Consider the following 72,089-nt stretch of genomic DNA (forward strand, 5'->3'; position numbering starts at 1 on the left):
TTTTAAACAATGATTGATGGTTTTTACTTGAAGTTCAGAGGCTTGATATCCAAGACAGCAGCTCATAAGATCAGAGAAAAATTATGACTGTGTATTAGTTGCTGGTTGTTATTAAAAAAATAAAAAAAAAGACTAGAACATATTGGTTACCCCTTCATCAGGCACATTCTCGTGGGTATTCTTTTATGATTGTTCCATTTTCTGAGTCTCACAAAACAATTTAAATTTAAACATAGCAGAGCTTATTCTTCTTAAGCTATCAAGGGAATTTACATAATGACTAATTTAAAAGCACATGCACAAATTAAATAAATTCATACATTAAGGAATATGCTTCAAAAGTTAGCACATTTTTTGCTGTCTGGGATTCAGTGCATAATTAAAGAACCTCAAACCTCTTGCTGATCATCAATCCAGCAAATGTGTAAGTAGGTTTATAGAACAAAAGGTGAGGGTCCTGCACTTGGCATCCTGTCTAGACAATGAGTTGACCTTATTTAAACTTGTGCACTGAAGGCCATCTCCTAGGACTAAAAATCTATGTAAGTGAAGGGGTTAATCACTTGACATCAAATCAGAAATGGCTAAATCATAGTGTGCAATAGAAATGGTGTCCGGAATTTGTATGTGCTTTGGGAATATTTTCAGAGGCAATAAAACTGAAGAATCTAGGAAGGAAAGCTGCTTAAATGGGTGTCTGCAATTCTTGTCTCTCATGCTGTCTCTGCTTGTTCTACTTATGCTGTGCTAGAGCAATTCTTTGCACAACTGTGTTGAGAGACATATTGAGGAACTAAGCCATTTGAAACCTAAACTGTTTTTCTTGGGTTGCTTTTGAGCCAGTTCATAAGTCTGATTTACTGTTGAACCACCAAAGGTCCCACATAAACACAATGTTAGGAATGATGCAAGACAAGAAGGAATAGCAAAGAAATCAAAGTGCAATTATTCACTTACATAATTGAAACTGGCTGGATGGTAACACCCAAAGAGTTGAGATAAATGGCTCAGTGTCCGAATGGAGGCATGTGAGATGTGATATTCCTCAAGGGTCAGTACTCAGACCAATGAGAATAACATCTTTGTCAGCAATATGGACACTGGAATCAAATGCACCCTCAACAAGTTTGCTGATGAAACCAAACTGTGTGATGAAGTCAACACGCTAGAAGGAAAGAATCTCATCCAGAGGGACCTTAACAGGCTTGAGAAGTGGACTCATGTAAACTGCATGAGGTTCAACAAGGTTAGGTATAAGGTTCTGCACCTGGGTCAAGACAATCCCATGCACCAGTACTGGCTGGAAGGAGAAAGCATTGCAGACAGCCCTGATGAGAAGGACTTAGGGGTGGTGGTGGACCAGAAGCTCAACATGAGCTCTCAATGTGTGCTTGCAGCTCAGAGAGCCAACTGTGTCCTGGGCTGCATCAAAAGAAGCAAAGACAGCCAGTCAAGGGAGGGGATTCTCCCCCTCTCCTCTGCTCTTGTGAGACCCCACCTGGAGTACTGAGTCCACTTCTGGAGTCGCCACCATAAGAAGGACACGGCGCTGCTGGAAAATGTCCAGAGGAGAGCCACTAAAATGATCAGTGGGCTCTTCTCTGAACACCTCTCACTAGACCAGATTGCTCAAGGCCCCATCCAACCTGGCCATAAACACTGCCAGGGATGGGGCAGCCTCAGCTTCCTTGGGCAACCTGTGCCAGTGTCTCACCACCCTTAAATTGAAGAATTTCTTCCTAATGTCTAACCTGAATCTTTCCTCTTCAAGTTTGAAACCATTTCCCCTTGTCCTCTCACTACGCACCCATCTAAAAAGCCCAACCCCAGCATTGTTTTAGGCTCCCTTCAGATATTGGAAGGTTGCTATAAGGTCAATTCAGAGCCTTCTTTTCTCCGGGCTGAACTTCCTCAAACTGGCTTCTTCAGCAGTATCTTTTCTTTGAAATTACTTTGAAAGGCTGCTCTTTACCTGATGTTCGTCCTGTGCCTCCTTGTTGCTGTTTTACTCTACCTACATGGCTGCAATACGAATTTTTTTTAATATGTGAGGTTCCTTCCTTCATAAGCAAAAGGTGTCAGGATTAATGCCAACTCCCTAGAAATGAGACAGCCTCTGATTTCAGAGATTTCAGTTCAATTCTGTGCTGTGTCACAGAATCACAGAATCATCTGGGTTGGAAAGGATCTCTGAGGACATCAAGTCCAACCCTTAATCCACTACCACTGTGGTTACTAGATCATGGCACTGAGTGTCATGGGCAGTGGGACCATTTGCCTCTGTAAACAGATATTTTTACTGTAAACAGTACTCCCCTAGACACTGAAATGGGAATTAGTCTGATTAAAAAATCCACCCAATCCTCCTTTCAGTGTTTTGTTAACTAATTGGAGAGAAGGTAGAGTGCTTTGGGACCAGAAAGCAGAACACTCACCTTGCTTGCCTCAAGATAAAAACTCAGACCTGTAAGTGACAAAACACCTTTAATTTGAGGACTCTCTCCTGCAATAGGGCACAGAGCAGGAGTTGCCCAGGAGACTGGGCCAGGTCTTTGTCCTGGCTGAGATCACTGCCTCTATTCTTCTACTTCCACTATATTCTCTTTTTCTCTGCTCTGGCTGCTGTCTTGACTCTGCACGACCTGGAGAAGAGCTGCTTCATGCATCTTTATATCATTTACAGTGTATCTGGACCCTTCCAGTGTCTGAGGTCCTTGGGGGATCTACACTGCATGGCTTGAAGCATCCAGCTGAGCTGTTTAAATTTGAAAGCTTTTTTGCCTTGACTATGTGAGCAGTCTGGGGAGGAAGAGGCACTCTTGACTTTCCAGGCTTATTTAGGCACATAAATTGATCTCTAGGCTGAATTGCCTTCTCTCTCCATTGACCACATAGGGAGTCTCATGAGACCTATGTCCTGCCTTAGGCATCAAAGATCAGATGACTACAAATAGGCTTTGTGTGCTACCATGATTACAGATATTTGTTTTCTCTCTAGCTTTATTTATAGCTTTAATAATTTCAGTTATTGTTTTGGTAGCTTCTCTGACCCCTCTTTTTGATAGCAAGATACAGTTTTAGGTTTCTTACCTTGGTCATCTATGCTAGTTTCCTTATTCTAATAATAATTCACATCAGAGAGCATTCATCCATAGTTTTCACTCCACTCTGCAAGCTACTCTTAACTACATACTCCAGGGTACCTATGAGGTAGGTAGGGAACTCATAAGATCAAGACTGAGATCCCTCTGAAATTACCTTCTTCAGAGACAGAAAGTCTTTTAAATGAAAGCATTTTGAAGGTACAATTTCACTAAAGTCCTGCCAACTTATAAACATCAGTGGAGTGAGAAGATTGCTGAGAAAGTCAAGTCAGAGTTAAAGATAATCTGGGCAGAATAGAATTAACCTTCTTTGCTTATAGAAATACAGTGGGAGCTTCACTGATGAAAGCCCAATTTTTGTTTGCTGGCTGGTCAGAAAATAATTTGTGGCCAGGAGTTTATGAAATATCTCATAGGCTGATGCTGTTCTCAACTTTTAGCCTGCCTGACATTTCAAACGTATAAAAAAAATTCCCCCAGGTTTCTTAGCACAGTGGAAAATTATCTAGTTTAATACACTGGCCATTTTTCAATGAGTTTTTTCCATATGTTTTAGTTATTTTCTGGACATAAGCCTATTTTTTTCAAATTAAGTAGCAAATTGTATGCAGCAAATCTAAGTTGGTCTCAGACATTAAGTGCAGCTCCTGAAATCAGTGACTATCAATACAGCCCATTATTCAGCAAACCAAAAGAGCAGCAAGTGTCTAAACTGCTTGACATCAAAGAAGTGTTTGTAACCAGAGTTTATTACCCTGGCAAATGAAATAATAAATTTGTTCTTCTTGAACTTAGTAATTTTTCCATTCTTGAGAAAGGAGCATATTTGATCTGCTAAAAACAATGTGTGATTCATGTAATCCTTTTTAATGTATTTATCATTTAAATCATTTAAAATGTTACATGCAATCATTCATGTAACATCTTATGTAGTATCCATTCAAGTATTATTATCAGAAGTCCAACAAATGCTAATTACCTTCTTTTTTGGCCAGTGTGGATTTACATACTTTACATTTTTAATATATATCCTGTAAAGTATACATGTAAAACATATGTTAAAAGTATTCATAGCTTCCAAAAATTTTTTTACCTACACTTGATTAAAATTTGAAGACAATTGAACTGATGCATGAAGGAGATTTCTGCAGAAATAGAAGGCAAGGAGAAAAAATCCTCTTAAATGCATCAGAATATTTTTTAAAGTTCCTACAGTTAGTTCATCCTTTGTCTTTCATTTTTCCATTATTTTTATAAAGTGTTCTCTGGTACATAGTTTGTAATTCAGTAATTATTAGAAGTTTATTTATGTTCATATAAGTCTCTAAAAAGTAAGTTAGCCACCTTATTCTGATTACTGTCCCCTTTGGGACAGCATAGACCCTGCATCAGACCTTGACCTTTAGCTCCACGAGACCAACCCAAATTCTGAATATTTTACAATCCATTATTTTATTACATTCAAATACCACATCTTGGCTTTTCTTCTAGTTTAGAAAATCTTCTCTGCTGAAATCAGAGTTAGAAATGGAAATCTATAGTTTGAGAGACCTGTCTTGTTTTTTCAGAGTTAAATCTGTTTATTGTAATGAATACAGTAAATTTTACCTTCCCTCAAGCCTGTAGAATTAGTGTTTCAATAGGAATAAGCGATGGCTTTTATTTTTTCATTATTAATTTTATTATTTACTGTCACAGCCAGAAAGGGGTAGTTTTTAATGACCATTAGTTTCACCATACGATCTGCAAAATGGTGACTGGGTAGCTTTTAAATGCAAGGTCTGTTTGCAGTTCCTTTTTTATATCCCCAAATCCTGTCATGGTTCAAGAAAGAGTAATCTTCAAATAGTGTTGTGTCTCAATTATTTTTGAACTGCCAATATTTTATTTTGGTATTTCAGTATTTTGAGATTTCTAATACAAGAACTTTTCTGGTTTTGGGGTCAAAAGGTATAGCTAATCTAATGTGTTGTGCTTTTGTTATAATGAGAGTGAAGTTGAAACAAGATGTGCTTGATTGAGGCTAGCAGTCAATCTCTGTAAAATCTTTAATTTGCAGAAGTTCCATGCTCTTAAATTTCATTTTCAATATGAAATGGGAGAAAATATCAGGATCTCAACAATTAGTTACAAGATGGTAAAACCAGATAACCTGTCAGGTTGTGAGTTGAGCTGACAAGGTTAGAAGGTAGGAAATGTTGGCTTGGTGAGAGTTGTTGATTAATTATAGTTAATCTATAAAAGGACTATAAATGTGTGATGTTATCATGGCATTTTTATACACTCACATTTAAAGGAGAACTTCAGTTTAATGAGACCTTAGTTTAAACAACAAGAAATTAGTTCCTCCTCTCCTTTTCCCCTTCTTAAATTTATAGGAGCTAAATAAAACTAGAGCATTTCTTTGAACATTTTAAAGATTTTATTACTCTTGTACTGCCTGGATGCTTGCTTTTATTAATATTTTATCCCTCCTCTTCCCTTGAATTAAATTTTTTCTGGCAATGTTTTAATTAAAGGAAGCTGAGAATAGATGAATTGTTCTTCAAATCTTCAATGAAATAAAAGTGCTTTTTGCGTTGTCAACTGGAGACTGGATGGTTTACTCTTTAGGTTTAATTTATATCAATTACAATTACCATCCTGTGAGTGTAACACTGGTGAATGTTAAGCAGAAAATAACTGCTATGATATTTCATCTGCAGGTCTGTATAGTTTGCAGAATCTTTACTACTGGGTAGCTAAACAGATATTAATATTGTGTGATAACAGACACTTAGTGGACTCAGGTTCCAACATGTCATCCTTACTACCTCCTGTATGTCCTTCTTGCATGAGAGTAAAATGAAGGGAACATAAATATATCTGACAAAGTCATCAGGGATTAGAAAACAGAATCCAGCAATAAATATGGTAATTAGGCAATTTGGGACTTAAAGCACAGGGTTCTTTGAAAATGCAATTTCAGGACTGAGAACCAGCACTGAAATTTCACCATTAAGGAGAATTATGATAGAACTGAAACTTTTTAATGACATTTAAATATTTTTTATTGGGATTTTAATAAGTTTTCTACTCATGCTAGGGAAATTTTAATGATGAAGCTATGTATAGAGCATTTTCTGTGCACACCAGTCCTTCCTACTCTATCTGATCTCCTGCAGCTGAATTTGGACAACTCCAACATATTGCAGTATGCCAATGGGGGACTACTAACTTAGTAATGAGAATGTGGAGTTTCTTGATTAAAAGTAATTTTGGACAGATAACACTATAACTAATTTCATGAATCTGATAACTTAAATAAGTTTTGCCATTTTACAGTATTACGTTCCTTATTAATATCCACATACCTTTTGTGTATGGTGTTTTCCATTATAAGGTGAAAAAAAGCTAAGAGTTTGAGGGCTTGTAAATAGGAATTTCCTATTAAAGACGGTATAATGACTTTTTAAAATAGAAGTTGAATAACTGAAGATGCTCATTCTAAAAGTGTGGTAACAGCAAGGGTTTCTTCTCATGCCTGACATATTTCTGCACTGTTGCTGTATTTCTCCAGCCTGCTCTTAGCTGCAGAACTGCTCCTCAGCCCACAGAGAAATCTCTTGGTCTTTCGAGCAATGCCAAAGTCAAACAGGAAACCTGTCCCTGGAACCTTTGTGGAATGTATGATGGTAATTTGGTCTTTGTGATGAACCACGAGCTCTCCAGCACACTTCTGGGGACAAAACTGTATATAATTGCACACTAATCAACCTCCAATATCCCAGTGTTTGAAGGGGTGGTGGAGTTTTTTCAACAGTATCTGCGGCAGTGTTGTGCTTCATTAGGACCCATTACAAATGACTGATAAAAATATAACTAAGTAAGCTTCACTGTAACTAGTGAAGTTGTTAAGAATAGCCTTAAAAGCTGTGGCGGAAGAAGACCTGGTGGGTACTGATCTGTGCCATCCCACAACACCACTGTATTTTTGCAAGGATCTTATTTTTTTAATGTGGGCATTGTGGTGTAAATTGGACATGGGTACAGATGTTGTGCAGAGTGCTTTGTTGTTCTTAGAAACTGACCAAATAAAGATGCATGCTCTGAACTGCTTCCTAGACCCTAAATCTGTACACAGAAAATATACACAAACAAAATGTTCTGGCCATTTTGAACCTTTTTTTGCCAGGAGCAGGATAATCAATATATCCTGAAACTATATTTTGCTCCAATTTCATTGCAGTACAGGAGACAGGATGGAGAGAACCATGTGCTGGTAACTGTTAATGAATACTTTGTGTCTGCCTCAGAGGACAGATCCCCTTCATTTTTAAACCTCTTCTGTCTCTCTTCAGCTCCCCAGACTGATTGGTATCTCTCAGACAAGGCTTTGTCATCAGGTTGGTGCCAAAGCGTACTTTGGCATGTTCAATACTAACAGTATGCTGTTCTGTGGATAAATAAACATTTGCATCATTGTGTGTTTAAAAACTAATCCTGAAAGGCATTAGCTTGTATTTGCAAATGTCCTCAGTACCAGTCTGGGTATTTCTGGTGAACTCAAGTCAGTTTTACAATGAGTACCCTACCCTGGCATTTCTATCTGAGCATTGTGTGATATTCTCCCTTCTTTTGCTTCCTTTTTTACATTAAAATCCCAGACAGAACTATGCCTGTGTAATTCAGCTATCTTTGCTGTCACCATTTTTGTATAAAATTAGCACCAAGTTAATAATGATCTCAACTGGACAACAAATCTATAGCTCACCTCAGATTTTCCAATTTTTCTTTTCTATTAAAGTACAGCAAGAACAGAAAAAACTGTGTTATGCACATATCTGTTGTACCACTACAACTTTCAAAGGATCAAACTGGATTAAAAAAGAAATCATTAACCTAGAGACCTTGAAACCTTCCAAAACCCTAAATAAACCTATGTCCATTGAAATTATAGTGCCTTGTTTTGTTGTTTATAGGTAAATGTTTTATAGTAAAGAAAACAAACACAGAAAGGAAGGGAGAAACATCAGTCCCAGAGCACATCCAGCTCCCTGGAATAAATCTTTATAAGCTATCAGCACTGTGCTCTTGTACTGCTTTTTGTTCCACAGTTTTAGCAGCACTGCAGTTTGGATTGCCATATCCTACTGGCTCTGTGGGACTGCAGGTTCATAAACCACTGAATGAATTATACTCACCCATTTGTTTAGTTTTATCGTCTGTGGCAGACATCATGAGGAAAATAACTGTGTAATAAGGAATCTATGGCTGATGCTGTGTAAGCTGGAAATCATGTAAGTCATGGCTGGTCCTATGTGTGCAACTGAGCCCAGTTTGGTGTAAAGAATTCATATAAATGAACCTGATTTATAACATTTCTGAAGCCAGGAACTGCTACCGCATTTTATGTTTCCTTGTTCTGGGTTCTTCCTAACTGGTTATTCCATTTTTCTGATGATGCTGGCTCTTATTTGCCCTCTGACCACTTGTCTGCAGCCATATGCACAAGGGCTGCTGCAGGACCCAAGCACACGTCTCCAGGCAAGTGCCTCTTGTCCCAGCTTTGCATGAGGGCTGGAGCCAGGTGCTTTTCTCTGAGCCACTGCATCTCCCATGGGTTTTTCAGAATGAGTTCTGCCTTCACTCTGTGGGACAACAGAATGGTCACAACTGTCCCTGGAGAGATCCCATTGGAGCAGAGACCCACCCTGCATCCCAAGGAGGGCCCCAGGCAGCACCAGAGGATATGTCCAGCAGGAGCTGTGGCCATGGAAGGCCCAGGTGGGAGCAGTTGTTCCTGAAGGACTGCAGCCCAGGGAAGGACTGGCAATGGATCTCTCTTCTATGCTGAATGCCACTGGTGGGTTTTGTGTGTGGTAGGATGACAAGAACAGCTCCAAGTTGTATGAGGAGAGGTTTAGATTAAATACTAGGAAACGTTTCTTTACTGAAAGGGTTGTCAAGCACTGGAGCAGGCTGCAAGACACATAGAGGAGGTGCTTAGGAACATGGTTTAGTGGTGGACTTGGCAGTGTCCTAGGTTAATAGCTCAACTTGATGATCTTAAGAGTCTTTTCCAACCTATGAATGACTCTATGATGTTGTGCCATAACTTTGATAATAAGGGCTGCCCCAGTGCTGTAAAGTCAAACCTCAAACTCTAATACTCATGTGCTAAAAATATGAAAAATTTATGCACTAATACAATGTATTTTACAGTAGTTCTTGGAATATGGGCACTTGGAAGCATGGTAGCCTGCCTGGACGCCAGTATCACTTTTACTTCACATAATATAATTAATCCTGCACATCTTCCTTGGTCAGTGGGCATTACTCCAGCTGTTCATCATAAGGAGAATAACACCCTCTCTTCTGACAAAAGCTCAAATCATTCAAGATTTTATAGGCTAATACCAACCTTGGTTTCTAACTTCTAAGTAAATGGCTAGCAGTGAGGACTGTGAATTTCTAATCTTCCTGTGTCCCTGATGAACCACTACATTTAATAATCAAGCTGCATTCTGCCTTCACTCCAGTTCCTGAGCAGTCCCAGTGCATGGTCCCGGGTGCACTGTATTTTAGCAACCTCACTAATTTAGTTAAACTGGTGGAGGAGCTGGTCAGTGAAAAAAAATTTTAAAAAAGCCAAACAACTGCTCACAGCACATATTGTGCTCTGTGATTTGGATCTTAAGGATGGGATCAGAAATTACAAGAGTTAAGACTCCAGGACATTTGCATATATTGTGAAAATGTCCTTGAAAAGATACTGACATATATTAAACATGTGAACTCTTTAATTTGTGGTACAATCTCTTACCTTGGGGGGAATTTTTAGATGGATGTTAGTTTAGTTTGAAAATGGCCATGGTAAATACTTACATAATTAGCCAAACACACCAATTGAAAGGCTAATTATTATAACTGATTAATTTCAATTGTATAGACCAACCTTTAGAATAATTACTTCAGAAATTGAGCTAGTTTTCACTAGAGTAGAGTTAATTTTCTTCAGAGTAGCTTGTATGGTATTGTGTGCTGAGAAGAGTGCTGATAACACAGAGATGTTTCATTTAACTCTGAGCAGTGCTCAGCGTCAACACCTTTTCTGTTTCTCACCCCACCCCACCAGGGAGTGGGCTGGGGATGCACAAGGAATTGGTAGTAGACTGGGACAGCTGAACCCAACTGCTCAAAGGGATATTTCAACCATATGATAGTAGGGTATGGCTTAGCACATACATCTGGAGAAAGAAGAATGCAAGGGGGGATGTTTGGAGTGATGGTGTTTGTCTTCCCAAGTACCCATTACATGTGATTGAGACTTGCCCTCCTGCAGAGGGCTGAACACCTCCCTGCCCATGGGAAGCAGTGATTGAATTCCTTGTTTTGCTTTGATTGCACACACAGTTTACACTTTACCTATTGAACTCCTTTTATTGCATCCCACAAGTTTTCTCACTTCTACTTTTCCAGGTCTCTCCCCCACCCCTCTGGCAGGACTCAACAAGTGGCTGTGTGGGGCTGAGTTGCCAGCTGGGGTTAAACCATAAAAAAAATCTTAATTGATTGTATTAGGGTTTTTTTTAAGTTATTATTAAAGCTTCCATTCCCTGGAGAGGGTCTTAATTTCCCAGAGAAAAGTATATTATACACAGCTACTGTCCTGGGCACTGTTGCAGGGCATGCTGGCCAGGGATAAAGCACTGGCAGCCAAGGGAGGTTTTCTTACCAAGCAGTGTTAAACACATTCAGCCAAACGGTGTGGAAAACAGCTGCTCCTACAGTAATTTTCAAACATCCAAGTGCTTCTCTGTGCCTGGAAATGGCCGAGCAAAGAGCAGGAGCTGCTGCTGCATGGGTGTGTGCAGAGAATGTGGTAGCAGGGAGGGCAAAAGCTCTGTTTTCTGCATGGGAGCAGCCTGAGCTGCATAACTTTACTTAAAATATAAGATTGCGGGGAGCTTCACCAAGGAAACAATAGTTTTCCCAGCAAACTCAGCAGAAAAATATTCCAACTATTTCAGTGGTGGCAGCATTTTGCCTGGGATCTTTGGACCATGGCTGCATATCTTCATAAAATAAAGCTGTGTATCTGCCCTGCAAATAGCTCTGTGTGTGCAGGAATATAAGCTAAATCTTCCAGGGGTAGGATATTAAAGTTTCTGGTTTGCATTTTCTGTGGTTGCATTAGTTCCAGGTTATTTTATGTCTTAAAATGAATTGTTCTAAAACTATAGAGTTCAAAAGCCAGTGCTACCCAGGAAGGTCCAGGCTTTGTTTACAGTGGCCTTTTAGTTTATGAGATTGGCTTATGGATTAAAAGTTGTGACCCCGTGAATTTAATTCACCCCATCAAAACCTTCCTACAAAAATGCAACACTCCTGCCTCATATGCAAAGGCCTTACAAAAAGTATATTAACATTAGGAAATATATTTATTTCATTTTTGATTCTCAGAAGAAAAAGAATAATTTTCACTGAAAATCAGGGAGAAAAAAAATCAATCTGACACAAGGAGCAAGCATGAAATGCTTCAGCACAAGTGGATAATATGAGATATAAGCAAGTGAAAACAGAAACTTATCATGGAAAACATTAAGCAACCTTATCTCTCTGTGGCTAGCAGCCCCATCTGTTATACCCATGTAAAAATACTGAAAACAGAAAAGCTAACCCAGCAACAATCAGCTTTATTTATTGAAATAAAGATGCATAAAACAACACTCCTATATCAAAATGTCCTTAGAGAAAGAAAACAAATCTCACTAAGTAAAGCTTCCTAGTACTGAAAGAGCTGAAAGTGAGTTGCTGGGGGCAAAGAGCTGAAGTTTGGTAGGAAATAATACACCCTGAGATAGAGAGGACAGGACAATTTCTATCACACAGAAGCTTTCTATAAAATATTCCAGTTTTTATTTTCTTTGGCAGCATTAGATGATTATATTCTATTTTCTTGAAATGAGCTGTTTAGAGAGTACACCAGTCAGTGATTTGCCCTTTCTGTAGGTGATTATAAAGTGGGAATGTATTTTGATGGTTAATCATTAAATGGAGTCCTTTCCATTTTCAGGAACTGAATGTTTCCTAAAGGAAACGGTGACTCAAATGAAATGCTGTGCATTTCAAGCAACTTTGGCTTGCAAATATTCTGACAGTAAGGTAAACAATGGCACATGGGAATCAGGTACCCTCTGAATAAGCAACTGGAACCATTTTGTTTGCAAAAGTGAAAAGGCACCAATGGCACCCTAGGAAACAAACATCTGCTTTTGTGCAGGGTATTATCACCTGACTTATCTAAAACACATTTTCTGCTGCACTTTTTACAGACTTTATTTATCTGTTCTATGCATTCCTAGACAACTTACCTAACTTGGAAGTCCACTTGTGATGTCAATAATCGTATAGAAGGACTTTTTTGTTTCCCTGGCAAGAAGAAGCAGACACTTTAGGTGAACAGTCTGATTCATTTGCCAGCATAGTTGAAATGAGTCTACAGAAACTGCAATAGGCATTGACACTTCCATTTGCAGCAGTTCTTGTGTATTCCCAAATCAATAATTTAAATAAAATAAAATCTTTGCCCAAAGCAAAAGTCAGTCCTGGAGAGACAAACAGATCACTGCATTTGATTCAGGCAACTGCCCATCTTCTGATCAAATACAAAAACCTCTTCCTGCTAAGCAGTTCATTTCACACCAGACATTATCAATTTTTTATAAAATACTTTATCTAGCTATCCTAAAGTTAATAGCCATCTGCTTAGCTGAAGCAAATTTTGTATTTCTTGTGGAATTATATGACTAAAGATATGCATGTGACTTAATTGTTTGCAGGACTAATGTTCAAATGTTGATGTTTCTACCCTTCTCCAGAACATTTTTAAAAAGAGCCCCTGAAATTATCTGAATTCCAGTATAACACACAGAATATGCCGAGTTACTTATCTGCATCACTAACTGTGGCTGGTGTGTGTGGACAAGTATGTGTTTGTGTGTGTAGGGAGCAATTTCCATTAAATTAAAAACAGGAAATAACAAAGGTCAGGGCTCTGCTCCACCAAACAGCTGACCAACCCAGATAACGCTGGTGATGACTCTACTGCATTTCACTGCAGAACCCAGGAGTAATCTTGCAACAGAGTCTCAGCTCCCCACTCCTGTGGAACTTGTCTCTGAAGGATCACCGTGCTTCCTCCAGTCTTCTGGCACTTCCCCTTGTCATGCAAATGTCTCAAAAGCCGCATTGTGAATGAACTCCAATCTGATTTCACCATGACTTGATCCCGCCTCGACAAGGCTCTAAAGCTTGCAAACAAAACAGCATCATGACAAGAGGCTGTGCTGTATCCTGCACATGTCCATACTTTTAAATGATTAGCATTCTCCTGAATAGAGTTTTGGCCCATACCAGTTAGTGCCAGCCCACAGACAGTGGCTGCCCAGTGCCTGCTCTGGGATGGTTAGGGGCCAACATAGAGCAGCCGTTGTGGGTTTGAACATTTTGTGCTGGTGCCACAGGCTTGGAGCTGGGGAATTATCTGTATGGATATAAGCTCCACAATATTGCCTACTCTACTTTGTATTTCCATAGAATAGTCCCTTGCCTATTTCATTTAGATACACAATCAGAAAAATATGAGGCCAACTTTTTTATATACTTTTTATATATACCTTTTCTATATACATATAGATCACTATGACTTGAGACTTTAAGCCCCCTTTAAACAAGTTGGGGTTTTTCTCCTGTGCTATTACCTCTCCTTGCCAGCATGAAAAAATCCAAATTAACTCCTACCTACCTTCACACCATCACTTGGGCTGCATTCACTCCCATAATAATTTGAAGAACTATTCTGTGTTTTGGGAAGAGCACAGCTAATGGAATAGCTTTGTTGCCAGGGTTTCATTAACCACTTTCAGTTCCAGGAAGATACTGGGAAAAGTGAATTTACTGTGTTGGTCAAAAACTCTTCAGGCTTATAGAATTTGGTGCCCTATTCTTCTCAAGTACTGTGCTTGGTCCCTGGTAGGTAAGATCTGTCTGAGCCAGAACAGGTCATGGAGGTTGTTGAAACCATCACCTCTTCTCTCCATTTCAAATGGGAAAGATAAATTTTGCCTTGTCTGACTGTTACGCTGAAGCTCTGTGGATAACCCTGATGCCCTGGCTTTAAGTGTTCAGATGATTTGTTCACTGTTTTTTTCTGTTTGGGGTTTTTTCCCCCCCAGCTATCACTGACACCCGGTCACCTTAAAAGAGTAAAAAAGTTTTCCTGTGGGATTGGTGCTCCATGTAAATCCTTCAGGAGTTTGTTTGGTTGGATAATTTTCATAATTTCCTGCACCCCACCAATGTTTTTTAGGCGATGGTTTAAACTTGCTTTCCCACATAAGGGGGAAATGTTCCTTCAGGTGTCAATGAACATGTGATAATATTTTAATATGAGTAACTTCCCTGTCATGGGAGTGAGGCAGGCAGAGAACAGATGCTTGTGACATTTTCCCCCTCTTTGAAACTGAGTACAAACATCTCTGGTGCTAAGAAGTAGATGCAATCCTGTCTGTGATGAGGATAATCTCAATTTAGGTAAAATTTCAGTGAATCTTCCTTGTTTCACTGGGAAATTTCAGGATCTTATGGTACCCCAGTGGTATGAACTTCACTTAGTATTTGCAGAGGCAGGCTTTCTCACCCCGGTTTTCACATCCACTATACTAAATTTTCAGAATATTTGACATTTAATTTCTATTTCCAGCAAACCTTCTATCTGGGGACTGCAGCTTTTATCAGTCATAACTTGTACCTTTGTAATTATCACAGCGGTCTTGAGTAGCTCTGTTCATTAACTCTTCAGACTTGGGGTATGGAAAAAGTTTGTAAATTAGTTCCTTTCTTTTCCACTGGGCTTAACTTCAATTTTTTGAGGACATCACTGACAGATACAGTATGATTTTGGCTTATCTGTTGCGATGGGATGAATACAAACACATTTGTAGGGATAGCTTCTACATGGGTAGAAAAACGGTGTCTGGTTCATTAAACCATTTCAGCTGGAAAAGATCTTTAAGGTCATCAAGTCCAACCAATAACCCAGCACTGCCAAGACAACATGTTCAGCTTTGTGCAGCTGATAATGAATGTTTACTCCTGAGAGAAATCTTAAGAGCCTCCATTAAAACTAATTAGTTCCACCACTGCTTTGTTGGTTGTGGTTGCTTTTATGTGTAATACAGGGTACACTGAACCCTCTGTCTTTCTTTCTTACAAAAAACAAAACAAAACAAAACAAAACAAAACAAAAAACCCAACAAAACCCCAAAACAAACAAACAAAAAAACACCACCCAAAAAAGAACAACAACAAAAAACCCACAACTTTTTTTTGGCGCTTGTAGATAATTCAGATACAGAAGTTCATATAAATTGACCTCTTGCCTTAAAGACAGAAGAACATGGGGCAGGACTCATCTTAAGAGCTGGTTTTATGCTTTATCTTTTTTATTGAGTCTTTGTCTGTGTCCCTGCATTCTGACTTCTGGTTTCTCTCATTGCTAATCCAACATCTTTTGGTCAAATTCCATTTCCCTCTGTCCTGTAAAGCCTTTCAGGTCTTTCATCACTAATACTCTACAGCTGCACTGATGCATAGTCTCCAAGACATTTGTAAATACATGTTCATTTTTCTTTTTAGCTGTGGTATTAAACTCCTGTTTAACTTCCTTATTCTCTTACGAAATTCGAAGAGGTCTACAATGCTGCCTACCTTTGGGTGTGCAGTACTCTGCTGAGATATTTTACAGGTATTGTAGATATATTGTTTCTGTTTTCTGAGATTCCAACAAGGTACATCATCGGGCGTTAACTTTTGCTGTCACAGATAGTGAGGAAAATTGCTTTCTGTTTATCTTTATCTATAATCTTATTTCTGAGAAAATAGTGGCTCAACCTTTTTAACCTTCTGAACTTTTCTGTGCTTTCAGACAGCTGCTATGCTTCACTGTCTTTCTTTTTTGTCATCAACCTGTTCATCAAGTGTTATCTTCTGATCCCAAAAAGAATTTCATTCCTCAGATTACTGGAACTAAATGCAAAATAGATAATATTTATTCACTGAATGAGTAAGAGAGTATTCATCTTTCACTGGTCAAAGTGGGTGCTGGATATGCAGCATGAGGGTTTCTTTTAAACAGTGGATCTAGTTTGAGGAATGTGAAATATCTGTTATTTTCTTTTCAGTCTGAACTTCTCCTTGGGTTCATGGCAAGTCAATCAACTTCAGAGATTGAATGATGGAAATACCAGCAAAAATGCAAAAAATAAAGCATTGCTGTTCTTATACAGAATTTTTAGTAGGCTATAGTTAGACTATTGTTTTTCAGCACCCAGCTTTTGTTAACTGTTTTTCCATTCTGTCACTTCATATAGTTACACTTAAAATGTGAACTAATGCTGCACCATGCTATTGTGGCTTGTATCATTACAGTATATCACAGTCCAGGTGTTCAACAGATGTAAATCCTATCTGTCCTATCCTAACCTGTGTGTGTGTGTGTGTGTGTGTGAGTGTGCATGCAAGCAGTTGTATCTTAAGAGTGATAGTATGTATATACATACATGCGTGCTATGCACTATATACCTAAGTATCAAGTACAGTATCTGTTCCAGATACAGCAAAACTGGGAATACAAACAGAAGCAGACAAATGTATGAAAATAGATATCTCCAAAGAATCCCTCTCCTCTCCTGACTGCAGGTTGCCAGTGTTTCCTAGAGACTGCACAACCTACAAGGTTGTACATTATTAAAGAAGGCACATAAACCCTCCTGAGGTTTCAACATGACTGTGCTCTTCAAAGAGAAATGCACGATGCCTGTGCTTGAATGTGTTATAAAACTGCAGATGTGTTGAAATCTGGCATTTTTCTGTGCCAGCACAGTGCATGCACTGAGCAGTCATTTGATGCCCCTAAAACATCTGTGGTAAGATACCTCTTCAATTTATTCCTTCACCAAGCCAGAATATTTGCAAGGCATTTCTTCTTGAATACAATGTGCCCTTCAACTTCCTTGCTGAAATCATTGGCCAGCTCTACCAAGTACTCCACTGCCCATACTTACTGGAGGGTATCTGCTGGAGTGTAGAATACATGACAAAAAATACTATCAGAATCCTGACCATCCCCACAAAGAAAATAAGGACTTGGACTGTTTGGGCTCTTTAGCATTTGCTATATGCAAAGATACTCATGGTACTTCCCCAGACTATATACAGAAGTGGAGGAGATGAGATTGGGGTACCAAATTTAAAGATGCAAAGCAGGTTCAGCACAGCCTGCTACTGCCATAGCTGTAGCTTAACAGCCCTCTTTTATGGTGCACTTTAACACTCTGATGAGAAAATTGTATAGTGAAATTCAAACTGCTAGAACCAAAACAACCTTCAGGGCCAAGAAGTTCCTTGACCCACAGGAGCTCTTTGTGGCTTGTGACTTTGCTCATCCTGTGCAGGTGCAATTATAAAGATGCCTGGCAGTTACCAAGACAGTGGTTCCACTGACTAATCAGTGAGCTTCTGAAATTGTTTCTTCTGTACATTTTGTGCTTGGAGATTAAGTGGAGCAGAATGACAGCCCTTGATCTGCTCTCTGTTTAACATGAGGGAGGCAAATTAACACAGACGGGGGTGGAAGATTCAGAACTGAAGTCTAAATCAAGAGGGAAGGCAGGTTTTGAGATGGGTTGATAACAAGTGATACAGCAGGTTATGAGCAGTGAAGGAAGGAGGATGAAGTAGCTTAAGAAAGGAAATCTCACACAGGTCAATGTACAACCTCATTTTTTTTAGTTTGGCTTGTTAGAACCCCTGCTGCTACCTTGCTAGGAAACCTCAGAACAGACATCCAATTCACTATCTATACTACCTAACTTGATGTCTTAAAGCCACTGAGCACCACTGCAGGTCATATCACATTTATGTGCTGGACCAAACCTCTCCATGCTGCCTAGAAATGGATTTACCTGTAGAAGGTGAAGAAAGTTAATCAGCATTGCAAAAGTGATAATGGGCTACAGGAATAATTAAATATCAATAGAGTGAAAGTGGATCAAGTCTGGACAAAATTAAAAACTCCAGCAAAAATTTTGAAACATTAATAGACAGAGGGAAATGCATAAAACCAGCTTTATGGAGTGAGGGAGTTAACAGGGAAGTAATTCACTAGTGAGACAGAAAGAAGCCACTTATGGTGTCAGCTCATGATGTATTAATCAAGCTGTCTCAGCCTAGACATGCTCAGTAAACCCTTACTTCTTAGAGCTTTTACCATCTATGCAATCTGTTTTGGCTGGTTTTTTTTTCCGCTTCTCCTACTTTCAGAGAAGTCAGAGAGAAGAATCTACTCCAGTCTATGACCTGTTCATTTGTAGTTAGGGGTCACCTTTACACCTGAACTACATCCTTATCAAGCTAAATGCTCTTTTTTCCTCAGGCATCAAAGCTTTGGCATGATAAGACAACCTGACTTCAAGGTTCATATTGAGGAGAATGAAATAGTGGGAAGAGTACAAAGAGGGAAAATATATAGCATCCCTTTTTTTCCCATGACTAGAACCCCATTCACCCCGGTCACTGGAATTAGCCAGCACCACTCAGTGGTAATAGTAGTGATGGCTCTTCAAACTTCCAAGCACAACTACTAGAGTGTAAATCCACTTACACACACTGAGGTGAGAATTGTTATGCTGTCTATAGGTTTCCATAGCAGATATAGCCCACAGTAGAACAAAGCAAATGTATACTTTCTTAATATCCTTAATATCCTAGAGCTCTGTCTTTCTTTTTAAGTGTATTAAAAATATGAGAACTGCAACTACAAGTACTGGAAATAGTATCTACCCACACTCTGATAATTACTTGTTCTTTAGATGCCTGAATGGAGGATTGGATGAAATCTCTGAGGGCCAGCAGTCATGTTCATATGAATGGACGTAGGGGTTGATTTTGGCCAGTGCTGCTGTGTGGCTTTCTTTATATTCTGGTTCTTTGTTATCATCACCCAGTGACAACAAATGCAGTTGAAGCTACTGAAAAATCACTGCCTGCCACAGGAAAACTGGGGTTTGTGCTCAGGATGTAGATTTGGCATTTTAGGCATATGTGTGTCACAAAAGAGTTATTGTTCTTTCAGCCAGCCTGCTTTGGATTTTTGATTAGATCATGATGGAAAGACAGAAAACACTCTAATGTAATATTAAACACTTTTATTAGGATAAAACTTTGGGCAGCTACAGAGCTTTTTACTCAGGAATCTCAGCCATTACCAGGAATTCCCTTAAAAACTGTGAGCTGCATTAGGTTACTGCAGAAGTATTTGCAGTAAGATAAGCTTGGCATTATTGATGTGTGTGGTATTTTTTATATGGGGAAGAACTGCAAACAGAGAGTTTACCGGTTTATCTCTGGTTATATTTGGTCACGGAACTCAGTGATAATGGTCACACTGTGATAACCATAATATTACTACAAGGTGACATGTTTTGTGTTTTTCTGATGGAGGGTAAGTAGTTCCAGCCCGGGCTTGTCTGTAACCAGCATTCGGTAGGATAGAAATTTACTTTCTGTCATAACTCTTGCAGTGACCTCCAAACAAGAGTCAAAATATTGATCCCCTACATGTGGGAGGCCAAGTCTTCCTCTCAGAGCACTGAGCAGAGTGCATGTGCCTCAGTAATGTTCATGCATTTTACATTGGGAACAGCAGTTTTGTTTCCCCACTGTGGTCAGAATAGGGCTGAAAAAGGCTGGAGAGGACTGATGTGAGGAGGAAGTGATCTCTCTGGTCTAAAGTTATTGCAGAGGAAATCCCCATGCAAAATGGTCTCATGAGTGCATACGGGATATCCACATGCTGATCAAGGGAGGCCTTGACAGGTCCCTCACCTGGTCTACAGAGGGCTGAGGACTTGCAAGCTGAGCCAGTTTACATGAGCTGAAGATGTGACCACATGGCTCCCAGGTGTATTTACTTTGCTTAACCATCTATTAATTCTATAACTACCACCTTCTATTTAAAGACATATAATTACTATTTTGATATGCTTTCTACTCAAAGCTTTACTCTGATACCAGTCAAATCAATGTAAGTCAGAAGAAACTCCATTATGGAATATAGTTGTACAAACAGCAAATGAGCACAATCATAATTTGCTCTGTCAAAGTTTCACACTTGAATTTATGTCCTGTTAATATGGGAGAGGGTCTTGGGTTCAGAGTGCAGTTAGCACATGCACACCTTCTTGCATACACAGGTAAATATATGTGCAGCCTACAGACTCACAGAGACATACGTGTCTATACACGTATAGACACACACACTTTGTGTGTGTCTGGGTATAAATATATATATGTATGTATATAGAGAGAAAGATACTGAGTATATATGAGAAAGTAATTCCGTTCTAAGATCTGAAATACCCTCTGGATGAGCTTGCCTCTTTACAAAGTACAAAAGAAATCTATGGAGACTGAAAAAGTGCTATTTTTAGTCATGTTTCCTAGCTTGTGCTACTATTGCTGTTGTAAGTTATTACACTGAGAAGTATTTGGAATTCAATTAACTTGGCTTTTAATCCTGATTGTTTGCTTTGTTCTTTCTTTCAATGTGAGCAACGAAAATGAACAGTGTACTTTCACCTTTATTACTAATCAGTGTCCAATCATTTTCACTTTTACATTTTCAGACACATACACAGTGCTGCTGTGTAATAATACAGAAATCCCTCCTCTCAACAACTCTATTAGCAGGAAGAACTGAATAAACAAAACTCAGGGAATCCTTTTGCCATGTATAACAATATTTTGTACATCTTTGTTGATCACAATTCAAACTATTCCAGCCTGTCTTTAAAACTTGTTATTTAATATTATCCCTGAACTTAATCTGAGGGAGATACTAGACTGAGATCCACAGAGAACACTATATAACTTCTCCACTAAAATATTTCTATTGACAGCGGCTCAGTGCTCCAAATCTGAGTCAACCAAGCAAATTCACACTACCCAAAACTCCTCTTTACTCCAGACAGTCTGGACAAGTTTTTTTTCACTCTTTGGCAAACCTCAAATGTGGAAGAAGTTGGTTTGTCTTTACACAGACAGGCACTGTGACCCTAGGTATACAACATGGATTATTTTAAATGCTGTCTGTACTCCATCAATTGTTAACATTTTATTCGCTTGATTTAAAGCCTGCCTCTGACTGCTTCTTCAACGAGGAACATTTTTCCAGTTCTACCAACCACTGTTGTTATTTAATATAGGAAGATTGTTGATAAAACATTGCCTAAACCAATGGAAATATCTACCTGGTATTAAAGCTATTGCTGTAGTAACATCTCCTTAAAAGAACAGGAGAAAGATAATTGTATTTAGTGACAAACCCACACATGGAAATAAGAGGCTACAGTTGCCCCTTTTGCCTGGTCACTGAAGCAGGGCAGAATCTCTCAGGGCTATGTATGGCCACAGGAGTTCAGTGCAAGAAGAAAACACTTATCTCTCTGCTTCTTATCCATAGCATTCACCTTGTTATTAAGAACCCAGTATGTTTCTGAACATTGATGAGTGACTTAGTTCTGTGGTGTTTTAGTCAGGTAAAAATTTATAGCTGTTAATGCTCAACTGAGGCAGCATGTCTCCTTCCTTGGAGCAGTCAGTACCTTCCATATGGCCTCTACTAGAAGGCTGTATTTTTTTTTCCCCATCAGAAATACTCAAGTGTTCTTCAGTGCTTCAGTGCAGAAATCTCACTCAGCATTATTTGAAAAATGCTCTGCTTATCAACTGAACAGTCTGCACTCGTTATCACAGAGTCTAAAAGGATATCAGACTTTTGGAAATTTATCTAAGTCAAAAGCAGCTGCATGAGATCAATGTCCACATTGCAAACTTCATTCATTTTGCTTTACATACCAGGGCTAATGACTCATATTCTCTGTTTCTTTGCATACACCTCATCATACGCCCATTTGAAACCAAAAGGGAATAAAGACCAATGAATAGCAAATTAAATTCTTGCAATTCACTTTAATCATCTTTTCCTACATTTGTGGGTGTGCTCCCTTATTAAATCACAAAATTCCAACTGCAGTGTCCCATAACAGTCCCAAGAGTGGAAGAAAAACTACTGTCATTTCCCTCCTTGAAAAAATGGGCAAACTCATCCACAAATCCAAAATATTTTTCTGTGAAAAAGAAAAAAACACCTCTTTTTTTCATTCAAGAGGTCTATTTCCAGTGCTAGCATTACACATCACTTATGGGCTTTGAAGTTCATGTTTTTCAGAAGATACATAGTATTATAGTTGAGAAATATGAACTACAAGTTTTGTATGCATTTATGAAATTCTCTCTAGAATTACATTTCATAATACAATGTGATCAATCACCTTATTTTCCTATTTCAAAACAACATTCCAGCATGCCACAGCATTAGCCTGTGGAAAAATATATAGGACACGAGCAGAGCTGCCAGGCTGCTGGGACTGTGCCTCCTCAGCCTGCTTTCCTATCCTCTAAATGTTAACATTATTTTAACCTTCATGCTTCTGCAAAAGTGCATGAAGAATCTGAAACCTCTTACACCCTCCACAACCACATAATGTCAGTGCACTGAATTCTTTGGTTTTCTGGTTACCAAGCTAATGGAAGAGCAAAGAGGGAGTAAAGAGTGGATGAATGGCCTCTCTGCTCAGATTTGGACAACAGAAGAGGAAAACTCCTTGCCTTGGGAAGAGTTAATCCTTCCTAGCCTAACCTAGCATGGATGGCTGCATCACAGTGACTTCTCTTAAAGCACTGAAAAGGCTGACACTGCTGTTTGTTTAGGGTTGTGTCCAAAAGCACAGTTGCACCCTGTCAGGACCTGCACACATCAGGAGCCTTCCCTCCATGCCAGCTCTCTCTGCAGCTCCCAGGGACCACCAGGGAGCACAATACACCAGTGAGGCAGAACTCTTGCTTCTGGAGCAAAACCAAGCACTGAGATGAAGATTTATCACTTAATCATTTATTTATAGACTTTTGATTTAGGAATTATTTTTAAGGTTTGTGCTAACAAAGGAGCAGTAACTTCCGCGGAGTGTCAAAGGGTATTCTTTGCACTTCCCTCCCTAATAAACTTACAAAATTTCCCAGCAGGTTGGTCCTTGTTTAACACTGGAATTTTTTTTTTGTTTAATGAAGTGGAAAAAATAAATACATAGACTCATAGTATCATTAAGGTTGGAAAAGACCTTTAAGATCATCAAGTTCAACCGTCAACCCAGCACCACCATGTCAACTAAACCACATCCTGAAGTGTCACGTCCACATGTTTTTGAACACCTCCAGGGATGTTGACTCCACCACTTCCATGGGCAGCCTGTTCCAATGCCTGACCACTCTTTCAGTTAAGAAATTTTTCTTAATATCCAATCTGAACCTCCTCTGGTGCAACTTGAGGACATTCCCTCCTACCGTATCTATCTTTCAGGTAGTTGTAGAGAGCAATAAAGTCTCCCCAAATATTCCTAGAATTAAGCCCTGCCAGGTTTATCCACATTTTTAAGTAAGATCTTGATAGTGTAAAGTCATGACTCTGCTACTACTGTTGCCCTTCATCTTTGTCTTCACATTTCAATGTTTGCAGAACACAGTTCTGTGCTTATGAGTGTCCTGTTTTTCAAAGGCATGCTGTGGAGACAAAGGTTGAAACCCAAATCACCTCACAGCGGTCTTCAAGTCTGCTTCACTCTTCACAAGCTGTGAATGTCTTCATAAAAGCAAAAGCAACAATACTCCTATCTGTAAATAATGGGATTGGGTGAAATACCTCAAATAACTGAAAAAAATCATTGTTTTAAAACAGAGAAGGAAATCCTAGTTCTGGGAAACAGCCTGGAACACTCTGGGGCTGGATTAGTATGCAGGAAGTAAAAAAATGAAAAGGCAAACTGTGGCTTAAAAATGTCATTGCACTAACATGCATGCATATTCTCTCAAGCCCTGCCTGATGGTTCAGTAATGCAGAAGGCAGTGATAATGATACAATTTCATAGCTCCTCTAATCCCAGGGGATACACAAAATGCTTGACAAACTGATGTTCTGTATAAGCAATAGGCTGGGCCTTTCCTTCTCATCTGTAGAGTGGAAGAGATTACAGTACAAATATAGCAAAATCTGTCTGGTAAGCTCAGAAGCAAGTGGAAACATAAAATATTCCATTCAGTGAGCACGTTAAAATCTCTATTAATAAAGAAATTCAGACAACTTTACACCTAATTAGCACACAAGCTAAAATCATTCCATTTATTGGGAGAAGCAGAGTGGTGTAATGGGAAACAGAAATCACCTAGGTGACACATAGGCCATTTGTGTGCACAAATTCCTGATTCAGAATAGAATATGGAATTCTCTGATCTCATTATATGGTAGAGGGAGAAAAATACAGCCCTGGTAAGCTTCATTTGTGAACCTTGTTGTCGAGCTCTAATTTCCCCTCCCACTGTCTTTCCTTTTTGCAGTCTGCTCATGATTTTACAAATCAATGTGATCCTAGTTTACTACTGACACTGTGTCAGAACCATGAAAACTTTTCTTGAGCGAGGGGTACCATGTCTGAGTGGATGGGTTTTAACTGGGTGAGAAGTTGAGGTCTAGCAACTAGGTGTTGTTTCTAATTGAAGCCTCTTATGGACAGACTGGCCTTGAGGGAGCCGTGTTTGGGTAGTTGGATTCATCCTGAAGGAAATCTGTCCTTTTTCATGGATGGAGAACCCTGCTAGACCAGGTGTATCATTTACCTGCCCAACAGTATATTCACAAAGTACTCTCCTTCAGCAAAAATTATCACAATCTGCCAGTTTTCTTGATTTTTAGTAGAAAAAGCTTAAATTGTAGTGCAATGTTAATGCAGAGTTTAGTGCAAACTTACCTGTTACCAGGCCTAAAGTAGTGTTCACCAGCTTAATCCATTGAGATGTGTCAGCTGCTTAGAGACAGGAACAAAAGATTATTTAATAGGCCATCAACAGCATGAAGACCTTCTCTCAAGTCCTTACCATCTCAGGAACAAAAGGCATCTTGTGCTTTTAAGATCTTGACCCACACCACACAGCTGCTTTGCAATGTTATCATATATCTGCAAGAATTTTCAAGAGGTGTTTACAATCTCAATGACAATTTCTTTTGAAGATTGTTCTTCATGGTCACCTTAAGCAGCTAACAAGCATCTCTATTTCACACAGGAAGGGTGCAGAAGTGGGATGCTGGCACAGCTCCCCTTGCCCAAGGAATGGTATCTGTGCAGAGAAACCTGCAAGACTCTGAGGCTGAAAGGGCCCAGTTCAGCAGCAAGCAAAGCAACTGCTTTTGATTTCTCATCCAGCCCTCTCCCAAAAGTGGTGTTGATTCTGCATTTATCCCTCTCCAAGAGAGCTGAAATCCCAAGCAGAGCTACAACAGCAGCTTCACTCATCAGAGTGGTTTAGTCTCATACCTTGAAGAAATCATGCCAAAAATATTCTACATGGGAGCACCTGTGACAGTTGCAATGTGATGGATTATTCAAGGTCTATCAGATGGCAACAGGACAGATGCTGTGGGCATCTGTACCATTCACAGATTGTTCATCAATGCTATGAATTTATATATTTCCTGCAGGTTCTTCTGCCAGCTGTACTCCCAGTCATATGGGTCAGAAAAGGAAATATATTCACCACAAGAAGTACAGTTCCCTGGAGTTCAGAAACCTAAATTCCAGAGGAAATATCCCATATTGATTTGATATGGTTCAAGAAGGTGGCAGAGAGGACTTGAAGCCTTAGAGCCAGACCAGCTTGACTCAGAAGAGGGGTTGTGTGCTGCAAATTCAAGACTCTTGTGGGTGAAAGAGCTTTAGAGAACAGCAAAGAAATATTCTTGGTCTCCATGTGATAATCTCTATTATTTGAAGAAACTCTTTTTCATAGAACTTTTATTACAACAACAATGCTACTGTTCCAACAGCTCTGAGCTACTGAGCTGTGAGTTAACCCTGCCCTGAGAGAAGGCAGAAGCTGCTGAGCTAAAGCAAAGCCTGTGGACACAGCTTTTTAAGCTGCAACAGCTCAGGGGAGAGGAAGTGACTGAAAAAGGAGGATAATAATGATTACCTGAGGATAAATGCTGGTCAGAGCAATTAGCTATGATTCTAGGAAAAGCCATAACTGAAAGGAGAACAGAGGGTATATTTTAATTCCTCAGTGCCTGGGAGCATTTTGGATGGAAGCTAAATGAATACTTTTCCTTTCTAAGCAGATCCATAGAAAGATCAAATCCGTGATGTCCCTAGGATGTTGGGACTGCTTGGTGGCCAGGGCTGCCTCCCAGCCCCAGCTCTTCATTCCACATTATGGAACTTTACAAAAAAATTAAATATGTTACATTGTGTCTATGACTGTGACTGTGTGGGATAGCTGTTTTTTAATGCAGGCTGTGAAGGGATGTCCCTTTTTACCATGGTCAGGGAGGAGCTGACAGGCTCATCAAAGACTTCAAAAAGACAGCCTTTCAGTTAGTAAAAAGCCCAGTGCTCTCACGTACTTGATTTTTTATGAGAGGAATGACATGCAGTGCTGCTTGGAGTAGTTGCAAGGCATCAGCTGCCATCTGATTTCAAAAAAAGACACTTATTTCTCTGCTGCAGTTCATCGATGATCAGCTACGTGGTAAAAATCCCTGTTCAGCTATCGATGGAAAGACTTCTTTTGTTTTCACTGGGATTTAGATTTAGTTTGTAAGAGGCCTGACCAGTTAACAGAGTAATGTGCTTTAAAACAAAATATGATTATTAGTGGCTATTTCATCAGTTGAAATTAGAAGAAAAGTTTAGCTAATTATTTGTCCTTTAATCAGTAAAGCATTTCAGCAATCCTTAAATCTTACCATATAGAGTTACAAAACAGGCAACATTCACAATAGTGCCATTTTTCTTTGCAACTCCTTTATCTCAGTGAAAGATATTTAAATAGACCTGTTACAAAACACAGTTGTACAATGATGCATAAACTGTTTGATGTTCCTATTAGGAATTCTCTCCCTAAGTTTTGCAGCAGAGGGGAAGTGCAGAGCAGAATCATATTGAAAAGCATTGGTATTGGTGGTTAAAAAAATCATTGTTCTTTTTTTAAGATCCAATCCTGTGTCTTTAGTAGGCTGTACACGAGACACTTACAAGCTGTGTTATACTAAAATTTTTAATTAGAAATAAGAGTTATGTCTTGCATGATAAAAGGAAACCACCATAAAATATCAAATAATATATACTCTGTACTCTGAGAGTCTCAGACTATCAGAGCAGTCATGCATAAGTTCAAATCCCTTTTCAGTGGGACGTTGATTAAATTCTTTGATGAATCTAGGCCCAGGCATTCAGCAGCTTCTTCGCTTTCTCAGCATGGGTTTAGTTATGTGAAGCCAAAAATGGCCTTTGTATGTTTAGACTTTGGGAGCACATTCATCTGGAATCTAGCCTTGTACCTAGGGTTAGACCTCTGCAGTAATTCAACTCTGCTTGTTCTGGCTCTGAACAAAGACAGCCAGGGCTATGGAATTATGTTACTAACTACAAGTTGAGGAATCAGCTTTCCATGCGGCACTATCCTCCCACCCCCTTTCCCACAGAAATTGTGCCTCGTAAGTTAAACTTCTGCCTTTTCCATTATTTTGCTCTAGTGGCTTGGTTCCAACACCCAGCCGTGTACCACCTCATTATTTATATCCTGCTAGCATCTTATTTAGTACCTCAGCTTCCATCACAAATGTATTGGGATAACTGCTTTATCCTGGATAAAAGATTCATTATAATTGCAGTTTCTCTGAGAGGGTCAGCACCTCCTCCCCATGAATATGATAAGGTGCTCTGAGTGCCACCTCACCTGCAAATGGTGTTTTTTCCTGCAGAGTCACTTCCCACGGGCTACAGGCTGCTATTGAATTTCTGCAGTAATATTTTAATTTAATAACTTAATTTAAGATTTAATGGCTTTCTTTCCTGTGCTTTGTAGTATAATTAATTCATGTGATGGGAACTCATTAGAGTTGAGGATTGGAGATGCATTTGGTCATGCAAGGGCTATAAACACAAACCCATGTTTGTGCCTACTGCAGGTGGGCAAATGCAGAGCTGTGCATCAAAAGAATAAGCTATTTTATCCTTAAAGATAATCAGAAAATGCTTTGTTAATAGTTGACTATGTCTTTTAATCATATTTATAGTTTGTAATAGTAATGATAAAACAAACAAAAACCTGGTCCACTGACACTTAAGGTGGCTAAGCCCTAGGCTTCCTGAGCCTGAAAGATGTGGCCCAACACCTTCAAACATCATCTTGCATGTGTGTGTGCATGCCCAGGAGCTGTGAGCTATTCCGACTGCTGAAAATGCAGCTCAAGCAGAACCTACAGAGACCTGACATTGTGGTCTACCACAGGACTTAGCCTCCTTGGCTTACTTAAAGTTGTGGTACTGTGCATGTGACATGGAAGAGATAAGGTCAGCCCTGGATTCATTGAGAATCTTGAATTCCTGGAAGAGCTCAAGCCTTGGTGTCTCACTCCTCCAGAGAACACTGTAGTTGCAGGACACTCATCTACTTGAAGACAGAGGTTGCTTGTTCCCTGATGGGAAGGCTCTTTTGCTTTGATATTATGGGTCAAATACTCACTAACCCAGAGAATACAGATGGCTGTGGCCCTCAGCAACAGTTAGAGCATTTCCTCAATTCTATGTTCAAGACCACTGGATTAGGCAGAGCTGCTTGATTTGGAGTTGTCTGCAGACTTTCTGAGGGTGCACTCAATCCCCTCATCCAAAGCACTGATAAAAATATTAATAAGAACTGTCCCTAATACTGAGCCCTAGGGGACATCATGTGTGACCAGCCCCCAGCTGGATTTAAATCCATTTATCACAACCCTTTGGGCCCAGCCATTCAGCCAGTTTTTAACCCACAGTGGAGTCCACCTGTCTGTTCCATGGACCACAAGTTTCTCAAACACAATGATGTGGGTGACAGTGTCAAAGGCCTTACTAAAGTCCAGATAGACAACGTCCACAGCCTTTACCTCATCCACTAGTTGGGTCATCTGGTCCATAAAAGCAAATCAAGTTGGTCAAGCAGGACCTGCCTTTTATGAATCCATGCTTCTGCACATCCCTTCCATAGGTGTATTGCTTTCTTGAGGAACTGAGGAACAGAAGCACAGAAAACACCAAGAAATAAAAAAAACCCCACAGAATCAAAAGTGTTTCCATAATGTAACTTCTTTGTGTCTGAAGGATGCACTCCTCACTGTGTATGCGGTGCTGAGGTTCCCAGCAGACTTTGTTTCAGCCACTGGATATGACGAACAGCTCTAATGAAAGCATTCCAGAGAAAAATGCTGACAGTTGCCTTCTTTGAGAGCTGGACTGCTTGTTCATGGAATCCTATTCTCCACAGACATGACCTAAGTAAGCACTTCACACATTTCTCTGTGTTCTGTCAGTGCGCCTTGATCCTTCTCTCAGAAGGGCTGTCTTTCTCTGTGCAATTTTTGTGGTTAGCCAGGTACATTTGTGTACCTGTTTTGCTCAATTAAACCTTTTCCAGGGATGTGAGTCATCTATTTCATGGTCCAGAACACCCTCATTTCATTTCCTCTGCCCTCTGGTGACTGACTTGATTAATTCTATGTAAACAGCTTGAGACCTCATTGCACCAAGTACTGTACAAATAGCAGAGCTTGTCCCAGAATGCTGGTTCTGAATGGGACAAGATGGAAGAAGCTCAGAAGCAAGGGAAAAAAAGAGACCCTAGACTTTCACGTATCTCCAGTTAACTTTCTTCTTAACAGTCACAGTTAATTTCTGCTGATGATAGGAGCAAAAAATTCTGATTGCAACAGAGGCTGACCGCAATCCTTAGTGACCCGGAGTGAGACAAATGATTTTCACTGCCTATTTGACATGCGTTTCTAGAAAGATCCAAACCCTTCTAACAAGGTCTGCCAGCTCTTCCTGATCAAAGGGTGCTTTGATTCCTCACTTCCATCTGACTCCTGATCAGGAGGGTCAAACATCCTTTCAGAAAGTGTTAGGGAGAGACACACCAAGCTGCTGGGCCTGGCATACAGCTAGCAGTGTGTGCCCAACAGAGTCTGCACAGGGCCAGACATCGTGTCCTCCACACACTGGAGGAAATGTCTCTACAATATCAGGACATCTCTCCGTCCAACCTCCACAGGGAATGTAAAGGCTGTCCCTGCCCAGGCTCTGATCGGAGCTGCCGGGACCCATGTGAGTAGAGGCCGTGGCTGGAGAAGGAGGGCAGGAGGTGCTGCAGTCCCGGAGCAGGGATCCACTGCAGCCCTGGAGAGACCCCTCTAGAGCAGAGACCCACCCTGCAGCCCGGGGATGGCCCCAGGCCACAGCAGGGGGATATTTCCTGCAGGAGCTGCAGCCGTGGAGAGCCCAGGCGGGAGCAGGCTGTCCCTGAAGGACTGCAGCCCAAGGAAGGGCCGATGCTGGAGCAGGGAGAGGTGTGAGGAGGGAGGAGCTGCTGAGAGGGGCTGGGATGGACTGAGCGCAACCCCCAGCCCAGCCCTGCACTGCTAAGTTGGGCAGGAGTGAGGGGGAAGTGTTTTACTAATTTTTACTTTCTCACCTTCTTCACCCCTGTCTTTACCAGCGCTGACAGGTCCCATAGGAGCAAAAGGTCAAGTTGAAGCAGAAAGCAACCTGCTGTCAGCAAAGGAAGAGTTGGTGCATCAACTATTACAGGAGCTTGACCTGTACAGATCGATGATCCTGATGCAATCCACCCCAGGGTGATGAGAGAGCTGGCTGAGGTTGTTGTGAAGCTGCTCTCCATAATCTTTGAGAAGTCGTGGAGATTATTAGATGTCCCTGATGACTGAAGGAAGGCTAACATCACCCCTATCTTTAAGAAGGGTTCCAAGGAGTACCCAGGGAATACCAGACACATTACTCTCACTTCAGTCCCTGGGAAAGTCATGGAGGATGGTCATCAGTCAATTGGAACGTGACTGGGAAAAGCCAGCATGGATTTATCAGGGGAAAATTTTGCATAACCAACCTGATTGCTTTCTATGAAAAAGTAACCTGCTTGGTTTATGCAGGATGAGTGGTGGACATAATCTTCCTGAACTATTCTAAGGCTTTTGGCACCCCCCACAGCCTTCTCCTGGAGAAACTGACTCGTGGCCTGGATAAGAGGTCTGTGAGGTGGGTGGGGAACTGGCTGACAGACCGTGCCCAGAGGGTAATAGGAAATAGTTCTTCCTACAACTGGCAATGGGTCACAAGTGGAGTCTCCCAGAGATCAATATTGGGCCTGATGTTTAACATCTTCGTAAGTGATCTGGATGATGGGATGAAGAGCACCCTGATGAAGTTCACTGATGACACCAAGATTAGTGGAGAGGTTGACACGCCAGAAGGAAGAGCTACCCTCCAGGATGACGTAGAAAGACTGAAGAGGTGGGCAGACAGGAACTTATCATAAAGTTCAATGTGGAGAAGTGCAAAATCATGCACCTGGAAAGACATAACCCAGGAGTACAGCTCAGACTGGGACCCACTTGGCTAGAGAGAACCCTTAAGGAAAGAGACTGGGGGGTCTTGGTGGACAACAGACTCAACATGAGCAAACAGTGCAGCAGCTGCAAAGAAAGCCAACAGGATGCTGGGCTGCATCAACAAGGGAATCATCAGCAGATAGAAAGAAGTCATCATTCTGCTCTACTCACTGCTTGTCAGACCTCACCTGGAGTATTGCATCCAGTTTTGGTCCCTGCAGACAGGCTGGAGAGGCATGAAGTTGATCAGAGGACTGGAGCACCTGATGTATGAAGAGAGGCTGAGAAAACTGGGCTTGTACAGCCTTGAGAAGGTGTGGCTTTATTACTATGTTCCAGTACCTAAAGGGAAGTTAAGATGGAGATTCCCTGTTTACAAGGAGTCACATAGACAAGACAAGGGGCAATGGGCACAAGTTGCTCCTGGGGAGATTCCATTACAAGAGGAAAATTTTTACTGTGAGGACATTTAGACATTAGAATGGTCTCCCTGGGGAAGTTGTGGATGCCCCCACTTCAGCAAGTTTTATCTCTCAGCTTGATGGGGTGCTGAGACATCTCATATAAACAGTAACATTAGACGGGTTGGACCAGATGATCCTTGTGGTCCCTTTCCAACCTGACATACTGTGATTCTATGATTAAAATGTAATTTAATTTGCAAAAAAATTAATTTTTCCTACATTAATGCTGTTTTGCCCATGACAGTTATTGGTAATTGATCTCCCTGTCTTTATTTTGACCTGAGAGCTTTTCCATCTTATTTTCTCCCTCACTAGGAGTGAGGGGGGTTGGGCCCTTCGCTTAAGTTAACTACAGCAAAGATGCAGGTCTGCAGGTCTCAGGCACTTTAACTTGTCACTCTACTTGGTGACGAGCTCCTGGGACTTCTTGCTGGGGCTCGTTGTCAACAGTTGTGTGTTGGTGCATGATTCTTGTCACTGAGTAGAGGAGCTGCAGCAGAAAGTCAGGAGACTGGGATGATGAAAAGGAGGTTGACTGGATCCTTTCTAAATCCTGGGTAAAAAGCTATATTGAAGGTGGGACAAGCAGTCTGTGCTTGTTGGATTGGAAAATAAGATGCCCAATGATGGCAAAGGCTGGAAACATGTCACTTTTGGAAGTGGGAGGAAGGTTCCTGCTTCTCCTGAAGGCTTTAAATTACAAATTGGGTTTATTGTCTTGGTGTCAGAGGAGTAGCTGGGAGCTCTGTGCAATGAAGCACCTGAGCTGGGTAAGCCTGAGAAATGTGGCAGGACCAGCTGGGAACAGCTACTGGGATGTGAGGCAGGATCCTGCTTAATGGATCTCCTTCCCTGAAGGCAGAGGCTGTGAGAGAAGTCACAAGCTGCTTTACTGATGAACTTGGAGAAACTTCTCAGCGAGATAAAAGGTCCACAACCAAAATTCTGGAAACACTATGGAAAATAACTAAGCAACAAAAGTAACCAACCAACCAACCAAACCAAACAACAACAACAAGATTCAGAGGCTAGCATCTTGCAGTACTAGGTGGCAGCTAAGCAGGAATTTTCAGGTCACTCGACTCACTTTTTGGTTCTTCATGTTCTTTTTCAGATCTAATAATCAGCTGAAAATTCAGAAACTCTTGCAGTGACATAGAGTACAGCTGGGTGCCTCATACCTCTTGTTCCAAGTCACCTAAGTCCATGCCAGAGCTAGCAATTAAATGTTATGGTGGAATCCCACCTGTGGTCCTGAACCTTAAAATCTGCTGTCTCTAAGAATTTGTTTCACTCCTGTTAAAGCTGCAAAAAGGCTGTCAAGGACAGCTGCAGCCCACAGAAGAGCTAATATCTCCACTGGTACCTTCAGCAGAAATCTCACCTTGATATAGCTGAATTTCTTCTGGATGGTTTCACTCAGTGGTCTTGCTTGAGTCAACTCAGTGCTTTTGTGTGATACTCAAAGAGCTCTTTCTGGTGAGGACTTGCGGGAGGAGTGTACTTTGTTGTATTGCTGGTTTTGTCATTGTAGACATGCACATAGGGGAATGCTTTGACAAATTAAGAACATTACCCTATGGGTATAACATCTTACTACAACTAATGGCCCTCAAAAGTCATTAAGTAAGAAAGTCTTCAGTAAGAAATGACCTTGTGCCTGATGCTGGTAGGATATAGATCCCATTCCATCTTTGGTGCTTCCATGAGACAGGACAGCATGCAAACTGAACAGCTGTACAGATTTTCCAAAAACTCCCCTTGAGTTCTGATGCTCTCTTGTTTCTGCCTCTTGCAGACACTACATCTGTTCCTTCAGCAGTTGCTGGCAGACAAGACAAGCCCAGGTGCCAACTATTACTATATGATCTTGTGCTGAGTTCATTTTCCCCTTTTAAAATTAAATTATGGGCCAGATCCTCATCAGATTTAATATTACTATTGCCTATTAAGCATCTCCTGGTCTGGCTGTGTACAGAGACTGCTCTTCCTCTCTCTTTGGAGCAAGAAAACCACCAAAGAGTTAGATTTCAATCTCATGTGTGAAGTGAAAATATGGATTGTTTTGTGTCTGGTGCATCCATCATAAGAAATCATGTTTTCCAAAAAGCTGGGGTAAACCACACCATTCAGAAAAAGAAGAAAAGAAAGGATGTAAAAGATACTATAAATCTTTTATTTCTTTGTAGTTACTATGCAATGCCCTTCATTTTGAAGGAAATGGTACAATTGATGATCTGTACTTCTTTCTCAGGAAAAGAAGATATTTGCACTAACAATTCAACATTTACTAACAAAACAGCTTACAGAAAACGCTCATGGTGGGGAAAAAAATAAAATCATATTTTGTGATTACAGTTGTAATTGTGGATGATTCCATGAAGTGTTACAATGTCAGGAATTAAGCGTGTATTTAAAGAAAGCTTTAATTCAATATTAAAAGAACCATCTAAGCCACCAGTGTGTGAACTCACTCTGATTTTTTCCTATCCACAGTTTTGAAGAAATCTAATCTGAAAGTCTAAGCCCATTATACAATACACCTGGCTGTATCACTGCACATTGATTTATAAGAGTAGTCAACACATACTCAATTAACAGAAGATTTCTTACAAATAGAAACTGCTGTTGGAAACAATGTATTTCATACCTCTACTCAGTTACTAGTCTATGATCTCTTATATAAAATTAAAATTTTGCTTTTGAAAAAATATTTGTTCCTACATGGCTGTTAGAATTATGGTTTTTAGAATTATGGTTGGTGCTGTTAATTATCAGAAAAGCACAGGTGTGAAACCACTCCACAACACACTTCACACACCCAAGGACAGACCTTTGGTAAAACTTAACCAAAGGAGAAGACAAAACGAAAACCACCATTACATTCAAAATCTGAAACAGACATGTCACATAATATTACCTATTTTAGTACTGAGAGTGGAATATTGAACTTAAATGAGCAAAACTTCAGAAATTTCCTTAGGGTTTCATTTATACAAAACAATTGAAAGTTTACTTCCAAAATCGAGAGTCCTTCAGTCTGAAGAATGGTTTTTTTGAAGTAAGAAAATACAAAATTTTGAAGTAGTTTCTGGATAGTTTCCCTGCCTACCATACTGGCCAGGTGAGCTCTAGAGATTTGCTGTATTCAGTATTCTGTATGAAGACAAAATATGGGATAACTTGAAATAGTCTTGAGTTTAAGTCCTTCTTCACTGCCATAGAAGGCAAATGTCTAAATTTTGTTTTTAAAATTACTCAATTAAGGGATAATTGTAAGTTCTACTATAAAGCCTTCTCCAAGACATTATTTGCATTGAATACACCAATACTCCAGAGAAATGCAACTGCTCATCTACCTTTCCTATCTAGAGCCACAATTACACATTTGGGGCTCAGCCTTGTCAGCCTTAAGACGTGCATAATGATATTCACAGCAGTCATCCTATCAGGAGCAGTATGGATGCACAAATTGGTAAATTCATACAGATGATTAAGTGTTTGCATTATCAAAGGGCTTTTAAAACAAATTAACTTTGACTGTTGAAAGCACAAGGGGAAGTTCAAGCATGGCAAGACAGAAAGAGATTCCACAGAACAGTCTGCAGCATAATTATCTGCTTAGTTTATAACTGCTGTGTAACACACCTCTCACCAAATCAGTGCAGCTCCTGGATTTCCAGGGGGAAACTGAGGCCAAAGTTTAGGCTAGATTCCACAAGCCTTGTTTGGACAAGAAGCCCTTTGAGAAACAGCTTTCACAGCACTACTTGTTCTCTCCCAGTGATTACGCAACCTCAGATTCTCCACACTCCCACCAGAGACCTCAGATTGAAATTCCAGGCCCTTATTCACAAAGAAATGTAAATATACGGTTTATTTCAAGCACATGAATAGTCTTGCTGATTTTCAAGTGGCTCAAGGTAGGGTCTACTCACGACTTCAGACCTTAGTGTAGGCTTAGGGCCTTTGCTGAATCAGAGATCCTGCAGAAGGATCACACCTAAATTTCTGTATGCTAAAGAAGCTGCAGAGAACACATATCTGTTCTTTCCCCCTCTTTTGTACTCCACACAAAAAAGTCTGTTTTCCTGGTAGATCTTTTTCTTCAGAATCAAGCTCTAGAAATTCCAGCCTATTCTGCAGACAGTAACTGAGTAAAAGTGCAGCAAAGACAAGAAACTAAGCAATTGTGGTGTGCTTCCACAGCAACTCCTGTTCTCACATTCAGCTCATTACAGGTCCACGGCCGTAAAACCAGACTGCTTAGAAATGTTTGCAGTGGTATTTAGTAGCACCTATTAAATAACACTGCCTAATGAACAAGTAGGGAAAAAGGACCCAGCTGTTAAAGATTCAACAGTTGTGTCTTTACGTGCTGGAATACAGAAGCCCTGTATGGAGGTAACCCTCTTCCAGACTAAATTTAAACAAACAAACAAACAAATTTCCAAGCTTTCCCTCTTCTACTTTTACACAGAATGGAATACCAGGAGAAAGAATAAATGCCCATAGCTTGCAGAGAAATTTAAAGATTCCAAATACCTAGGCTTTGCATACTGAACACCTGTATCCCAGGTGTCAGAGGAGCATAGGAGCATATAGATCTATAGCACAGCAGAATGTACACCAGAGTCTACTTTGCTTTCTCTCTGTCCTAGCAAGGCAGTGCAAGCCCTGGGATTATTTTCTAAGGCCCTTTGCCTGTGTGGGAATTTATCCTGTAAGGCATGACTGGTACAGAGGAGCACCAAGATCAGCACAAGATACAATTTAAGTTGGTCAAAGGAGCTTTGCTCTCCATTCTCAAGAAGAGTTGGTCCTTTTTTTTTATTAAGCAAAGAGGAAAAAAAAAAAAAAGAAACAAAACAAACCAGTAAAAAAAGCCAGACTATGCAAGGTATCTCAAAAAGGAGAGAAATGGCTAAGTGTCATAGTTCTGATATTTCAGACACAAGGGAAAAATATTTTCTCAACTAGTTTACTGTTTAGTACCCTGTAGATACATAATATTTGACATTTATAGCAGTTTCTATACTTTATGACCTAGAATATACTTTAGATCACTAATGAAAAATAAACCCATTCAGAGGACTGGAAAATAATGTGCATAACTTTACTTTCAAATGCAAGGTTATGAAGGGATTATTATTTTTTAACTTTCAAAAATATCTGTAAGAAAATATTATTTTACATACCTATATTACACAGTGAAATAGATTTTGTTATGTACAAGGTTTCAGTATGAAAGAAACCACAGCCAGACACGGACTCATGGTCTAAATAATCTCAGTTGTCTCGTATCAACTGATGCAAGAGACAGAAAAATAGGTGCAACAAAAAAACTCCTTCACTCTTTCTCCAGCTATTTCAGCAGTAATCTCAGCTCTTAGTGGTTAATAGGTGTATAAAACCTGTGTGCAGACATCCACATATTAACCCTAGCATGGTTAGATATGGATAGTTATTATGCTCTCGAAGTGAAGTTGCACAGCTGCATGACAAACACAGTAACTTGAGTATAACTCAATTGCATATCAGAGAAACAGAACAATTTAGAGCAGACACCTGAGCTATAGCATTCCAAGGGAGCTTGGTGTTAAAATCTCCTGTGGATCTGGGTCTTTTACAGCCCAAAATGAGAGCATGGGAGTAATTAAGGAAAAAAATATGGTTTATTGCAGAACTCTAAAAGTTGTTTCTCCTCCTGAAGTGAGGATGAAGTAGTCTTTCACAGTCTTCTAGCTTGTGTATTTTAGGCAGAAACCACACCACCACAATCTATTTGCATCATATTGGCAAAGTTGCTATATGTAGTCTTAACTAATTAAAAGCTGGTATTACTTATTCTTAAGTGACAAACTTTGCTCCCTTCTCAGGAGCAGAAAGGATGCAAAGTACTTTGTTATTTGTGTTATAACTGTAAACAATTGCAGGGAAGACAGTAATAACTAAGCTTCAAGTTTACATCACACTGTTAGTTTCCATTATTTAAATGAACTCAAGCTTATCTTCAAATTTACGTCATTGTTGTGCTTTAAAGGGAAAGAATTTTGCACTAGCAGCTGTCTCAAAACCAGTGTTAGCTCACACACTTTAGACCCCAGGACAAAGATCTAACAGTGCTGCCTCTGTGGGAGCCCAGATCAACAGCTAAAAAAACAAGTTCAGGCAATATTCAAGGAAGGCAGCACTGCATTTGCCCTCCCCTCTTGTTTAAAGAGGGACTTCCACAACAACTTTGCACATCCTCTCCTTTTTTCCTAATGCTATAGCTCAGCTGCATACCATAAAAAATAGCACATAAGGAAATATGAAATTCCTAATGAAGAGGAAATTGCTTTGCAATAAGGAAGGAAAAAAGGAACAACCAACCCCCTGCCTGTAATGCTTCCCAGCCTGTGCTCTCTCCCATCACTTCCTATAAAAGCTGTATTTACTGAGGTGCAAAACTTGTAACATGCTTACGGTCAGGAGCACCACGCCAAGAAGCCACCCTCTCGAGGAACAGCTTACTTAAGACATACTCTTGCACATGAGCAACCTGCTTCTACTGCCTTGTACCACAGATGTAATTGGGAGCTCTGCCATTTGCTTTAGGGAAAGCCAGGCAGCCTGTAACAAGCACCAGCACAGCTCTGCCTGAAGTCCCAGCACACACCAATGCGCAGACTCCTTACTCAGGATTGCAAACTTCCTCCTCCCCTGGGACTGGTCAGAAATAAATGCCTTTTCTGTCTTCAAAGCCACACACTGATAGCAAAGGAGAAGCTTCCCCAGCCTGTCTGCATGTTTCTATCAATTAAGAAGGCGCCAGACACACCAAATCCATTTCATTAAAATTAGTGCAGATTTCTCCCTAACACCTTCTGGAGGGCTGGCTACCAACCCATTGTAGCCTTACACCAGGCAAGCAAGCAGTTCAGTGCAGTACCAACAAGAGCCACAATTGAGAGAAACAGGGGAAGAGAAAGGAAAATATCCTCATGCTTCTCAGCTACCAAACTAATCATGCCCTCAGAGCTTCATGGCCATGTCCTGAAAATTGTTGGCTCCTTAAGAGTATTTAATACTATTAACTTCTGCTGATAAGTAGATGTCAAAGGCATTTAGTATTAGCAGGCCTACTGCAGATGGTTGGGGGAAAGGCTTATGCACACAGAAGGCAGAAAGGAACAGAAAGAGATGGGAGTGGAGAGGGGTAGAATTGCCCTGAGTTTTATCCTCTACAAATAAGTCAGTTGTTTTTATCAAGCACTGAAGGAGTTAAGCACTAAAGCACAGACACTTAATCAGCTTTCCCCCTTCCTTTCACATGTGATTGGAATGAAGCTGCACTGAAGCAGCCCAAAGGGCTTATAACAGCTCAATTTCGCAGCCTTCAGTTTTAATCCCCATCACCCAGGTTAAGTGGTGTGGTGGTGCTGAGGCTGCTACTCTACAGCAGTCCGAGCACCTGGATGGTGATGGTCTTCCTCCTCCTCTTCCTCCTCCTCTGCAGCCTGAAGGTGGCTGGAGAGTTCCTGGATCACAGCAGCCCTACCAATCTGGTCATTTCTTCTCTTCTCCATAATCAGATCCTCCAGGCTCTGAAACTCCAGCGTGTGGCTGCGCTTGTCACCCAGCCGGATCTGCAGTCGGTAGGGCTGCTTGCCTATGCGCAGCTCCCCGCCGATTTTAAACTCCCGCTTGCCGTACCGGCACCAGGCAGCAAAACACTCAGAGTTTCTCCAGCTCAAGTCCCGGTCCTTGCAACCCACCTGCTCCAGGGCGTTGCGCACCACCACGGCAGGGCTGAGGGGTTTGTAGCGGTACAGCTGGTTGGCAATGCGGCCCCGCCTGCCCTGGCTGGCATCCGTGAGGAAGCTGTTCACCACCTCCAGCCTATGAAGGTGCACAACTTGAAAATCCCCGACGTAGACCACCCAGTGTGGATACTGGGCCTGGCACACAAACTCCACCAGGTCACCCGGTTTGCACCTATTCAGCAGGTTTTCTGGGGTGTAGGTGCTCAGATGGCCCCCACCTCCTTCATCACCCTCCTCTGGAAGCATGTCCTCCTCAGAAAAGCTCTTCTGGTAAATACACTCGTCCCGGTAATACACTGAGCACTCCACCTCGTGCAGCTGGGGATCGTAGGGCTGCAGGGCCGGGTGCTCACCCCCCAGGTCATGCACTGAATCCTGCTGCTGCTCCAGCTCATCATCATCATTCGAAAAGATGTAGGAGACCCCGATCCTGGGCCCTTCATCTCTGTCCATACCCGCGGGGTCGGCTGTCGGAACTTCCTTATAGTTCAGATGGGTCAGCTTCTCCACCTGGTTCCCCATGCCCGCTGCAACGACAGAGACACAGCGCGGCCGTGAGGGCAGGGACGCGGTGAGCGGTTTCCAGAGAAGCAAGGGGGCGGCAGGACACAGTTCTCCCCAACACGCGGTCCCCACCTCTCCTCGCTGCAACCCAGCCCCTGTGAGAGCCTTCGGGGACTGCAAGAGCCCCTCGGGAGGGGCAGCAGTGGCCCCATGGGGGGAGCGGACCCCCCCTACCTGCACGGAGGAAGGTGAGGCGGCACCACCACTTGTTAGGAGGCAACGAGGAGGAGGAGAAAGGCGCCGGAGCCGCCGGACAGCGGGCAGGCACCAGGCCACCTGTTAGAGGAGGCTGCAAATGCTGTAGTAGGGCGGGAAGTCCAGGCTGGGAATGCCCGAGTTGCCACCCGGAGAGCCGCTCAGGCGCTCACCTGCCCGTCGCCGAGCCGAGCCCAGCCGGGCCGCCGGCCAGGTGCGCCTCCGCCTTCTCCTCCTCCCCCTCGCTCCCTCCCCCGACACCGGGCGGCTGCAAACTTACCCGGCGAGGAAAGCTGCGCGGCGGCGGGAGCGGCTCAAGGCGATCGGGCGGCGCGGCGGAGGCGCAGAGGAGTGGGCGCGCAGCGTGGCTGGATCATGGCCCCGGCACGGACCCGCGCAGCTCCAGCGCCCGTGCGCCGCGCTGCCGGCACAGTGCTGTGCAACAAGCGGCGGGGAGGCACGGCCAAGGGGAGGGAGGCTGGATCCGGCTGCGGACGCCCCGGCGAGGGCTCAGCCCCCAGCATTTAAAGAGGCAGCTTTTTTTTTTTTTTTTTTTTTTTTTCTTTCTTTCTTCCCGTTCTTCCCCCTTCTCTTCCCTCCTCCCTGCACCTTTTTCCTCTCTTTCTCCTGTAAGCAAAGCGCTTTGCTCCCCGCCGAGGCTGACTTGCAAGCAGAGGTCGGGGCGCCGGGCTCTCCGCTCAGCCGCTGCCCAGCTCTGCGCGGCGCCGGGCAGCGGGAGGGGGTGTGCAACGCACTCTCACGCAAGCTCGCCCGCAAACGCGGTCCCTTTAAGGGGAGGGTGCCATGAGGCAACCTAACCCGCCTGTTTGGTCAGGAGGGAGTAACTGGAATCTGGAGTTTGACCGGGACAGCCCTGAGAGGCGATGAAATGCTTCGGTGCGGAGCCGCGCAAGGACTAGCGCCCCGGGCCGCGCAGGGACGCGCAGCGACGCGCAGCTGCCCGCGGAGGAACCTACCGCCGCGCAACCCCTTTCCGCGCAGCCAGGAGGTGTCTCCTTGGGGCCACAAACAACAACAGGGAAGTTGTCAAGCCAACAAAATCAAAGAGCCCGGCTCTCCAGGGCTTGGTGCCTTCGATTTCTCCATGAGCACAGCGTGTAATTAGTTTTATTAATTTATTTTCTTTCCAACTCCAAGAGATTACTCTCTTTTTCAATATAGAAGATTATGATTCTTTCCCCCTGGAGACGCATTATCAGAACTGGTGGGAATATTTTTCTGTGTATTGGAGAAGGCAAAACAATATTCTGCTTTTTCATTAATGCCTAGTTAGTCTAGTAGGTGGGTTCATTATTCGTGCTATTTTAACACTCACTGATAAATCCATGCTGTTCAAATAGAGTGCAGAGATAATTTATGGGAGCTACAAGTATGTCTTTAATTTTGTCTCATGTATTCCCTATCTGTTGTCTTGTAATTTATAAACCCAACTGTACACCAGTATTTTGAGGATTTACTGAACAGTGGCAAACGAAGGAACAAATTTAGCATTACTGAGGTGCGGGGCACTGCCCACGGACTCAAAGGATACCGTTTCTATCAGATAATATGCCTCAGTGGTTTCAAATAGAAACCTGCCCCTTCGGGTGGGGAGAGGAGCTGCCGTGGAGGGAGGCTAGGAGACGTGGGCTCTGCTGCCTGTGGGGTTCTGGGGCAGCTGCAAGCAATTGCAGCAGGGGACCCGCGGCTGTATCAGAACCTTAGTGGTTTGACTTCACCTGGTGGTTCTGTCCACGGAAACGTTTCAGAGAAGGGAAAAGCACATCAGGGGTGTGTGCTTTTGAAATTAATCCTCCAAACACCCACCCTCTTCCAACACTTTGGTTTGCATCCAGCTCTGCTTTCAAACAGTGCACACACATTCCTGTCATGTTCAGCCGAACTTGATCTTCATCAGCCACAGGACTGGACTGAGGCTCGTTGGGCAAACCTCCAAAATGTGTTTAATGTACATGTCATTCTTCAGCACTGCCTGTTTCACACTGAAGTTCCTCTCCTCTCTAGCTGCTACTGGACAAAGAGGGGCCCTGCTTCAGAGTCAGAGTTTTGTTAAATTGGTGCAGTAGTTAAGGATGTGCTTGTGTTAAGATGAGGGTATCCTAAAAGGAGGAGCTAGACTCTTTCCTGCTCCCCCACTTGTATTGGAAGCTGTGTCTCATCAAGACACCTTATTATCTTTGGAACAATTTTATTTCTTGGCTTTCTTGTCTAAAATTATTTGGCAGCCCTGTGTTGAAGGCCAAGTTTTCTTTTGAAGCTGCTGCAATGTATGGACAGTTGTGTTTGTGCAGGAGCAGAAACTCAGTATTGCTCAGAGGAGTCACTTGTGTGCACATGCACATCCACACATATTTGGAGTTCATGTTCTCTTACTTTTTTCTGTCTGCTTCAAACTCGCCCCAGTGCCTAGTCCTCTGTACCTTTTCAGCTGCTTTGATCTTTATGATTTCTTTGAGTTTCCTTTCAATGACTGCTCCTCAGAATCCACATTCTCTGATAAGTCTGCTTCTTTATTCAGAAACCATAAGTGAGTATTATTGTGTCAAAAAAAAAAGACATATAATGGTGTAATGCATCTGCAGATAAGACGTTGGGTAGAAAATCCACAAGAGTCCTAAAGTGCCTAGATATCATCTGGGCTGGTGCCTAAATTACAGTGCTTAAAACTTTGGCATGCTTAACTTCTAAACCTCAAAGCAGCTAAACTCCCCAGGCACAAGTGGTGGGGCTGATGGCAATGACATGCTGTCCTGGTGACTTCTTTTGAGGAGAGCATTGACCTCTTACATAGCTTTTGGAAAAAAATACTTTGGTGCTTATTTGCTAAAGATAATGCAGTCTCTGGATCTAGAGTGAAGAGAGGAATGGTTGCACAGTGCTGAGTTTGGAAGCTAAATAACAGGCTGGAGTGGAAGACACAACTCTGACCTTGCTGCTGAAGTCTCCTTAGTTGGATGTCTTCTTGCTTAGTGTGCTGCCATTTGTTGTGCAAGTTTGAGATACTCAGGTCTGTGTGCATGTCACAGAGGAAATGTTACGGAGACTTGAGGTACAGCCACGCTTGAATGCTTGTGAAAGTCAACAGGGATACCCACCCTGTTGAATACAGCACCTCCCTGGGGTCACTCTCAGGTCCAATCACTTGCTCAGTTGCCTATTTTTTTCCTGTAGATTCTCGTTTTGAGTGAAAACTCCTCCCTACACAAAACATGGGTGTGGTTGTAGGGCTGGTTCACTCCAGGCAACTCACCCATCTGAGTCCCCACAAGGTAGCAGAGGTGAATCTACATGAGGTCTGGCTCCCTCTGCTCTGCACAGCCTTCCAGCACTTTCCCAGCTGAGTTTGTACATCTACATGCTCTCAATATATTGCTGAGTGCAGCGACATGTATTTACAGTTTCACATCATAAAAATACCATTCTGGTAGGCTCAATATGGCTTTTAGGAGATTTGAGACACTTGAGACTTTGATTGCCTGTAACACACACCTTAAATAGTGATTTTCCTTTTCAGAACAAAAAACCTGTCATAATGCAGGGCTCCCTAGAAACTCAAAGCTGAATGGCTGTGTAGCCCACTGGTATACACAGAACACACAGACAGGACTTTACCTCTTGACTTAGAAACTCTGGGCCATTTACAGAGCAGGTACCTTTATTAATCTATGAAGCTGATATGATCCAGCTGATAAGATATAGTGCTAGCTTAGACTGTTTTAAATTTAAGCTCTCTGGTTTTGAGAATTAGGTGTCAAAGATACTTTTTTTGCCCCAATGCTGTGTTATCTTTAAGCTTTCACACACCTCACATGTCAAAAGTTTAAAAATGTGATGTTGATTTCAAATCACAATTTGTCTGTACTTGGATGTGAAATGCTCTGTTCCCATTGTTATTATTACATAAAAGATACCCAGTATGAGAACAAGTAAGTCTTCTTGTTATACATTTATATTTTTTCTTAGGGAGCAGTGCTTCTGAGTAAGACATGGTTTAGTGTCACATTTTGTAAGCATGCTGTGTTTCACAGGTATTCAGCCAGCTGATGGCTATGACACCCTTGAATTATTTAATAGCTTCAATTTCTTTTTTCAGTAGAGTTTTATGAGAACTGAGATATACTATGCTCCATTTGGCATGTAAGCACTCTGCATCATAGACATAGCAAACTCAAGTGTTTAAACACCATGGTGGAATTAGGAGCACCTGAGTAGTAAACCACTTCCTAAACAACTTCCATGGAAATTGTTCCATGGAATTCTATAGAAATCAGTCATGCCCTTAGGTGAGGGACATGTGTGACCTGACAGCTCCTTGATGGATTGTGTCATTCCATGACAGGCATAGCAAAGTCTTCCAAGGCAATTGGGATTCAGAATTGTAACATTTTGTTTGTTGCCTTTTTTTCATCCAGTGGAAGCTGGATTCCTGAGTCAGGGACTAAATTATTGTAAAGCCAGGAATGCCGCCTCAAATGAGATTCACCAAAGATGGCATGTCTGAGGTGAGGAATAGGACATAGAGTTAGTGTCCTGACAACTGCTGGAAAATAGCACACTTTAGCTCGTGTTACACAGCCTAACACTCTCCCAAGGTTAAGTGCTTTAATGAGGTCTGTTTCTCACAAGAGGAAATGGTGCCATGTCAGTTAATAAAAAGCATTAATATTTCAGATTGCTTCCTTGGGGTATGAAAGACCAAGGTTGAAGTTTCTCATCTCACTGAAGGAACTTAAACCAGTATCTCCCAGGAGAGCACTGAAATCCACCAGACTGTAGACTATTTTTGAGCAAGTCATGCTCTCTCTGTCCCACTGAAGCTGTTCAGCTTTGCATGGGCTCATTAAATACCCAATCAGTCAGTTGGGGGGTGGGGGTGTGGAAGGGGGAAGAAAAGAAAGACAATGGCTCTTAGATCAGATGCAGGAAGGGGATGAAACTGCCTTGAGGTCCTTTATATTTGAGGTCCTGAGGTCTACTTGAGGTCTATTTCTATTTCTAATGAATATTCAGATATCTCACAAACATACAATATCTTAATCATGGGTCACTCACACAAGCCCACTAGAAAGATCAGGAAGTTTTGCTTTTAGGAGTTGCTCATGAAAGAGTTTTGCTCCTGTCTTCTTAGGAAGACATTGGGCCTCTGGGTGTCACATGCCCTGCATGAGTGGTGTAACCCAGATACTATTAGATATCAGGTCTTCTTGGTTTCTGTTGTGTTAGAGCCATACTGATGCCTCCGTTGTACCGGGCTTTATGAAGTGACCTACATGGGTGCACAATTAGTTTGTGACTTGTGTTTGGGCTAATGTGTGAAATAAGCACAGAGCTGTCACTACTTGTTGGCTCTGCTTGGGTCTCCAGGAGAATTACTGGAAATTCAGATAGCCAGAAAGTTTATGCACCTCAAAATGTTGATATCATGAAAGTCTTGGTATTCTAAAATTGAGATTCATGATATTTGACAGAAAGTGAGAGATACTGGGAGCCTCTGGTGTCAGGAAGATTTTATCTGCATTTAGCTTGTAAACTTTTGATGAAACCAATAAGAGATGTGTCCGATCATTTGATCTTTTGTATTCCATGTATCATATGGTGGCTCACCATATATTCAAGACCTGAAAGTAAGGGGAACTGCAGATCAGAGACCTGCATTTCGAGAACAGAGGGGAGAAATTGTAACTGCCCTTTTTATCACATCAGCAAACTCTTGTTTTTTGCAGAAACATCCTGGAATGGCTCTATGAACTACTTTCAACATTTTAATTGTGACTAAATGTGATCTGTGGCAAAATAAATCGCTGAGATTGACAAAGCCACAGAGTTTTTGATGAGGCATCCAATCCGTATCTTGAAAGGAGCTCCTCCACTCTGAGATTCTCACTGGTGCATTCCAGCAAATGACAAAGGAGTAATTCATATGTCAGTTGAGGCTTGGATTTTTAGGAATTCTTATCAAACTGTCTTGAGCAGTAGACAAAGCTTAATCAAAATGCAGTCGATTTTTTTCCTCAGAAAATAGCAACTATTTTTGAAACATAACTTAGCAAGGAAGGAGGTACAGCGCATGTATCTATCTAGCATGGGAACTACTAGTCCCTTCCATCTCTCATCATTCTCTCATGCTGAGCTTCTCCCCCAGATGTTCTTACTTTGATGTGTCTTGTGTCTTTTAGCACATCACTGGACTGCTGGCTGCCTTGGTAGCAGAGCATGTCCTTTTGTATGCAGCCAGGAAAGGGTGGGACTGCTGCATTCAGTGGAGAAGCTTACGATTGCTACTGGTGTGCAATACCTAAACAGAAGCCATTAGTAAGAGGAAGCAGTATTTCTTTGACTGTTGCCATGCTGCTAATAAAAAAAATCTAAGTATTATATGTAGCGTGAGCTAAATACATCACTTCTTCCAGCAAATTTGTGATGTGACCACACGTTACTCAGAGGAGCTGCAGATGCCCCCTCCCTGGAAGTATTCAAGGCCAGGTTGGATGGGGCTGTGAGAAACATAGTCTAGTGGAAGGTGTCCCTCCACCTGGCAAAGGGGTTGGAAATAGATGATCTTTAAGGTCTCTTTGAACCCAAAGGGTTCTATGATTCTATGACTATGTGCTCATGCCTCCATTTTAAAGGGGGTGGAACAGGAACCACTGAGCAAAGTGACTCCCTCTGTGACACCAGTGGTGTCTGAGACAGAATATGAGGCTGACCATGTCACAGCATGTGTCCCTCCACAAAGTGGTAGCACACTTAGAGATTTGTGGGGTCTGCTGTCTTTATGCTGTTGTTTGATGCTTGCTGATTTGACCAAGAAGTACTGGCCACATCTGCCCTCCACAGCCATTCACCATTGCTGGGGCTGCAGTGACACAGGCAGAGCAGCTGTAGGGGTTGTGCACAGTCCCCTGCACCAGGGAAGACCTTGAGGTAACCTGGTTTGGGGTGTGAAGGTGGATGGTGGAAAGGGTGCACAGCTTGCCCTTTGCATGGGGCTCTCCTGAGCTTTGTGTTACATTTCTTCTCCCCTACAACCCTCCCACAGATAGATGCACAAAGTGAACCTGTGTCTGCCTGCTATGAGTATGCCTATGGAGTGGGGATTTGCTGAGCAAGATACTGAGGGAATGGGAAGATGAAGGGTCTGTTGTGGGGCATAAGCATGGAGGCAGGGCTTGGGAAGCTGGAGGCTGCATCAGTCTGAGGCAGCTTTGCATACATACCCCTCAGCAGACTGAGGCAACAGCAACGTTGGTGAGAAGAGTATGACACCCTTGAGAGCACTGGGGGTGCTTTAGCAAAGAATTTGGACTTCTAAATAAATGAAATTGGAGAATCTATGCTTTCAGGCCTCTGGTGTCCATTTGTGAATAGAAGCCTGTAGCAATGAAATTCTGCAAACGTAAATAAACCCAATAGGGTCCTGAGGTGCTCTGAGTGCCTGCTAACAAGGCCCATGGGGACCAAGAGGAAAATCCCTAGGTAGTTTTGGGGTAGTTCCAGGCAGTAGGAGTGTCCAAATTTGAATCTGGCTGATGATGTCCACAGTGCTGAGGGTGGTTCTTGACTCCTTATCCAGGCCGTGCCTCTGGAAATGACATACAGCAAACTACCTGCAGCATGTGTGCCAGACACCTTTAGCAGAGTTGATTTTCAGTTGGCTGCAAGCATTCCTCTCCCTTAACTCACTAATGATAATGCTGAGACCTCAGAGGCTGCGGGGGACCAGCTGGGCCTGCAAGCTGCAGTCATTCCTGTGGATTTGTTCATTACTGCTTGCAACCAAAACCCATTTTCTACCATGGTTAAACACACGCCTTGAGACAGCCTGCTCAGCTTTGGAGACAAATAGCAGCTATGGGGGCTACTCTGTTAGACAATTGCTCCTTTGCAGAGGGCACATGAGCAGGAGGAAATGCCACTGTGCTTCTTGTTTAAGAAAGCATTGGTATTATCCTTGCCTTCCACTAAGCCCTTTCTGTTAGTGCCTGTGGGAGGATGCTAGGAGCAGATGGTTATTCCTTCAATCCTGTCTGCTGGTTAGATGAAAATACTATTCCTAGTAGAATCTACTGTCAAGGAAGTGTCTGGCCTGCTGGATGGCACTGCTGGGTTGGATTTATGAAGTGCTTTCTGGATAATGATGTGTGTGCTCATAATAATGATGGTAATACCTGTTAGAACAGGCAGGTGTATGTGTTAGCCTTTCTGGAGGTGGATGTTCTCCTGCCTGTGTATGTGGATTGGCTTTAACTGGTGAAAGAGGACCATGTGAGCAGTGCTGTTCATTTCTATTTCATTCCATTTTTTTGTGGGTTTTTGTGGGGTTTTTTCCCCTTTTTTCTTCCTCCCTCCCTCCCTCCCTTTCTTCCCCCTTCCATTTCTCCCTCCCTTCTTTCCATTCCTGGGTTGTCTGCTTGTCAGGAGCCTGACAGGATCATATCAGCTGCTCCAGGGAAGCCCCTTGGCCATTCCAGTTCATCTTCCAGCACAGTCTGTCAGATTAAGGGAGGGAGGCTCCAGGCAGGGCTCTGAACTCAGCAGCACTCAAAGCAATTGGATAGTTTGATGGTGCTTTCCATCCTCACATGTGATACCAGCTACAGACTGGACTTGATGCTCATGATTACAAGCAGAGCTTAGTTTCAGCCAATCCCTGTGTATGTTAAAGTTGTCAGCTCCACACAAAATCCCTTTTCTTGGCTTTTTCTGTTCAGCGTGGTGTTCGCTTGCTCTGATTTAAGTGTTTTATGGTTCCACATGAAGGAGATAACAGCATGAGCAAAGCTGTGAGCAAAGATAAATCATCTGTAAGGGAAAAGATGAAAACTATTTTTTGGAAAGTAGCAAGGCCACCAAGCCAAGGGAACAAAACACTTACTGTAGCGTTACAACTATCAGCTTAAATCTCTACTGCCTCAAATTCAAAGTTATTTCAATGCAACACCATTTTACAGTGAAGTGTTCATATTAGAATGAGCAAATGTCCTTGCTTGGGCCAGGATAAAGGTAAAAACATTCCTCCAAGGAAGATGCATATTCCCATTTTTTCACCTGAAATGTCCTTCGTTTGTTGTTATAAACTAAAAGCAAATAGTAAGTTGAGGGGAAGACTGACTGACTTGGGAAAGGCTAACCAACTTTAAGGGAAGATGGATGAAGTTTTGTGCATCATGCTCTTCCAGGATTCAGTGATCTAATTCCACTGGTTATTCTCCCTTTTTAGCATCTACGTTCAGCTGATTCTATGAATATCTAATCAGAATCAGGACAGTGTTATCTTGTTGGTATAGAAGAAGATCAGGCAAAATAATTCCTACAAGTTCTGCCATTTCTTTTTTCAAAGATCTTAGAATAAAATACAGATGAAGGTGATGTCTTCAGGATAAGTTAGTTTGTTCATGAAGTTTAGCTTGGTTAGAACAGGAAAAATGACAGTCTTATTTTGGATCCTGTAAACCAGTGCCTCCATGACTGTGTCACACAGAACAGTTTTGTGTATTAATGAAATTCAGAAAGATTCACAATTATAATGAGATGTTCATCCATGAGCTAATGAACAATCTTTGTTGGTTTAGATTTTCAATTGTACCTTCTTTTACAAGTGTAGAAGGGAAACCTTGCCATTTCTAGGTTACCAATGCAGACTAATTAAAGCCATGTAATAGCTGTATTTTAAGCACGTCCTTCCAAGAACGACTGTATCGTGAGCTGTGTTAATAGCAGTGTAGCCAGCAGGTCTAGCAAAGTGGTTTTTCCCCTGGATTCAGCAGTTGTGAGAATGCATCTGGAGAGCTTCTTCATTTTGGGCTTCCCAGTATGAGAACTGTGACTGAGTCAAAAGATAATAACTTGGAATCTATAGAATTCAGTTCTAAATATTAAGGTTTGTTTGGCTTTGTGGTGGTTTTTTTTGTTTGTTTGTTATTTTTTTTTAAGCAAGACGGTGGTCAAATACAGGAGAAGTTTCCCAGAGATGCTGTGTAAACTCCACCTTTGAAAGTGTTAAAGACTGGACTGGGTACATCCCAGAGCAACCTGCTCTAAGTAGACCTGCTTTGCACAGATGATTGGATTGGCTGACCTCTCTTTCATGTCTCTTTCATGCCAAGTTATGATTCTGTGGTTCTCACAGGACATAGTAGATTTGCTTATTAATAATACCTACTAGATCCAGTGAATCCAATTTGCAGATTCTTTCAACTCCATGCTGGAGTCTGGATTCAGTAAGATACAATCTTCTGCTCGATTTGAAACTCCACTAAATGATAAAACCCCTTGAGGCTCTTCTTGCCTAAATACTTAGGTTCTGATTTTCCTGGACTTCAAAGGCAGAAACACTTTTCTGCTTGGAAATGTCTCTGTCTATGGGTGCCTGAGAAAATAACTTCCTATCTTTGCAGATATACCAAGTCAACTGCGCAGATGACAAAATCTCAAAACTGCTTCCCCCAGCTGAACATTCTTCACAGGGCTGTGTGTGCACCCATCCATGGTGAGTAGCACTCTCTTGGTTGCTTTGCATTGGTACTCAGGTGACCTTGTCACTGCCACATGATGGAACTGACAGGCTTGGACAGTGAGACTCTACATCCAAACAAGGGTTTCATTAATTCCTTCCTCTGTTAGAAATTCTGACATCTTAGTACTGATGGACTGAAGTCGGAAACCCGAGCTCAGCACAGTACTAAAATGACTGCAGCATAGAGTCTTGTAAAAGATATGCATTTCAAATACCAAATAAATGCATACCTTAAGGCCAGAGGTTGCCTCCATTCTTTACTGATTTAAACAGGATTGTGAGAAGGTGCTATTCTTGTAAGACAGGCTGTGAGAGCTTGGCTCTCTAGGAGTATGGTCTCTGCTGTATCCAGCACTTGTGAGGGCACCAGATGGCATCTTCCATACTGGAATGAAGTCACTGAGTGCCATGCATTTCTTGGGTCCTCTATCTTTGTTGAAAATACCCTTATTCATTCCACAAAAGAGGCTTTGAAAAGTTGATTGCTTAGGTTTTAACCTTTTCAAAAAGGGTTTCTCTGTTAAAAGCTTATGGTTGGAAATACCAAACACTGTTGTTGCTAAGATTAAGGTATTTGTTTCTTAGAAATGGCTTATAAGCAGAGACCAGCACATGGATTATTGTTCCTTCTTAAGCCAAGTGGAGTGAAGTTGCTTCAAGTAAATTTTGCTTCCAGTAGGATCAGTTTTGCATGTGATTTTAATAATAGCTTTGGGAAAGGAGGGGTCATATTCATATCTAAATTTTTATATTTGTAACTCACATGGAGGAAAAAACCCACACAGTACTTACCAGTAACATATTGGGGCTTTAGGCTGTTCTAACTGCAGATAGCAAAAACAGCTACTGAGTTGCAGTAAAAAAAATAGTATGTATTTTGGTCTTGCATGCTAATGAAAAAATGTACCACGATCAGATTTATGGGTTTTACTTTTCTGGAACAGGATTTTTTTTCCCTCTTTATTTCTGTGTTGTTTTTTCCCCCTGAAGGTTAATGTCATACGCAAAAGAAAATCTGACTAATTAACTCAGCCTTCAGAAGACTGTAAATACCTGTCAGGAAATAGAAGATTTTTTTGCTGTTGCTAGACAATGACCTTAACTGTGACCTGGAAAGATCAAGCTTGTAGTTTGTGAATGGAGTTGGTAACTGTGCTGTGGAACTTCTGGCCTTATTATGAAATGCATATCACAGATTGTGTCTAATTGCACATGGTGGTTTTATGGAATCTGTAGCTACTGAGCCAAGACTCAGATGTCAGATATCAGCATTCTTGCTATAGTTAAATGCTGCTGCCATGTAATGGGTTCTGTTTATCTCTCCTGCAGCTTCCAAATTGCTGTGTCTTGGGTCAGTGCCCTAAGTTCATTTTTTATAAATTCCTGACCAAAGTTATTAGCTCTCCCCTTTAAAAACCAGGATGAATTAGTGCAGTGTTATCCCCTGTTCTGGGAAGCATGACCCCAGCTTTTATCATCATCACTCGGATGACATGTGTTAGGTTTTAGCAGGAGGACACTGAGGGAATTACTTCAATAGGAGTTATTCAGGTCTTTGCTTAAAAAGAGTGAAGAGTCTTCTGCTGGTGTTCACACTGGTTATGGGATTGCTTTGTTTCTTTGGAAACCTGGCAGAAGGTAGAACCATCACTGTGGAGAACAGTTACATCCTCGTTTTCTCCAGCCTCAAATACGTGTGCCTGGCTTGAGCTTGAGATGTAGTTACAAACAAAATGTTCAATAAATAATGGCTATTCATGTTCCAAAATGTTCCAGGGTGTTATGCTGATGCCTTGGGCAGAATCACCATTAGCACATCAACCTAAGTCCTTTCCTCCAGTCCTCCCTGTGCCTGCCAGATTCCAAACACCGTGGTCTGTTCCTATAGTGCAAAAGGGCTCTTGCAGTGGAGGGAGCCCTATTGTAATGGCCTCTGTCTATCCCTCTTCTTTCTGTTTTTTTCCCATTATGTATGATGCCAACAAATAGCAAGATTTTTCAACATCTTTCCACCAGTGACACCAGAATAAGATTCTGAGAGCAGTTTAGTGGTGCTATCTCCCATGTCTGTTTTTCTGGCAGTCACCACTGCTTACAGCCACTTTCTGCCTTTGGTATATATAGTGTCAACTTCCAGGAAAAGAACTAAAATGCTGGGCTCCTCACTGTATTTCATCTTCATGCAGCTCTGTATTGCTCCCAGTTTTCAGTTTCATAACAATTTTTGCAGCATTTTTTTCCTCTCATATGTACTTGGTACTGGCAGTAAAATGGGGGTTGTTCTCAGTGTTTAGCATCAAGTCTTACATATAGAAGTGATTTATCAACAAGATTACAGGCTGGAGGCTGGTGGAAATTGGACTCCAAGGTCCCATAATTCTTTGGAAAATGCCAGCCATGGTAGGCTTTGCCTCCCAGCAGCTGTCCATTATTGATAGCCTTATTCAAATATTATGTTCAGATTGTAAACAATGACCAGTTTCTCAACTATGTACTTATACAGGTGCAACTAATTCAGTTACATCTTCATACTCATCTCTGTTCTTTCATGTCAGTGCTCTCTTTCTTTGTCCTCACAGTCTTAGTTTATTTAATTTTATGCAAGAAAGGTGACATCTTTTCCCAAAACCTTTTTCCATGCAATGTACTGACATCACTAACATCACTTTATCACTAACATATTAAGATGTATGTATTCTTCTAGAAACACAGAAGTGTCAATGTCTAGAACATTTTGATGTGACAAATGAGATAGGCACTTGGGACAATTTCCCAGTCCTATCAAATCTTCATGTCTTTTGCAGCTTGGGCTGCTGCTTGGTAGATAAGAGAAAAAGATGGTGTAGCTCTCCTGGGGCAATTTTAATTGCAGGACCTATGGCAAGGGAAAGGAATAATTATTATACATGGCCAGTATAAGGAATCTAGCCATTAGGTATTCCTTCCAAGGGAGGACTATGGGCTGCAGTAGGAAACATGCTCAGTGGGGTAGTGTGGCTGTTCTGGAGGCCGACTGCAGGACATGAAGTGGTATTTCTCTAACTGCCTCTGTTTTCTTTTTCTTTCTCTTATCCTCTTAGCTCCACACCAGAACCTGCTGGCCCATGAACACTGTGGATGTGGATGCTAGACAGCTGGCCCTGGAGTTGGAGGTCCTTAAACTCCCGTGGGCAACATCAGAGGTCTCAGAGACAAAGTCAGCTGGAGGAACAAAGAAACTGAGAAGCTTGAGATGTGTCTCCCATGACCCCATGAAGCTTACAGGAGTTGCTAAATTGCTGGATGTCTTTATTGTTTTATGTCCTTTTTTATCTGCCTGTCAGGGTATTGTCTCTGTGAAGAACAGCAGGCACTGAACAAAATCAAAGTGGTTGATGATTATCTCAGTGAACTGCTTGGAGAATGCAGTCAGTGGTCACAGTAAAGCTGGCTGGTGGAGAGAGTCTTATATAGAAGCTGGAATAAAATACCTGAGAAGTAATTGATCACAGGTAACATTTACCCCTAACTGTGCAAGCCCTGTTTTAGACTAGAATTCTTTTATATCAAAATAGACATCACAGGCTATATTTTGGTAACAGCAAATTTAGTAGGCTACTGTGATATAAATAAAATAAATGTTGAGGGTCCTGAAGCAAGGGAGATTATCGGAACTCCTACTGACTTCAGCAGGAACAAGTTTGAGCCTGGAGTGATTTGGCTCATAACTGTTCAGCTAGATTGAAAGAAAAAGAGTCTGGGATTTTTTTGATCAAAGATTTTATTAATGTCCAACAAGGATACTGTTTAATCTTAAAAAAAAAAAGTACATCAATTGTTTGGATTCTGAGCTCTGTGTTACACTAATTCTTGGACAGGCAAATTGCTATGAGAAAAATCATTGTCAGAATACTAATGTGATGTAAACTAATGTAAAGATATTTATTCAATGGAATGCAATTACCAGCAATACTCTATTTCTGAGCAGTGTGACTGTAATCCAATTTAGGCTATTTAACCCCTGGTGATTTGTTTCTGTTTGTATTGTGATAGGCTGAAAAGAGGCAGGATTGCTGGGGGCAGCAAAAGGGAGAGTAAGGGGAAACAGCAACACATGTAATCTGAGATCTTAATGACTTTACTAAATCTACATAACCACAGGGCTATTCATCATGGTTGTGCTGCTAATTGAATTTTAAAATAAGGGTAGATCCTACACTCACTTTCTCCAAACATAATTTCATTTTCTGATGAATGCTTAGTCACCAGTTGAAAAAATACTTTATGGCTTTAGCCTGATGATACATTAGGACCTTGGATTTTGTACACGACAGGATTCTCAGGTGCATGGTGACAAGTGACAAAGAGGATGTTCAAGGTGACTTTCACGATCAGCTTGTCTTGCAGAAGTGTTCTTGAATGGAGGAGTTGCAGGACTGTCCCATGGGCAGCTTCTCTGCTTCAGAGAGGGGGGATCATGAGAAGGACAGAGCATGGAGACCTTGCTGCAGGGAATTTCTGAAGCCTAAAAACCTTCAGCTAGATATTGGTACTTTCATTAGCACAGAGGAGTCCCCTTGAAACTAGCACAGTTTCTGTGCTTCTGAAACTAGCACAGGATGTGCTCTTAGCACAGATAGAAGTCTTGAGATCTGGTCTTTAAATAAAAGAAGAGCCTAAGTAATCTAGTTCTAGGTGTAGGGGGATATTTTGTGATCTCACAATGGGTGAGGATGGCCACTCAGTATCCATCTGTGGCAGTTTGGTGATGGCAATTCTGATGCTGACCTGAGTGCAAGCACATGCAGACTGGATCCTGAAGGATGCAGCTGGACCCAGTAAAGGGAACTGGGGGTCTAGATTGTTCTGCCTGTCCCCAGACACCAGCAAAAAAATGTTGAGGAATGAGGATAACCATCACTGTCAGGAGGATGGGCCTGTTTTCCAGAAAGCTACACAAAGCACTGATGTCTGTTCAAGTTGGAAGATTGGGAATACCTGTTCAGACCACATCACCCCCCCACAAACACCTCCAGTGAAATTCAGCCCTTTTGTTACAAAATCCAAAGTGACCAGAGCTGAAAAATTTCATCACAGCAGTGGGTCAATATGAAACATGCTGGGACATGCACACTGCCAACCCTGTCTGTCTGCACAGGGCAAGGCTTTGGGTGGGTTTTCAGATCTGCTTCCCTAGTCACTGTAGCTGAACATCTCAATGGAGGACAGCAAATAAAGTAGGAGGAATGATGTAGGAATTATGGCTTTGGACATGCAATTCTTCAAGGTCTGGTGGTAAGATACAACAACATTTGATTGTCTGGTTTATTCTGTACCAAAGGATGTGTTCACCCTGTGACAGTCTTGGGAAAGCTGGGATCCAGTGTGTCTTCTGGGTTACCTGAGATCATGTTTTATGCTTTAGGTCTCCTGTTCCTGGCCTCTGCCAGAGAGATGGTTCCTGTTCTTGAAGATTCACTTGTACACCCACCCGTAGCCTTGGAAGCCTGGCTTTCTAGTAACTCACTTTGCAGTTCAGTGTTTTTAATGATGTGTTTTGCAGCAGGGACCAGAGGCCCCAGCTTTACCCTGGTTAGTGAAGTGTAAATACAGGATAAGAAAACTTCACAAGGCCAAAGGAATGCATGAGTAAGTCCATGACTATCTGAAGGCAATTTTCGCAAGACAGGAAACCTTCAAGCAGAAGCCATTGTGCAACAGGTTCCAGACTATGAAGAACAGGAAAAAAAACCCCAGTTCTCTCAAGAGAAATAGGCCCTAGATGTGAACCTGATTAAGATTTCCAGCTTTAGGGCGTTTGCACTTTCATTCAGTTTTTGTCATGCAAGCACTTAGATTGGGGAAAAGATGCCAGCTGGGGCTTGCCCATGTATGCTGTTGGCATGTCTGTAGCCTTGCAATGGTGAGAGGGAAGCAAAAATACAGTGAAATGAGCAGGTAAGAATAGCACAGGTAGGATAGAGTGGTCCTTATTCCCAGGGATCCCCCATGTGAGAGATTTGCCAAATCAAACCTTTAGTATTTCCAACAACCATTCAGCCATAAGAACTTATGGCTGTGGGTGAAAAGCACACAGTGCAGCTATTATTCTTTCAAGTGCCAGTCAAGCTGTATGCTATTTAACTTTTGCTTTTTAATATAATTTGTCTTGTGAGTTTGCATGAGGTGTCCCTGCCCAGTCATTTTCCAAGAGTGCTGCAGGGACTCCTGGCAGAATGTGACGAGGGCTCACCACACCAGTGAGCTAAGGAAGAAGGCAGTTTTGTTTCTGACAACAATCCTTCCTTAGGCCCAATTGGATTTTAATTACATGCCACGCAGGGCTTTGTACAAGACATCTGTCATAGCAGACACACCTGCAGAGCAGAGTTTCAGGATGACAAATTTTCTTTCTCTTTGGACTAGCTCTTGCTCTCATCTGAGCTGGGTCCTCGTCGCTGACTTGCACAGTTCACGTTATTTTTGCACCAGTGTAAATGAAAGGTGAATCAAAGCCTTTCTTTCCAGCACTGGGAAAATGTTACCCAGTGTGGGGCTGCGTGCTGCCCAACCACCTCCTCTTCAAGTGCCATTCCCACTGAGCAATCTGCTTGGTTTTGAGCAAATTGAAACATAAGGGCTCTGTGAAAAGCCACTTCTCATACCACTGAGCTTTGAAGGGCTGCTGTTTCACAGCAAAGCTGAGTGTCGGTTTCTATTCAGTACATACACTAACTTCAGAATGAATCATGGTTTCATCTGAGCCTCTTTCCAGCGATGCCAGACCTTCATCATTCCTACCGATCAATGGTATGGATTTCACTTTGTGAAGATTCAATGCACAGATTTTGAGGTAATGGGGAGAGCTAGCTGCCGACATGCAGACTGACCCTCACTGGGCACTGATTTCTTCTGCACTTGAATTGCTTATATCCTGCTCCAGCTAAGAATGTGTTCTTGAGACTCGGTACTTGGTACACAAGAACATTGACTTGATTTGATTTCTACCTCCTGTTTCAATCATTATGACATGGAGTTTTATCCTGACCTCTGGTTGTAAGAAAGAGGTGGATGAAACCTATGATATAGAATCTTTCATGCATTTGTGTATCAGTTATCTTACTACGAGAGCTTATTCCTTGTGTAGAAACCATCTTTAGCCTGTATGACTTGAGACTACATCCCATAGTGGTTGGCGCTGCTTTATTTATTGCTGCAGCTATGCAATCTTTTGTCAGCTGGAGCCCTTGACCATGATTGTCATTGAATGAACAGGAATGGATTACTGTATGTAAGAGAAGAGGCCCTTCAAGATTTGAAGAGGAAGTTTTTTTTTTAATCTATTTTTGCACAGGGTTGGGGAGTTCAGCAAGATTTGTTTCCTGCAACAGTCATTTTCTAGTAATTCCCTGTCTTGATCTAACCTGTACACACCATTTTGGAAAGTCTCCAGAGTGATATTAAGGAGACCTGGCATGCACAGACTTGTGTAATAGCCTCCCAGTAGTGACATCTAAGGTATGGTGCAGTCAATGGTAGACTGTGGTTGAGCAAGAGATTTGAGAACAGGCCTAAAGTACCCTTAGGCATCTTCTGTAGCCATGGGGCTAAGCAATTGATTTGCTGTTTTCACTACCCAAGGCACATAATAAGACTCTTTTTACTTGCCCTCCCTACTCTGTTTGCTATATCCATGTGTCATCAGTAATCACAGCCCGTGACTGGAACTGGACACTCTTTAGAGTCCTTTCTGGACAGTTCAGAAAGCTGAACTATAGAAGAAAACAGCTTCAAATGCTTCCCACCTGCAACCTTCTTCTTGTAATTTCCAGTGATTAACTCCTGTTTTTAGCAATAAACATGGAGGCTAAAATCCTTATTTGAAGGGATGGTAGGAGTCTAAGAGCCACATTTGGCACTCAGGCAGACCTCCCAGTTTTGCAGTCTAAGCAAATTTTGCAGCTGGGTAAGCCAAGTACTGTGCAGAGGCTTAAAAAGCCATGTGTGAGAGCCTATAGAGAAAGAGGTTACTAGGCAGGAGATAAAAAGCAAATAAGGTGGAAGATAGCATTTTTGTATACTATGCATCACTGCCATGGTCTAAAGGGTTCTGGAGTGTGGTCCAGGCTGTATGAGGGAGCTCCCTCCATCTGCACCCACTAAGGTCTTTGTTCCAAGCACAGTTCCGCCTCATCTTTTTCTTTTTAATGATGGATGCAATGCTGCAGAAACAGCTGCAGGGGAAATGTTTGACACTCATGACAGTGATAGTGTGGAATATGGAAGAATCCCAAACTTTCACACCGAAAGGGCCAATACTCCACACCTCCTTCTTCAGTAGAAACAGTTGCAGAGGAAGTTGAGGAGGAGCATAAAGATGAAGAACTGATGGGAATTTGGGTATACCCATGCCTCAATACACACCTTTTTCCTGGAGCTGTGGCCACGAGCTTTGGATCTTTGCTGCTTTAACACTGGAGCACTTTTCATCAACCTTCTCTCTAAGGCTTCATTCATAAATCGCTTATGGAGTGTGAAAAAGCCATAAGGGATGCTTTAATAAATGGTTCCTCATGTAAAGTTTTATTCCCTAATAATAATTAGCTTATTAGTAAACCCCTAATGGCATCACTAAGGAGGTCATTACCATTATTCCTGTTTTATATCTGCAGAAACTGAATCAGACAAAGCGAAAGTCATCCATTAAGATTCATGGATGCAAACTCCTGAGTCCAGGCAAATGCTTTGTGCAGTAGGTCACTAATAGGTACTTGAAATAATTGGTTAATCAGCTGGTGTAAACACGATGGAAGAAGACAGTGATATCTTCTTGGAAAATGTTTGAAATAATCCAGAATACTTAACTTGTGCCTACAACTAGCTGTCAACATTTAATAGCACTAACTAGTCATACAGGACATCTTAACATAAACAGCAAATTGCTGTAGTGTTCACCTTTAGGAATCTTCTTGGTTTTGTATGACCAGAATTTGTGTCATGGTCTCTTGAATAATTAAAAAGGAAATGGTATGCCATTTATTAAGTTTTATGCTGAAAGCTATCCTCGTATTCAGTCTAATCCTGGTCATTTTTTAAATTGTGCTAGTACACTTGATTGTTTTCTTTAACAGTCCATGACTGACCCTGTGAAGATCTGATGCTGTCTCAATATATGCAACAACAAAATGCAAAATGGAGTTAAATAGAAATAGCTGTCACAAGAGCTACTGCAATGATTGTGTCATACATGGTAGCAGGCAGCTCAGTGAAAGATTTTATCATGTCTTTTTTCTGTCAGCAGTCAGTGTGTATTTACAATATATAGGGATTCCTTTTGAAATTAAAAGCTATGCCATGCCCAGGTATATATGGGGGACCTAAAAACACCTGAAGCTGGAAAAAGAAGTTTTGACAGACAGTGCTTCATGTCAGCATTGCATGATGATGCTGAGACTGCAGCTCCTCACAGTTTGCTCACGGCTCTGGGAATTTACGGTATTTTAAATTCAGTACAGTAAAATTAGTGTAAACTCAGTAAATTGATAAACAGCCCCTCAGTTCCCTGTGTAATGAATGGTGGGGAAAATAGATGCTTCACTGTGTTATTTACTGCATCTAATGTGCTGAGCACTGAGTCCTCCAAGACAACCAAGAAGCAAGCCAAGAAAGTACTGTATGAGGCTGGGTTTATCTGGGCTTAACTGCCCTCCAGCTCAAGAGTCTGAAATTATCTCTTAACTAAGGTCATATATTTAAAGACTCTTAAAATACTTTTGCCTCCATTTGCCTGCTGATCTAATGGTGGGAACACCCACCGAGGAAGTGGGATTTGAAGGTGTGGAATCCTTCTTCATCTGACTGTGGCTTCTGCATTCCATGAAACCCTTGAATACCAGAATATGATAGAGTTGTAGGAGAACAGTGGGGCAAGTAAAGGTGCCCTCTGCCCATCACCAAATCTCAGGGTAGCCAAGGATTCATCACTGCAATGGAAAGATAAGCACAGAGAGCTGCAACCTCTCTTGCAGCCTATGCCAAAGTTCCCGTCTGATTCCTAGAGCTCTACTTGCTGCTCCTAGTTTTTTTTCCTATATACTGTTTTTATTTTTATTCCAGACTATCTAATGAGGAATGAGTAAAGAGCTGTGGGAGCAGTGTAGATTCCTCAGGCTGTCCCTTGCCAGCTGAATATGCAGAAAAGCTCACACACCATCCGTGCTGCTCAGGGGAGCTGGTTAAGGTAGGATTGTGTGTATGAAATGGGAATAGTTAATGCCTGTGAAATAGTTCAAATCATCTAAGGACAACTCAAATTCTTAGCATCCTGTTTCACAGTGCTACAGAAACTTGCAGCACTGTCAAAGGGAATTTTTATCCCTATTGCCTATATATTTTTATCCCTATTGCCTATATATTGATCCTTCCAGATGAGGTTTTGCATGTGCAGATAGCTGACCACCCCCTGCAACACTGAACATAGAAGGACAAGGCACTTGGAGTGTGACATGAAGATTTTGACATGCTGGTAAGGAAGCCACACCTCCCCATAATTACTTAAAATTCCCTTCCTGGCAACAGGTGCATAGGGTTAATTAGGCTCATAAGCTGGGGTAGCCAAAAAAACTTTGGAAGAATATTGTACACAAGCAATAAAGCATGAGACCTCATTTGAATTTTACTATTGAGTTTTCTGCAGAGATCTCAAAACCATCCTCTGATGCTTAGGTTTCATGTTTGCAAACACAAGGTGTGTCTGTTAGATTCTGAAGCTACAGCACATGCTTTAAACCACCAAACTGGTGATTATGTCAAGCAAACAGGTCTCCCTGCCTCCTTTTGTTTGTTAGGACTAATGACTCTCCCAACTCTCCTGGCAAACAATCTCCCATTCTTCCATTAGAACCTTTTGGCCCTGCTGGCTGATCCTGGAATGGGTTGGACTGGCACTGCTAGCCACTGACCTACTCTTAGAATCATAGAATCATAGAATTAGCCGGGTTGGAAGGGACCTCAGAGATCATCTAGTCCAACCCTTGACCCACCGGAGCAGTTGCTAGACCATGGCACTGAGTGCCACATCCAGTCTTTTTTTAAATGTCTCCAGGGACGGAGAATCTACCACCTCACCGGGCAGTCCATTCCATAGCCTAATCACCCTCTCCGTGAAGAAATTCTTTCTAATATCTAACCTAAACCTCCCCTGGCACAACTTAAGACTGTGTCCTCTTGTCTTGTTGAAGGTCGTCTGTGAAAAGAGTCCAGTTCCCACCTCGCTACAGCCTCCTTTCAGGTAGTTGTAGACAGCAATGAGGTCTCCCCTGAGCCTCCTCTTCTTCAGGCTGAACAGCCCCAGCTCTCTCAGCCTCTCCTCGTAGGGCCTGTGCTCGAGTCCCTTCACCAGCCTGGTTGCCCTCCTTTGGACCTGTTCCAGGACCTCTACATCCTTCTTAAACTGAGGGGCCCAGAACTGGACACAGTACTCGAGGTGAGGCCTAACCAGCGCTGAGTACAGGGGAAGAATCACCTCCCTGGACCTGCTGGTGACGCTGTTTCTGATACAGGCCAGGATGCCATTGGCCTTCTTGGCCACCTGGGCACACTGCTGGCTCATGTTCAGTTTCTTGTCGATGCAGACTCCCAGGTCCCTTTCTGCCTGGCTGCTCTCCAGCCACTCTGTCCCCAGCCTGTAGCGCTGCATGGGGTTGTTGTGGCCAAAGTGCAGGACCCGGCACTTGGCCTTGTTGAACCTCATCCTGTTGGAATCGGCCCAGCTCTCTAGTCTGTCCAGGTCCCTCTGCAGAGCCCTCCTGCCTTCGAGTTGGTCCACACTTCCTCCCAGCTTGGTGTCATCTGCGAATTTGCTGATGATGGACTCAATCCCTTCGTCTAAGTTGTCAATAAAGATGTTAAACAGAACTGGGCCCAATACTGATCCCTGGGGGACACCACTAGTGACCGGCCGCCAACTGGATGCAGCCCCGTTCACCACCACTCTCTGGGCCCGGCCCTCCAGCCAGTTCCTAACCCAGCACAGGGTGCTCCTGTCCAAGCTGTGGGCTGACAGCTTTTTCAGGAGAATGCTATGGGGGACGGTGTCAAAGGCTTTGCTGAAATCCAGGTAGACCACATCCACCGCCTTCCCCTCATCCACCAGACGGGTCACCTGATCATAAAAGGAGATCAGGTTGGTCAGGCAGGATCTGCCCTTCCTAAACCCGTGCTGGCTGGGTCTGATCCCTTGCCCATCCTGCAGGTGCTGTGTGATTGCACTGAGGATGATCTGTTCCATGACCCTGCCAGGCACTGAGGTCAGGCTGACGGGCCTGTAGTTTCCCGGGTCCTCCTTCCGGCCCTTTTTGTGGATTGGCGTGACATTCGCCAACTTCCAATTGTCTGGGATGTCCCCCGTGAGCCAGGACTGTTGGTAGATGATAGAGAGAGGCTTGGCGAGCTCTTCTGCCAGCTCCCTCATCACTCTTGGGTGGATCCCATCCGGTCCCATAGACTTGTGGGGGTCCAAGCAGCTCAAGAGGTCACTGACTGTGTCCTTCAATATTACAGGGGGGCTGTTTAGATTTTTATCACCTTCTATAGGCTCCAGAAGCCTGCTGTCAACAGGATAACCTGTCTTTCTGTTGAAAACTGAGGTAAAGAAGGTGTTAAATACCTCAGCCTTTTCCTCATCTTTGATAACTATATTCCCACCCACTCTTGTATGAGGCTTTCTGGTCTCCAAAATGGCTTTAGTAGGAGCCTGACCTGTGTCTCTGCAACCTGCTTCTCCTTTAGTTGCAGTGGGCTTTTGCATAAGTCCTTGGTGATTCTCTCCCATTCAAACTTGGTGTATTTTCTTCTTCTTCCCCACCAGTTTTCTTCCCAGCTCATAGCTATGGTGACAGCATGGTACATTGCAGTACTGCTGCCTTTTCATCAAGGTGGAGGAGATTTCCCCAGAGTACACTGAGAGTAAAGGCAGCTGGTCTGTTGCTATCAGCTAACACAAGGTTTTGCTGGAGAAGGAAAGGGAAAAGATAGGAGGGGTCATAACTTGGAAGCCAGTGCCTGTTTATCTCTATCTCTCTCAGTCTTTTTTGCAGCTGATGCCAACCCTCTGCTGCTGCTGGGGATCTTTCCACTGGCTGAAACAACAAGTGTCACAGCAGCAACAGCTCTGGGGAGCTCAGGAGAGATGGGAGGGGGATAAATCAGTGCTGTATCCAGCTACAGCACATCACAAAAGAAAGGGAAGGGGAGTCTTATTTAAGTTCCCCAATCCCTTGTGCCACAGACATATGGTCTGCTTCTGCATACTAAAGAAATCCTTCCTTTCAAAGGGAGTGTATCCCTAGTGTTAAGACAGGAGCAAATGATAACCTCTTTATCCCTCCAGGCATAAATCATACTTGGAATAACTCATTCTGAGGGCTACAGTGAGTTTCATTATTACCATGGTGCCTGTTTCTTGAGACAACAACATCAAGAAATTCACCTTCTGCCTTTTGGGCACCACTGTGATCCTGAGCAGCAACCTTCACCTGGGTTGTGCGTAGTCCCCGCGGAGCAGGAATGTCATGGTCACCATGTGCTGCTGTATTTCCATTATCCGTGTGTAAGTGAAATCAAACCTGGGGGATTTCTTCTGAGCACTCCAGACATGGAACAGCATCACAGAATACAAATGTGAGAGCTGGGCTGACGCATGCACGAGGAGTTCAGCTTTCAGCCCCAGGGACTAGCAACAGGCAGGCAAACCTTGAAGGGCAGAATAGATCATTAAATCAGTGCTTTAAATAATAGCAGTGATGGAAGTGCTGGTGATGTGTGTCCCTGTAGTGTGCATTTGTGTGTGTATGTGGTCTGACAAGAGGCGTCAAACAGCACTTTCTTTGCCCCTCAGGCAGCAGCCCTGTGGAAAAACAACAAGGAGGGAAGGAGGAGGGCGTAGGGAAAGAGGTTCCTTTTTTTTTTTTTTTTCCTTCTTGAAGATTTTAGACTGATTAAAAAACTATTTTTGCTAGGAAGACAACAAGGATTTAAAAAAAATCAGCTATACATTGCAGGGATAAAAGCATGCTTGACTCTTACAATAACTACGATAGGTTTTAATATCATTACTGCTTGGCCCAATATTGTATCACAGGCATCACCAGTCTTGTGCTTCCCAGCAAGCCCTAGCATTCCTTCAAACAAGCATTCACTGTAGCAGAAAGTCCAAAAAAAGGCTTGCTCCCTTGAGGATCAAGAAGAAAGCAACAGTGAAGAAAGGTACAGTAGTTATTAATATTAATGTTAAAAGAAGAGTGGGGAGAGACGACACGGGAGCAGTGAAAAAATGACTACATATGGCTTTGATGTGTTCATTTCCACAGGACTGATAGCAGCATGGAGAATACAGAAAGCAGATAAAGAGGAAAAAGAGGAGGTGGAGGTGAGCAGAAGGCAGCTCAGAAAATTGCAGAAGCTATGGGGAGTTTTTTTTTGTCTAGACACTTGCACACAGCTAAGGGAGAGACTCTGCCATCTGCATCTTCTCTGAAAAAAATGAAAGGAGAAAAGGGACAGAGCTGAGACAAAAAAAGAAATCCACCTGCGTGCATCTAGTTTTGGCTGTAGTATGGTTGATCCATGCTGAATGCCTGCTGTGGGAGGGGAGAGAAAGCCAATGGAGGTATTGCTGTGTCTGAGGAGGCACAACACTAGGGAACGTGTGAATGAATCCTCACACATGGCTCTGTCCTACTGACACAGTGGGAAAAGGAGGGAGAAAACTATTTTAGTCCTGTTGAGGCTGCTAAAGAGCAAAAATGGAAGTAATTAAAGGCCTATTCTAGTCTCACTTAAATCCCTGAGTCTTCAGGACAGCAATTTTCATTAAATCACTTTAATGGCGTTGCCTTGATGTTTCAGGCTGGATTTTTTTTTTTTTTTTAACCTGAATTTAGGAAATGAGCCAGCACTGTCTGTGGCAATGCACTCTCATTGCTGAAGTTTTGCCTGCAAAAGGTTGTTGAAGTCCCAGGAGGAATTTTGCTAAATCCCAAGCAGCCCCAGCATAGCCAGTGTTTGGGCAGCTGCCTTATTGCCTTATGTTGTGGAAAGGCCAGGCTTGAGTCCCAGGGCTTGCTGGTTCAAATCTGGACTGGAAATAACAATGGCTCCTGAACCTCAGGTGAGATGATTATTTGGTAAGTAATGACTGTGCAGCCTTATTGTTCCCCCCCCCCCTTTTAAAATTTTTTTTCAATGAAAAAAATAATCTTCAGTTTTTAAGAGCAATAATAAAATCCAGAGCAAGACCAGAAAATGTTTCCTGTGACAGGAACCTTGTTTGCTGTCTGTGTTGTCCTTGGTGAAGGCTGCTGCAGCTCTAAGCAGTGACAGGAACTGCATTCTCTTGCCACCATGTTCATTCCCTGTGAAATTCTTCTCATCTCAGCAAAACTTTTAATCTTTCTGCTCTCAGGTCCCCCCATGCAGCCAGTGCAGACAGAGATGGTGTCATGGGAGGTCTGATTCCAAGTCTCCTGATCCTGTGAGTGTGTCCATGTGTCCTAAACTGGCTCTTGTTTGATGTGAGACTTTGCTCATGTTTGCATCCTCATGTGGCCTCCTGACAGTGTCAGGTGTTGTCAGGAAGAGATTGGGCTCTTCTCCAGCACAGATAACTGTCCTGTGCCACAGATTCTGCAGGAGAGTTGATATAGAGGGGAACTCGATGCTTGGTTTCCCAGAAAAATCATGATCAATGTCCTAGACTGCTGCATTAGACCTCACATGACTTTTTAAGAGCTACCAGTTTGTGTAAACAGAGGCACAAAGTTCTCTTGTGTAAAAGTCAAGGAGGACCTCAAGCCAGTGTCCATTAGCTCTGAGTGGCCACAGAAAGCAGAACAAACCAGAATCTTGGCATGGGAGGACCATCATGGGAAGATCCCTCACCTTCCTTACAAGTGGGAGTGAGCATCAGATCCCATAAGAAACCAGCAGCCTGTCCAAAGCCACTCAATCCTTTGCTCTGGAATAACCATTTAGAATAATTCCTCTTGCATGCTAGTTACCCCAAGGAGTGAAAGGATCCATTTAAGCAGGCCCAGCAAGAGGTACTGACTCAGTTCCTGCTGTTGCTTCAGGCACTGGAAATGCCTGTCGTATCTGTGCCCTGGTAGGACCCCCACGTGCTCATTTTTTTTGGATGATGGGGAAGAAGCATCTCCTTGACTTCAAGAAGCAAGGAATATGGATGGGAAAGGGTTGAACCACTGGAGCAGTGGCTCAGGTTAACACAGAAGAGACTGTTTCAGCACAGTGAGGCAGAATGAGGGGGAGGATAATTTTCTGTTGTGTAGGAGAGATAATCAGGTCAGGTACTTTGAACACCAACCTACATATTTTTGCCTGTAAGAGATATTTTCCCCGACATTGGACAGTTTTAAGACTCATCTTGACAGGGTGCTGGACCACCTCATTTAAGCTATATTACTACCTAGACAAGTTGGATAAGATGATCCTTGAGGTCCTTTCCAGCCTGGCATTCTATGATTCTATAAACTGGTTGTATTAATTTTCAATTACTAACTGAATGATACAGATGTATTTTAGAAATTTAATAATTCTTGTTATTCCACCTTGAATTCTCTGCAATCACTCTTAGAAATCTGTTTTTCCAACATGACACTGGAATACCACAGAACTCCTCTGGCACTGAGCAGAACAAAAGAATGACAATGTGTCTTCTGTGCAATTCACCCCTTGATTCATCTCTGTGGGAGGGAGGATTATGTTACATCTCAGCATCCCTTCTCAGCCCATTTTACTGCAATTTATAGAGTTCTTGTAACCCCTCCGGGGATACCAGTCACTATCATGTAAGCTCATCGGGCTTGGTTTCTTACTATTGCTCCTCTGTGTATCTCACATAGGTGTAGTGTGAAATAAGTGACCTCACTCTTTTTCTACAGCCTCAGTCTACCAGCCCCATCTAATCATCTTCATAAGCACTTGGCTGGCAAACAATGCCACCAAATTCCCACGGCTGGCCACGTTCAGAGTCCCTTTTGTGTTGTTTGTGAGAATGGGTGCAGCACAGTGTGATGAGTTCTGTGGAGGTGGGACTTTTGCTGGGCTGTGGGTGCCCCCAGGCTCTCAGTGGCAGCAGAAAGGTGAGTGGGGCTGTTTGCCATCCCTCTGCAGTCACTTATTCCAGCAGATTAAAGATGGTAATTCCCTGTTTTGGCTCATGGTGTAACTCATCTCTATCCCCAAGCATGGATATTTACAACAAGCTAAGCATGAGTTTGAAGAACGAGGGCAGCAGTGACACTTCTAGGCTGGAGAGCTGCTTGAGTTTGTTTATTACTAATGAGCCACCAGGGTCAGTTACCCACTGACCAGGGCATGTGAAGGATCCCCAGTGGGCTTGCTGCTTGCAACAGCTTTCCATGGGATCAGACACAGCAAGATGTTTAACCTGAGGCAGGTGAGTAATGAAGTGTGTTTGTTTGGAGGCTGGGATGGATGATGGAGGCACGTGCTCAAATATGCTTATATCAGAGCTATGGCTGTGTTTGAGACCCTCTTTAAAATTCACTTCTGGCTATGTTCAGCTTCACAGTTGATACAAAGTGGTCTGGTTTTCAGTACTTTACATTAAAAGCAGTGCTTCTGTCCTGCCACCAAAAAATACAATACATGTTTCTCTCTTTTTTGTAAGAAGTAATTTTAGATCCCTGAATGTGCAAGTGCCAGCACCTCATTGCCATCAAAACCCAATTAACATAACTGATGAGTGACAGGAATTGAAAGTACAGTCAGAATCAACAGCTCCAGAGCCAGGAATGTAAATTATGCAGTCGCACATTTTTCTGTAAGATGATTTGGTGTGTTCTCTTTCCATTGTAATCAAAACTGAATTATGATCTTGAGAGGTTCTATCTCTCCCAGATAACTGAAAAAAGCTAATTAAAAACAAAAGCCACAGATGTAATCATTGCTTAGTGCTATAAGCATAACATGACCTAGTGCTATTATGGATTCTGAACAAATTTCAATTAGAACTCCAGGTGGTAAACAGATAAATGTGATAATGACATTTTAATGTTATATAACCACTTGTTAGTAAAAGTAGCTTTTATTTCATTCATTAATATCAAAAATGGTTTTAGATTTAGATACGTTTTCAGTATAAGGACAAAACCCATTTGAATTAGTAACATTTGAGAAGATTCCCCTCAGGCATGTGTTCTATTTTTTTAAGTTAATATATTATTTTTTTAATATACAGTCACCATGACACTGTAGTTTGCTAATGATTTATACTATTTCCAGATCAGAAAAGTAATTCCAATACATGCTTCCTACTCTGCACTGGGAGGAAACACTTCTAGGCTACACTGGCTTTGTGTTGCTCAAAGTACTTTGTCATTGCTTCTTGTGTTAAGCATTAGGGAATATGGGAAGTCATGGCCCGTGACGGGGAGTCAATAGGATTTTGGGACATGGGAAAAATCTGGGGGATGCTGAACCATAAGCTCTTAGCAGCAGGGTATGTATTGGTGTAGTTCTGAGAAGAGCATGACCATGAGTGTGACTGGATATTTGTGATATGTGCTCCATGGGCAGAGTGCTAGCATGGCTTTGGGGAGCCAGGACCAGTTCTGACACTGCCAATCATCTGTGAAATCTAAATAAAATACTCAACTTACTCACGCCTCAGTTTCCCTACAAAAAAAAAATGGACCTGGACAGTGATTTTTAACAAGAGGTAAAAAACGACCAGAAAAACACAGGGAAACCACAGCCAAACTGCAGCCTTTTCCTTGAGAGGCCGGGGTGAAAATCAGCAGCTCTGGGAGGATGCCTTCTCCTGCCAAGCTGGTGTCACACTTCTCTGCTGCAACCAGTGTCCAGGTTCAGCATTTGCTTTCAAGACAGGTGTGAAATAGATGCCTGGTAGGATGATGACAGCTTATTCCCCTAATCAGCATACAAGTCCTCTCTCTTGTGATTTAAACCATGAATAAAATAAATTCCATTATTGTGGAGCATACTTGCCTGACAGCACTGACAGAGGAAATCCACTCCAAAATTAAGACAGCAAAGGAAGGTACAATTCAAGGCTCCCCTTGTTGTTCCTTAAACCAGCCTTAACCTTGTCCTCGTGGGACCACCTCTAATGGGGGGGCAGCACTCAGCATCCACCACTTGATCTCTGTGCTGAGGAGCTGATCTGCCACTCTGATGAAGATGATGTGCATGAGAGGGACATCTACAATTAATCTGACTTAATTTACATTCAGCAGTCCTCCTGAGTTCAGAGTTATGTGATGGCAGAGATGACAGAAGCTGTCATTACCCTGAAATAAAACTCTTACTATCCCTCAGTGACATGATTTTTTCCTTCCTCCTTCAATTATCCATTTTAAATATTTATTACATAACCTGTAGGGTTACTTCTACTCTGGAAAGAGCAAGGGTTAAGCTTCTGGTTTTTAAGCAAGAGAAAACATGTTGAAATGGGCAACTTTTTCAGCAGCAACAATAATGAAAAACAGAAAAAAGAAAAATCCAATATGAAAACATCCTATTCTTAGCTAAAAGGGCAATTACTCTTGCATTTGAAAGCTTTCCTGACTAGCTGCCATGGATTCTCTATTATTTAGTCATATCATAGTATCAACTAAGGGTTTAAAACAAAAGGCAAGATTGTATGTGTGAAGAAGCCCTGTAAGATGCAGTAGGAGCTTACTGTCTCTGTAGACAGAATAGTCTGGGAAATGGGATGTCATTCCGTCCATGTGAGAGGCAAAGGTGTAGAGAGACAAAGTGAGTTGGTTACAGAGGACATGGCAGAAGTCTGTGATGAGGTCAGGGCTGAAATGATGCTTTCAAACCAATTGTATAGATGTGAGTTTGTTCTTCCACCTGGAAGTTCACGTGAACCTCACAAGTCTTGGGTTATCACTCTGATCCCCATGTGTCACCATACTCCTCCTCATTATGGACAATGTTTCTTGGGCCCAGCAGTGCGATACTGGGTTTTGGGTCTAGATTTCTAAAAAAAAAAAGCATTTACCTTTGTGGCAGATGTCTGGGCTTCAGCCATGTTTGTGGACAACTAGTCAATAATGTCTATAAAACCTAGGGCAGGATTGGTCTGACCTCAGTGTGGGTGTCTGCTTTGGACTAAACTGATGCCTTAGGGCTGTATTGACCAGGCCTCCAGCAGCTGTAACAGAAACCCAGCCAACAGGGACAACTTAATTTAAAGAGATGAGTAGCATCCCATCCAGGTCTGTGCACAGTGATGTCTTCACAAAAGCTCTGCTGTCTGGACAAACACTGATGTGCGTGCAGGGTACGTTTTGGGACTTTGTGCTGAAATCCTAACCAAATGTAAGGATCTGAATAGACTGTAATAAAATTAGTTGATGGGAAACACATTTTGCCAGAGCCAACAGATAGGTTGGAAAATTGACGAAACAACTTTTAGGCTGCTGCAGTCTAAATCTAGTGTAGTCTAGGTGGATTTTTTGTTATCTCCATCTGAAAATGGGCTTGGCTGTCTTTGAAAGTTCTTTAGAGAAGCAGGCTGTCCACACAATGAGAAGAGATTCAACACAGCTAAAGAGTGAATGGCAAATGGAGAATATTCTTCATTTGGATTCTGGCTTGTCTGTGGCAAACTTGCCTGGCTTCAGGTAGAATAGAGTTTGTCTCTGCTGAACATCCAGATGACTCCAGTGTTTTGAGGGCCTAAAGAAAATGCTTGCAATGAGTTATGATACTGCCCAC

At 42.1% G+C, this 72,089-nt stretch overlaps 1 protein-coding gene and 1 long non-coding RNA gene across 2 annotated transcripts; one reads left to right on the forward strand and one right to left on the reverse strand.

Annotated features, from left to right (window-relative positions):
- Nucleotides 1-34,371: 34,371 nt before the first annotated feature.
- LRATD2 (LRAT domain containing 2) lies at nucleotides 34,372-41,316 on the reverse strand. The gene is made up of 2 exons (XM_030444899.1): nucleotides 41,064-41,316; nucleotides 34,372-40,551 (listed from the first exon to the last, which is right to left on the reverse strand). The coding sequence occupies exon 2, from the start codon at nucleotides 40,544-40,546 to the stop codon at nucleotides 39,650-39,652; it is 897 nt and encodes a 298-aa protein (XP_030300759.1). The 5' UTR covers nucleotides 40,547-40,551; nucleotides 41,064-41,316; the 3' UTR covers nucleotides 34,372-39,649.
- Nucleotides 41,317-41,382: 66 nt separating this feature from the next.
- Nucleotides 41,383-55,185, forward strand: LOC115597848. Its single transcript, XR_003987194.1, has 3 exons — nucleotides 41,383-41,901; nucleotides 51,202-51,293; nucleotides 54,401-55,185. It is a non-coding gene; the product is annotated as an uncharacterized LOC115597848 (long non-coding RNA).
- The last annotated feature ends 16,904 nt before the right edge of the window (nucleotides 55,186-72,089 follow it).

The sequence above is a fragment of the Calypte anna genome, chromosome 2 (assembly GCF_003957555.1).
Source record: "Calypte anna isolate BGI_N300 chromosome 2, bCalAnn1_v1.p, whole genome shotgun sequence".
NCBI lineage: Eukaryota > Metazoa > Chordata > Aves > Apodiformes > Trochilidae > Calypte > Calypte anna.

Bases quoted from the DNA above. Each gene is read 5' to 3' on its own strand.
- LRATD2 (XM_030444899.1), bottom strand. From the start codon at position 40,546: ATGGGGAACCAGGTGGAGAAGCTGACCCATCTGAACTATAAGGAAGTT.